General features: G+C 34.1%; 1 protein-coding gene across 1 annotated transcript; it reads right to left on the reverse strand.

Annotated features, from left to right (window-relative positions):
- Positions 1–7,455: 7,455 nt before the first annotated feature.
- LOC138308773 (solute carrier family 35 member F3-like) lies at positions 7,456–52,411 on the reverse strand. The gene is given in 8 exon segments (XM_069249789.1): positions 7,456–7,619; positions 9,032–9,098; positions 9,734–9,859; positions 10,155–10,383; positions 11,175–11,326; positions 11,328–11,434; positions 16,237–16,297; positions 52,346–52,411. Coding segments are annotated over 7 exon segments (861 nt in total). The 5' UTR covers positions 16,253–16,297; positions 52,346–52,411.
- Between the last annotated feature and the right edge of the window lie 1,772 nt (positions 52,412–54,183).

Raw genomic sequence — 54,183 nt, forward strand, 5'->3', positions numbered from 1 at the left:
TTTCAGTTCCAGGGCTTATGATTTAATATTAGAATGCAGCTGTAAGATTGATTTTGCTAAAAAAATTAAAACAAATACAATATATTGAACAAAAGCTGAGAGGTAATCGTGATCAGTATCTCCTATAGAAATACGGGATGTACGTTAACATAACAGTCGTGAAAATAACAAAATATCAAATCATTCATTTTTCCCAAACATATAAATATGAAATATTTTCTAAATACGAGCATTGTCTCTCTGGTGACATTTTAGTACTATTAAATTATATTGACATGGCATAAACATTTTATAGCAAAGTTTTATTACATGTAAAATAAAACAATTAAATGTACATGATCTGATGTGAATTTGTGTGATTCTTTTAGATAATAACAATAATGTGTAATTTGTGATGTAGTTATACAATACAATAAGTTCTGCCAATTCATATCCACAATCATTATTGATTATACTGACATGCCAGGAGTGTGCATGGTTAAAATACATGTTAAAAAAAACCCACCATAATTATATGATTCTAAGTCAGCAACGTGGACAACCTGTATTTACAGATAAACTTATGTTTTTACTAGGTGCATGTACTAGGTAACTTATTACTATCATTTTAATATTAACTTTCCAGGGACAAAGCACATGTTTATTCTTTGACAAAAAGTAGTTATGAAGCAATTACCTGACTCAGGGACATGTTAATTCAAGTTACTTGACACAGGGACATGTACAAATGTAAATTCAGACAATGCAAAATGCATGCTTTTAAAACAATGTATATATATATAATATATTTACATGTATTGTGAAATTAAACACTACATGGCTTTTGTCAATGATATTTAATCACTTGGTTATCATTTGACAAGTCACATATTATTATACATGCACTGCCAAATACAGGACTAACTCAACTTCATGTGCATGTTGCAAGCAGTGTTAACTGGTGTTGTAGTAGATTGTAGTGGTTTGTAGTTATGAACATCAACCAACCTGTATTGAAACATTTATTATCTGTAGGGATGTGATTGCTGCTATTAGAAGAGGAAGCACATTTCTCAATACATTTATGTTTAAGATCATATCTGACATGTTTTTATGCTCATAAATATTGTTTGATCTACAGAGGTAATACTGTGAATAGAGAAAAAAAATCACATCCATTATGGTGATGGAAATATTCATAAATGACATTTAGACTTTCATATAGATTGAATAAAATGATTAAAAGACTGAACAGGAAACTCATGGAAATTTAATCGCACAGTCTATTCTAGTGTTTTTTCTCCAGGTGCTCTAAGCTTTCCCTCCCACCTACCAAACCTGGCTTTCCTCACCCACAACAACCTGGGCACTCCTTGAAATACATGGACCTGGCTGTTAATAGGACATTGATCTAATAAAACCCAAGTTCCAGACAGTATTTATGATTTTCACAATATATTGGCAGGATATATAGTGCTAATGAAGGAAAAGTGATGTGTAAATAAAAAGGAAACACTGTTTTAGCTGAACACTTTCTATTTGTTTTAATAGAATTTAAAACAAGAAATACTTTGTTGGTAATTTAGTCTCAGTCTTAAGCAATCATTACCGTACATGTAGGGCCTGCCACTGTAGGTTCATCATATATATTATAATACTGGTAGTAGCTACACATATACATATCAGGTGACCAGGTATCCTGGTATGTAGTACATATAGTCGTGGTGAAGTCAAAACTGAAAAAGGTCTGGACCCGGGTCATCTGCCATACCAGATTAGATTGCTTTTCTCTGGTCACTCCATTTTTCTTCCACTCAAATCTTGACCCTTACATTATGTGCACATGTAATCAGATTCGGGTGGCCTTTGCGAAATTGCTGAAAGTTTTGCCCATCTCCACTAATATACCAAAATCTGGTTAAATGGAGAAAACATGTATATTGGTTTAAGAAATTTGTAATTACATAAAAAATCACAACTTAATTAAATGTGATATCACTTACTCAGTAACTTTTAAGTATCAGTAATTTACCACATGGTCTAGCTCAGTACATTTTGCTTGTGTACATACATGCATATACATGTATACATGTATATTATACAAGTATGCATGTATATTATACAAGTATGCATGTATATTATAAATGTATTATCATATAATCTGCCTAATATCCAGTAATTTCGCCCGTGTAATATTTTTGCATATGTCACCTAGTGTAATATAACCTGGAGCGATTTTCATTGGCTGGAAATTCATTGTGACGTCAGACAGACACAATAAAACGACGTCAGGAAAAATGACGTGACGTCAGGATTACAAGGATGGCGGGACAAAATGGCTGGATTTTCGGAATACATTTTGACCTAAATTCTTTGTTATGTAGGTATTTGTAGTTATGTGATAAAAAGTATCTTAAATTTGTGTACATTTCATATGAGATTTTATGAAACTTGTCACGCCAAGGCTTGCAAAAATGAAATTTTCTTAGACACGTTTCATAAAATCTCATATGAAATGATCACTCATGTAAGAACTTCTATTTATTACAAATATACTACTGGTAATAATAGATTACTTTACTGGTTGATCAATTAACAGTTTTACCCTACATGTATATGTAAACATACCTTTACAAAGACCACCAAAACTTGAGTAAACATTGCACTACACTTATTATTAAATATGTCTTAAAAGTTTAATAAATTAATAGCTGCTATAGGGAGAGAGATCTCGACTAATATAAAGCTGCTAAAGAGACAGAGAGATCTGGACTTGTGAAATGGGATTAGATATCTACATGTAGTTAAATCAACATATCAGCCCAATGAAAAAAGCTAACAATATATTACCGTAGATGATTTAATCAAAAAAGTTTTTTTATGTGTTTTTTTAAGATCAATGAAAAATCAAGATTATTCAATTTCTGGATCTACAATATCATTGTTTTAGAAAAATATACAAGTAAACGACAGTAACGAATTATAATTACAATATACTGATGTATGCTGATAATTTTAATTTTGAACGATGGCTTTAATGCATTGGGTTATTATATAATTAGCCTAAAAGAATCTTACATAATTTCGCTGAAGCATCCCCCACTGTCGTCTTTCATCTTTGAAACACTGACTTTTTCATTAGACTGTAGTTTGTACATTTAAGGATTAAAGTCTCTTTCTGGTGGTTCTATCGAAGGATAAAGTTGAGTAGGGTATCGATATTTGGAATGGACCGCGAAGCGGTCCATGAAACAAATATCGATACCCTACTCAACTTTATCCTTCGATAGAACCACCAGAAAGAGACTTTAATCCTTATATTTACAGTCTTAACTATTATTTTCATAGCTCAAAATTTACCCTTAATAGTGTTTATGGCATTTAAAAGACTAAAATTGAATTATATCGTTTGGTTCCGACAGGCATTTCGAACAGCCACTTGAAGTGGCGGAAATTCCCGCCAATTTATCAATGAACATACCAATAAAATGAGTTCCGTCTGATGAAGCATATATCTGAGGTTTTCCCGGTATGGAACTATAAATCATTTTATTTATCTGTTGTTAAAAACACCATGGTGCAAAGCAGTTTGGTTTTAATATTTTGCTTCGTATGATTTCACACGCTTACACAATTCATAACGTGGCAGGATATTTAACGTAGTTGTGACGCGGCGTCCGATTCAAACCGCCTGTGTCAAGGAGGTGTGACAAACAGAGAGTTTCTTCAATTTTGTGATCACTTGAGTTCTACTTAATCAGTTCACGTTTGAAATTTCTTGAATACACGGATGTTTACATAGTTCCATGTCATTATTTCCGGATTTTAGAGATTTTCAAATGTATCGGACGTCGTTTCGAGGAACATGTACAAACACAGGTAGGCCCACTACTGTAAACGTTTACTGTACCGCTCTCAAAATGTTAGCTATATTTATATTGTTGATTTAAACACTTCAATAAATATTAGAGGTGTCTATTACAAGTATTGTAAAGCTACAATTGAAGGATTCCGTTTCATTGATATTTCGAAACACCCAAACGTACATTGTGTATGTAAGTCCTACTCTCGCCGATTCACAGTAGATTCTAGATAACGTACAGGACTTGTCTGTCCGCCGAGGTGAACAAAAATGCATTGTCGTGCTAGGTCGTTTTGGTTACACTTATCCAACTCAAATACTGATGTTGTTCTGACATATCTTATCCATTCGCGTACAACCAAAGATGTTAAAAATACGAATATAATGTAGATCTAGGCTACATGTTGTAGAGAACAACACAGACTCACAGACACACAACATGTAAACATTGCGACGTCATCGGAATGTGCAAAACTGTACATTGTACAACACTGTTTATTTATCATACGCACGGAAGCATTGCTCAAAGAGGTACGGTAGTAACATAAACAATGTAACTTTTCTACATTTGTATTTACACACATACATGTATATGTGTTCAAACCTATTTTGATACATGTACATGTTCATCGAACGTACGTTCGGTTACTGAAAACACCAAAAGTTTCTGATTTGGACCATCATAAATTCATCCGCGCGGCTCCAAATTGCGCGTGACATACTCAATTTATCGAGAAATAAAGTTGAGTAGCCTTTGGTTGAAATCAATTCACCACTGACTGTAAATATACAAAAATACTACATGTATCCAAACAATTTATATATCAATGCTTTGCTAGCATGTAGATCATTTCTGTATGACCAAATTAATTATCACAGCATGTCAACTCCACGCTGTAATATGGAAATAAACGAAAATTATTTCAAGGAACAATGAAAAAAAATCAAGGATAAATGTTTCTCCTTCCTTAAAAAATCTTGCACAAAGTTCTTTAACTTAATTTCAGTTTTAGGATAGTTTTAATCAAGCACATCAAACATTTCCATAGCATCAATCATTGTTCAGATCTAGATGTACATGCATAATCCAGTCTAAGCTTGAAACTGTAATGTACAACTATATATATATCTTGCATGTACATGTACACAAATATACATACAACTATTTGTGCAATGTATTTGTAGTTACACAGGAATGCGAATCTAGTAACATCTGTACCATTATAAGAAATGTACAGTACGTGTAATAAATACATAAACATAACGTCAATCTGTGATATTCCTACTAGTTACAGTGTATATCAGTGTGCAATGTTATAAATACAGTTTTCTATACACTCTTCTTATTTCAATAATGCTGCAGTCAAAACAGATAGGCCTAGTTTGCTACTGACTACTACTGTACGATGTAAATTGTGTTAACATGATTTGTTTAACATCAAATGAAAGGAAATATATCGTTTACAAATAATTCAACAACTGTTCGAGTTACACCAAAGTATAATTACCTATAGATAACAGGATAACTAGGATCGGGAGTATGTCAACATCCTATGTGCATCAGGCATGGCCATTAGTCAACATCCATGCCGATTCCCGCTGTCTTACTCGTATGTCGGTCAACTTCAGGAAAAGATGTCCAGCACGTTCGTTTCAGTGACATACACATGTATACACGGCACAGTTCACAAGCGTGTTTACACCATCTTTACCGAAACCGGAAATGGACTGGGATCGCAACGGCTAGCGCGCCATCTATTTTAGCGATAAGGGGACGTAACTGACAAATGTTCCTCATTAGTTGTGGTTTTTTGTTATGTAATGCGTAATGCTATGTGTTGTGCTTGTTACCTTATCTCCTCTTAAGTGCTGAACTCTGTAGATGTACCCCAATCGGAGTGACATTTTCGTTCTATTTTTGGAAACAAATGATTCTATTTAAAAATCAGTAACATTTATATCAGAAGAGGACGTAAAGAAACTTGTCGGACATCAATTAGGAAATTACGAAGTGTTACATGACCATATCATTCATTCTTCTTTAGAAAAAACGCTACAAAATGCTCTCAACATTTTTCAAACGTTTTCTTTTCATTATTGATGTTGTTGGTTTTTTTAATAGCTAAAATGAAAACATAACAGATCAAGGATTGAAATACTTTCTGAATATAAATTATTATATACATTCAAAACAATGTACGAAAAACCAACTTTTAAAAACCTACGAGTATTTATTATAACGTTTATTTGTATTATCTCCCCTTATCTGATGATACATTTATATATATATATTGATTTGACTGGCGGACACATCTTTTCCTGCATTTCAAATCAAAACTTTTACAACGACTCAATGTCGTGTTTTTATGCATTAATACTTTTTTGACGATCAAATTTCTCGATTTGGAGGCATATCTACTATACATATGCGTGACGAATCGTGGCGAAAACTTTTAAGAAAATCCTTACAGTTGACTTGTAAGTAAAAACAATGAAGTCTTGGTAACGTAGAAATATTAAGTACTAAAAAACATTCCATTACTTTCCGACCGGGGAAGTAGCAGATATGATTTACTGCAGTCCTAAAACTTTTTAGAACCCAATAGAAATTTTTGAGGTAAGTGTTCGTTTACATGGAAATAGTTTACTTCGATTCGTATAATTTGATTGGAACTCGAAGTTGTACAAAATACAAAAATTAAATCACATGCAATTATCTATTCCGTCTTAGTCATTATTACAGAGGAAATTACTCCCTTGAAAGTAGGTGTTCCACGACCATGTGACGTAATCAATTAATATTTCCATATTCTCACTGTAAGTGTCTTTAATATAAACAAACTTAAAAAAATCCTGTTTTCATTCTGCTCAGGAACTTTGGAATCTTAACATCGGTTTTCACGACAAGGGGCAGATAAACTCTGTAATTATGAATAATTAGTTTAAAAGTGGAGTTGTAACCCTTACGTGCACTCAGAATTGAGTCCGAGGAGAAATCCTAGAACCAATTAACAACAACTGTGTAGGATCGGCTCGAATGTAATGAATAAGACGAATTGGTGCACTGACTTAACACAAAATAGTAAACATTTTAGTGCATAGATTCTATTTCACCGACAAGCGCATTTAAAAAATAATTTCTTGCGATTCGGGAATGTTTTGAGTTTTCTGTCGTTATTGACCCCTTAGATATATCAATAGTCCCTCAGATATCATTAGTCAAAGCCTTCAAATGGTTCATGAAAAAACAAAATAGCATTAATAAATGCATGGCTATTTTTTGAGAAAACGATAACAGGTGTATTTGAAGGTTTTACTGTAAGCTAACGTAATTTGGCGTTTTCATGACCAAAGATATGTTCATAGCGATTTGATTTATAAGTAAAACGATGTGTAAACTTTTTAACTTTTCGCGGCGGCTTACATTTGCGATTTGTGCCACAAAAGTTGGTTTAGGGGTATAATCTGTGTGATATCAAGGGATAAAACAGGACGAGGAATGTCATTTGATGAAAAAGGAAAAGTAATATCCAATATTCATTTTTGCATTGTTTGCTAGCTGGAAATTTCTTCACTTCATGTAATAAAGCATCTAAGGGCTGGAACTGTTCAAATCACGTGATGTGGAAATTAGACATATTAGTTAGAATTTTACCAGATATTGAGACGGCTGATCCAATGATGTAGCCCCACGGGATGGAATCGTACGTGACCAACTCTGTGTTTGTAATACATAATGATAGCACCACTGGCCAAAGGCATAATACATTACCGACTCCTGGAAAATAAGGAAAGTCATAAGTCATATATACAGGACTGATATCATAAAAAGTGAAACTACCGACAAGAGTTTGGCGAAAAGGTCATTACTTTTCTTCTTTGTTTTAAGATTTTCTGACTCGTCGATTTTTTTATACCTCTGCGTTACAAGTTTTCAATTTTATCTATCAGGTTATGAAAAAATGGTTTCCAAACTTTTTGATAATATCTATATGGATTGCAAAAATATTTTTAGCCCCATGAAATTTCTAAAATAACGACTTAGATATAACACCAGAAAAGGTAAATATCGACAATTTAACAGCGAAGAGGCGGTAAGTAAAAAAAGTTCCAAAAATGAAATTTATTCTAAGCATTTAATACACACGATATGACACACTGTCTTCTCACATGGATTGAAACATAACGCAGTAATCACCCTTTGTATAGGGTATTTTATCATGAAACAACCTAATTGATGCATCACAAATATTACAAACATCATCACAAACATCACAAACATAATGGAAAATATCACAAACATCATCACAAACAGCATCAAAAATATCACAAACATCTCAAACATCATCACAAACATCACAAACATCATCAAAAACATCACAAACATTATCAAAAACATCACAAACATCATCTGTGAAGAATTCATAACAATGTGTTCCCATGATAGGTAAGTGTTTACTGGCACATATGGCATTATCATATTTCTTTTATTTTTCATCTTTCCATTTGTTATTTTGTTTCTACTTCATATTAGTATTTGTATTAATGCATTGGTTCATGTAATTAGATCATATATCACTGATACACCGAGAACATATATGTTAATACTCAATTTATCTATAGTTACAATGGAAATGATTGCAATTAAATTATTTGACACAAATTTTGTCATTCACTTTGTAATGCTTTTAATTGATACGGGTATTTTCTTTATCTAAAGATAAACAATGGCATTAGAGTTTGCGATTTCTTGCAATAAAAAATCGACTTGTGTCTCAATGAACATCAAAAAGACCTTGAAACTGAGATATACCATGGATTCCTTTGCTATACTGGTACTTAGCCATTCTTCAGCAGTTAATACTGTTTGTGTTCGTACAATGGCTATGTAAAGCCGTCTGGTTAATCTGCTTTCTATCAAACTAAAGTTAGGCTAGATCCGTATATGTTCCAATTCTAACTGTTATATGTGTAAACGAAAACATGTAAAATGAACGACTTTTCATTTGTTACAAGCATTGACATAAGATTTGAAACATAATTCTTTTTCTTGTCATTACAATTTTACTTAAAATTAATATGAGGGGAGTTGGGCATAATTTCAGGCATAACTTCAAAACTCACTTTTCAGCATACATACTATTGAGAAACCGCAGCAAGAAGAATCCAACCATATCATTGAAAACTTACCAACAATAGTTGTAAAAAGAGAAATTTGTCCGTAATCAGGGCTTCCGAGAAACTTTTTATATAATACCTGAAACGACAAATATATGCAATAAATACTGAGAAGCAACACTATCTAAATATCATATACAAATGTAGATGAATAATTTTGTTGACTTTATTTGAGGTCAAGTGTTATGTTGAACTAGAGGATTAAACAGCTGCCTGAAGCCGGACGCCGAAGGCAACATGTACCGTAAGGTCTGAGAGTTCAACATAAGACATGTTGACCGAAAACTCGGAAAATGTTTTTGTTATACCTTCTACTATTTATACAAATACGAAAAATCTCCTTCATTGAACATATATAATTATATAATGCATGGTTGCATATAAAATAAATGAACTCATTTTAGTTTTGAAATAAAATATTACAAAGAATGGATTCATAATTATGTGAATTTTGTACTAACAATTGTGACGTAATGATGACGTAATGATGACGTAAGAAATCATCATTTCAATGGTAACCGGTCAACATTTCAAGGGCTCGAACATACGAAATAAGGACTCTATTACTATAGAAAAGTGTATTGTATATTACATAGTAATCTTCATAATGGCTTTGAATGCCAACATAAATACATTCGATGCTTAAATACAATATATTTTTGTATATTGTGATATCAAAATGAGATTATAGACTCTAACTAATGGATTTCTAACCTTGAAAACGGACATAGTTGCGGACGCAGATACAGAGAGAACCACGCCCCACATAGATGAGGAACCAAATCCGCCTGCATACGCAGAAAGCACCATACCGGATATAGAAAAAATCATGGCTAAAATCTAAAACAGAAGATAAACAAAAGTTTTCCTAATATGTTTATTTCTTGAGGACTTGAAAAAATGAAGTATATATCACCATCGGTTAAACTTTTGAACGTAATCTCTTGAATGTTTATTGATCACGTAAAATAAATATTTTGGGGTAAGGTATTTTCCAACAAATAAGAACAGATATTAGCAATAATGTTTATTAATGTTTGCCATTTAAAACGTTGTTTTTAAATTAGTAAAGATTTTTACTCTGAGGCGGCATAAATCGAGTATTTCGTTTTGTTTAAATAACATTTCATCTCACCCTTAAAGCGACAAATTTGTCAAACAATACGATCCAAGATAACAAATATACGAAGCTGTGATACGTCGAGTAAAGCGCAGCGACGCCTGTCGGTGACAGAAGCTTGGGATCAAGTGCCCGGATGTATGTGAATTGCATCAGGCTCCAGAGGACACAAAACATTGCTGTCAGACCTACATACTGACGTATTCGTCGCTCACTGTCAGTGTAGTAAAGTTGTCGATGGTTTCTGAAAACACGCGATAAAACAAGAATTCAGATGAAAGGAAAATCGTAAGTGCGTCAGAACTTCAGAACTATAATGAATTTCAAAAGAATACAGGAAGTTCGTTTTTAGGGGCTCGTGACCTTTATTACTTTAAACTATTATGGTTTGACGTAATTTAGCATGGGAACGCGAATTCAAACGTTTGTTTAAACGTCAAATGAGTGTATGGATGTTAATAAGAGCCTTTAAAATATGTAACATGGTTTATAGAATCTGATAAAACTCTTAGTAGATTGTAGCTTTAAAAGAATAAACAAAATGTGGATGCTGAAAATATCGTCGTCTAAATATTTCCAATAAAGGAAAAAGAAATTCTCGGAACGGTAAGTGTTAAGTGGAAAAGTTATAAGCTAATGACAAATTATACACTAAAATATCAGATTGTAATGTCCTCACTACTTAACAAGGGAGACTACTCCTGTGTTGGTTGGTATAATGTGGTCGGTATGATGAACTAGACTGTTACAGTAGCATTATAATTCACTAAACCAACACTATATGAAGGCATATCCTTCTGTCATTTTATATTAAGTAGTACATTTTGTTTTGTATGTAATGTTGCTTCAATAAAAAGCTTTCTTAAACACAATTTGTTTTGTATGCAAAGTTTTTTATTGAAGCAACATAAGTTTTGCTAAGTGTATGATCTTACCAATATCTATGATAGTAAATCAGCCAACAACATAGCAAATGACGAATGACATTGTGAAGCGTGATTAACTCGAGATTACTTTAACAAAACCCGAGATTACCTGAATTCCTCTAATGGCTTGCTCTTCCTGTTCTTATAGACATATCTCGCTAAAACAAAGAGAGGATAAAACAGCATCAGCAATCCAGTCCAAATGTACATTAACAAAAATGGCGCCTCGAATGTCCCAGGCATGTAAGTTTCCCGCGCAAACTTGGGTGGCAAGAATCCAGCTGACAGCAACTGTGGTCATCAGGAAAATACTGAGGATGATATTTCGGAACTTTGCTGAGGCATCAATGATGGCATGTTCGGAGCTCTCTGTGGGATAGAGTAAAAGAAGGCAAGGGTATTATTCATAAACAAGAGGCCCATGGGCCTTAACGGTCATCTGACTCATGGCACAAAACAACAAAGTCACAGTATAAAGTATTGGTTAACGATTAATATAAACAATACAAGGAACTCCTTAGTTGAATATGTAAGTTTCTGAAATAAGTAAATGTCATTTGTTGAACAAACTTGGTAGCCCTTCATCCATATATAGTTGTAACCCATTCAAGGATTAAGGAGGAGTCAGATTTAAAGCCAAATTTCAGCAAAACTCCCATTTTGGACCCCCACCGTTCTATTCCCATAGGTCTTACCTCGATCCTTTATAAAATATGATTGTCCTCACATATAGTTCCCCCTTCTGAGCCATGCTCCTCCGTCCCCAAGGGTCGTTTATATAAAATATAATTGTCCTTCCCCAGTGATGTTTCATAAAAAATATGGATACATTAATCCACTCAAGGGTTAAGGAGGAGTAGGCTTATAAAGCTAAATTTCATCAAAATTCCCCCTTCTGAGCCCTGCTCCTCTGTCACAAGAGGACGGACCTAACTAGTTTATATTATATATGATACCCCTTCCCTTATGATGTTTTATACAAAATATAGATACAATTCACTCAAGGGTTAAGGAGGAGTAGGATTTTAAATATAAAACAAGCACTCATTGTAATGGACACCATAAACATAATACAAAAAAAGGACCCTCTTCCTCCCCATCCACACCTGCAGCAAATCAAGAATCTAAAATTTAAAAAAAAATCCCCTTTTGGGGCCCCTCCCCTCAGTCCCTTGGGGGTCGGAGCAAGCTCATTTATAGAAAATATTTTTTGTCCTTCCTCAATGATGTTTCACACCAAATATGGATGAAATCCATCCAAGGATGAAGGAGGAGTAGGATTTTAAGGCTAAAATTAAGAAAATTTCTCCTTTTGGGGCCCACCCCTCAGCCCCTAGAGGTCGGACCAGGCTTATTTATACAAGAAATGATTGTTTTCCCCAATAATGTTTCACACCAAATATGGATGAAATTCTAAGGTTGAAGGAGGAGCAGGATTTTAAAGCTTAAATTAAGAAAATTTCCCCTTTGTGGCCTCCCCCTCTGCCCTTAGGGGTCAGACCTTACTTATTTATATGAAATATGATTGTCCTTCCTCAATAATGTTTCACACCAAATATGGAAGTAACTCATTCTAGAGTTAAGAGGAGTAGCGTTTTAAATGCAAAGTGTACGCACGACGCATGGAGCACGAAGAAGGACGAAGCATGATGACTATAGGTCATTCTGACCCTTCCCTTCGGGTCAGATGACCTAAAAAACAATAACAGATTAATTACAATAACCGGTTTCATTTGGTCTCTATGCTATCACAATCTGTTTAATTTGTAGTAAAGCTAAGAATTCCACAGCATATATTGAAATCCAGTTTAATAGTTTTGCAATCTCTACACAGTAAGGAAAACCGATTTGATTTATCTTGCTTTTGTTTAATATTCCCTTTGCTTTAAGGCTTTTGCCTACGATGAATCATGTCAAAACATGTTACTAGTAAGTAGTTATATAGAACAAGGCAAAGTGTAATGATGGGAATAAGTTTGAGAAGTACATAAAATACGTCAGATCTTTGATGTGTGTTGCCTGCAGAATCTCGAATGTTAATTTCACGAGACGAAATATTATGAAATAAAAATTGTCAGATTTTTTTTTTGTGCGTAGCTAATGTATAGGTATACTGGGACGAAATCACATTTTCATGTAGCATATGTAGCTAGGTGTAAAAATGCAAGTATAGGTGATACAAAGGCTATCTGAACAATGACCCCTCATGTGATGTTGTCAGATCCTCTATTGAGTATAATACTGGATCAAGGTCTCGGCCGGCCATATAACACTACCCAATTTCAGAAAAAAGTATGATTATTAACCAACCGTATAGGATATGATAATAGGAATACTCTCAATCGACAGCCAGATAATTTATCTTTAATTTGGTATATGATACAATATATATCATGCCGTATAAATGTCACTAGGTATCCAGAAACATCGGAAAACAGCCAGATTTCAACTGGTCGGACATTGTGGTGTCCTTCGATAAACACGCCAGGGCTCTAATGGGTAGCTCAAAAACCACTGCAATGTCAACATTTCAGCTTCATAGGAATTAAAGTTTGGTAAAAAACAAACTTACCGCTATGTTAGTTTTTAACTATATACCATCCATATGCTCAATACAGCCTTTTGAAATTTCCGATTGAAAAAATGTGTGTCTCTAGCCGTCATGTTGATATGTGTGTAGTGCATTTGTTTTCTCGGCGTTGATTGGTCAATTAATTTTCGAGAGCCAATCAACGCCGACAAAACAAATCTACTGCACACATACTTACATGGCGGCTAAAGACATAAATTTTTCAATCGGAAATTTCAAAGGGCTACGTTAGGCAAATGGATGATATTTTATCCGTGGATTTACTAACCGGTAATTTTGTTTTCTACCAAACTTTTATTCTTATGACGCTGAAGTGTTGACATGCAGTGGTTTTTGAGCTACCCATTAGAGCACTGGCGTGTTTATCGGAGGACACCACAGTGTCCGACCAGTTGAAATCTGGCTGTTTTCCGATGTTTCTGGATACCTAGTGACATTTATACGGCATGATATATATATTGTATCATATACCAAATTAAAGATAAATTATCTGGCTGTCGATTGAGAGTATTCCTATTATCATATCCTATACGGTTGGTTAATAATCATACTTTTTTTCTGAAATTGGGTAGTGTTATATGGCCGGCTGAGTTATAGACCTTGACCCAGTATTATACTTATACCTATATTAGAAACGAACACCTGTGATTGAACGGAATGGTTATAAGGATCTGTATTTTAGTAAGATTGGTTTGACTCTAGTCGCTATCTGCTATCTACCAATACCGATAGGTTACTCGATAAGAGTTTAAAGGCAAACGGGGTCTTGCATATTTTAAATATCTTTATTCTATGTCTTCATAAATACAATGTTATTTATAAATTCATTTGTTATACTGAGTTATATATATAATATATATATATAGTAAATTAATAAACAAATTACGATATCTGATTTGCAATCTATGAATTTTACTATTTTTCACTATTTTCATTTTTGACGTTGTAACCTTAACTTTTGATTATTAAAACCAGTTACAATATGACTGTTTGTGCTATATTGTTGTTATTGTTTAATTTCGTGGAGAGACAATTTCCCGACTTTCTCTTCGAAAATTATCCGCTCGGGGAGAAAATGTTCGCCTATATCACAAAGTCTAACAGTAACAGGATATTCATTCTATATTACTTATTATCATTTCCACTCTATTCGTGGTTATTTTAGTTCGAGTAAATATACCGCGAACATGGCGGAATGCAATCAATTTCGAATAAAACCAACAATCGGTTAGAGGGAAACATATATCAAGACGAGGACTACTACGGTATTACTATATGGAAGTGAGTCTATTAAATCTCGTTTAAGGGAAGCCGTCTTGTCGTACACAGAAACTAAATAAGTCATCCTATGTCTACTTAGCGATCTCAGTGTAGTAACAGAAATCATTATGGACGTATACACACATATCAGGTATACAGTGGAACGATGTACTGGTCTCAGCGAACATATCGGAACATCTGTTCAATAGACAAACCGCACATATCAGGTATACAGCGGAACGATGTACTGGTCTCAGCGAACATATCAGAACACAAACCGCACATATCAGGTATACAGTGGAACGATGTACTGGTCTCAGCGAACATATCAGAACATCTGTTCAATAGACAAACCGTCAGAGATAAGGATACGTGATTCTCATCCAGATAATCATTACTCAGGTACGTGCTATTATATAGGTTAATGAACTGCTCATGCGTATTGTAAAAATATTATGGTGAGTCGTTTCTCTCCCTCATTGCTAGATCGATCAGTCGGTTACAGATGCTCCGTCGCCACAAGAGGCTACATTTACCATTTGGACAATAATTGATAGTTAAATCATGTTTATATATGTCTAATTAACACTAAAATCCATATAAAATAATTTATTTTGGTTTTGTTTTTTGCGCAATTATTACCTCAATTCCATATAGGGCATAGTGTCATGGACGTTTTAGCGATGTGATTAATTATTTTAGATAAATTTATACTGATACAGAATAATAATCGCATTTTTTCAGTGATGGCAATACATGTAGTGTTAAGTAAGTCACTATTGTTACTGAAGATAGATATCCATTTACTTATAGTGAAACTATAAAGACATAAACATGCTCTGTCCGTTTTTTCTGTGTTTCTTTTTTTCTTCAGGTTTCAGACTTTAATTAATGTTGACCAAATGGAAACTTCATCCAAGTATTACATTATCCTGAATGCTAACTGCTTTAACTAGTTTTACATGGGACCGTCAAGTGGAGAGGGATGAGATCCATACACGCCGCATACATGGAAGGCCGTCCTTACACGATCTTGGCTGTTAATAGGACGTTAATTAATCAAACAAACAAAACTCAAGTTGGAGGACACATTCCAAATCTTAACGAAGCTACAGCGCACACGAATGGCAATCTTTCTCTATTAAAACAGGAGCAGATGGAATCGTATTTCTTTGTGTTACCATAATACATACTAATAAATGTTCTTTCATGTTATATGAAACTCGTCTAGAAAGGAAATGCAGAAAAAAACCATTTCTAACGAACAAAGCCTATCCGTGAACTCGGAGTGGTAGTCAATAAGTAGGAGACTGATCTTTACCTGTATTTGTCCTCATTTCCACTGCCAATCACGACGAGCCTGTGTCATACATGATGTTCACCTGTAAGATAAGAAATACTACACTTATTATTATCCACATTACAATAAAGATGCTAATTACGTTGTCAACCTAGTCCAATGCGTTATAGAGGTTTAGTGGGTGACTGTCCTAAAAGAAAAAAGAACAACATTATTTTTGTATTTTCAGATTCTTTGATGGTTTGAACTTTCTGTCCGCAGTCTCTATTATTAATCTTTTGTTATACTTTAACCTTTGAGTCCTCTGTTAGCTGGATAACTAACGGTTCCTTGTCAAACACATCATGTGATTTCCTTCTCCCCTTATTTCCCCATTGCCGATCCCTTCTTGCACTTTTCCTTGAATCCTCTCTCTTCCCCAATACCTTTCCATTTCTTTCTTTTCTTCCTTTAGATTCCAAAAGGAGACAGATTTACATAAGTGTAAATCACTTTTTTCTGAATCTTTTATTATGTTGTATGTGTACCTCGTGAATTTTTTGTTTCCAATAAAATAAAGTTTAAACTAACCTTTGAGTGCGTGATTCAGATTGGGATTGATTTTTAGATTGTTACCTGTGTGTCCGTGGTTATGATTCATATTGTCACATGTTTTTACCTCTGATTGCTTGGTTCCTATGATTGAGATTTTATATTGTTATCTGTGTGTCCCATGGGGGACAAACTCAATGAAAATGGATGTTGTCATATTTTTTTTGTATTTTGCGGATGCCCTGTATGGTAACGGGATCCGGCCTCGGTTGTTCGGTATCTACATCCGGAAAAATCGTACCTAAACAAATGAGAGGGATACGTACTAAATCGCTTTAAAAACTCGATAATATTTCATTTGTTTATTGAAACCTATCAAAAATTAGAACAGTGAAAGCTTAATATTTTAATATGTCCAACAATTGTATGTGAAAATGAGAATAAAGCCTCCTTATTTGTATTCAAACATGTAACCTTGATGGTATTTCCGTGCAAAACTGAGAAAAATGCGTGAAAATATGAGCATATCTCAAAATATCGGATGCATTTCTTTAAGATAAGATGTTGAATGAAGAATTGGGATAGAACAAAAACTATCTACCACTTCAAATTTATCGTAAATACATCCTTTGTGCCATAATCAATGATGTTTAGTGAGCATGTTATGACTAGAGTGTACGATATTTCCGGAAGTAGATACCAAACAACCGCGACTTGATCCCGTTACCATACAGTGGGATGAACTGATGAGTATATATGACAGTCATGTGATTTTTTTTCTCAGAAAATACGAGATTTGAAAAATTATCAATCAATCGGAATATATTTACCATAAAGCAGAGAAAGGGACGACAGTCGCCATAGTAGAATTTTTACCACCACCTCGATTAAACTTATTTTTTAACAATAGTATACCTTTTTTCTTGAGTCATAGTCACGCATCAGTCCTCCGATAATCCATTATCACAAACATACCATGCAAAAGCATATAAACGATGTCTATATAGTCGAACGCAGTATTTTTATCCAAAATTACCGGCGCTTTCTGACTTGTGACATCGAAAGCAACGTCCTAGTGGAGAGCGATTAGAGTGACTCCCCCTGCAGTGTAATTTAATCGGTTTAGTCAGAGATATTCCGATGCGTTTATTTTCGCGGAAAATTTTAATATCAAAATGTATCGGAGTATCTCTGACTAAACCCATTGAATTACACTGCAGGGGAAGTCACTCTAATCGCTCTCCACTAGCTGTTGCTTTCGATATGTATTCCGGTAGTTTTAGTCATCTTATAATAGTGCATAGTCATCATTACAATACAGTAAAAGAGCTAATCAGTCGTCATCATTGTGAAAATTAATCGAATATAATATCATAACATATATTTATATTTGTAATAAAAATTTGTATATGGTTATATATTTGTAAACCATTATATATTTGTGTATCAGTATTTATTTGCACATTGTTATATATTTGTATATTCTTACATATTTGTGTATTGTTATATATTTATATTTTCTTACATATTTGTATATTTTTTTATATATTTGTATGTTCCATTGTAATGAATACTTATACTGCTAGTTGGACATTGAGTGAGATTGAATTAGGTGTCGTCCTATTATAGAAATATTTATAATGAATTGTTAACTCCCTAATCGATGAGACTGATTCCGCTACAATGGTTCTCTTTAATATCTGCATAAACTTTCCAAAAATAGAATAAAATCAAAATATGTTTTGACATACAATAATACAAATGACGTAAAAGTTTTCATCCATTTTGATATCTTAGCAGTGTAGCATTAAAACGTTTGACAATTACTTCTCTACAATAATGTGATCAGAATAACAAAAACAGTACATTGTGAATGACTATACTGCTTTGAGGTCGCACTCTTGATAATTTTGAAAAGAAAGTTTCAGTAGACTGTGATAAGTCATTTTTCTCCTAAAATGCTTTTCGTTTTACTATGAATAAAACACATCGACAGTAATCCCTGGGATATTGGGGATGACATATAATAAGCTAAACGGTCATTTGTAAACATTTTCAGTAATGTTAATAAATCATTCAGTCAACCCGTATTAACCCAAAGTCGATGGGAACATGGTAACCCTTCGGGTATTCCTGCTCACTTACTTAAATACGTAATGATATATTTATTCGAAATAAACAAAATACTTGGAATTGAATTATTTCAATTGTTATGCACTTCAAGAAACTGTTTGTCTCAAAACATAAAATAATTTGTTCGACAATAAAATAGTGGAGGCATGGAATACCTTCACCATGGATGTAGTCAATACAGAAAAATAAAATGCCGGCAAAATAACCACAGGAAAACCCACTTCAGGGATCTCAACCATTTTCTTAGGATAATTGTATGCAGTATATATGAGTATATCTTTTAACCGATAATGCGAATATTAATATATATTATAACAAACCATGGTGAATTAATGTTATAATGGTCAGATACATTTGGTGTTTTGATCCTTTATGCTTTCCTATGAATGAGAATCAATGACATTCTACCGTATAATATGTGCATTTCATTAACATTATCACAAATCGTATAAATGTAAGACTTATTAGTACTGCTCCACTGCCAGATTCACAAAAAATGTTCTATACCTGTATATGTATCTATGAATACTTCTTGACAATCATGAATTCTGTATTTGTATCTATGAATAATTGTGAACAATCATTCATCATGTTTTTGTATCAATGAATACTTGTGGACAATTATGAATCCTGTTTTAGTGTCTATGAATACTTGGGTACAATCATGATGAATCCTGTATTTGTATCTATGATAACTAGTGGACAATCATGTATATGTATCTGTAAATACTTGTGGACAATCTTTAATCCTGTATTTGTATTTGTGAATACTTGTGAATTATCATGAATCCTGTATGTGTATCTGTGAATACTTATGGACAATTCTTAATCCTGTATTTGTATCTATGAATAATTGTTGACAATCATGAATCCTGTGTATGTATCTGTGAATAATTGTTGACAATCATGAATCCTGTGTATGTATCTGTGAATAATTGTTGACAATCATGAATCCTGTATATGTATCTGTGAATAATTGTTGACAATCATGGATCCTGTATATGTATCTGTGAATAATTGTTGACAATCATGAATCCTGTATATGTATCTGTGAATAATTGTTGACAATCATGAATCCTGTATATGTATCTGTGAATAATTGTTGACAATCATGAATCCTGTATATGTATCTGTGAATAATTGTTGACAATCATGAATCCTGTATATGTATCTGTGAATAATTGTTGACAATCATGAATCCTGTATATGTATCTGTGAATAATTGTTGACAATCATGGATCCTGTATATGTATCTGTGAATACTTGTGGACAATCATGAATCCTGTATATGTATCTATGAATAATTGTTGACAATCATGGATTCTGTATTTGTATCTGTGAATAATTGTTGACAATCATGGATCCTGTATATGTATCTGTGAATAATTGTTGACAATCATGGATCCTGTGTATGTATCTGTGAATAATTGTTGACAATCATGAATCATGTATATGTATCTATGAATACTTGTGGACAATCATGAATCCTGTGTATGTATCTGTGAATAATTGTTGACAATCATGAATCCTGTATTTGTATCTGTGAATACTTGTTGACAATCATGAATCCTGTATATGTATCTATGAATACTTGTGGACAATCATGAATCCTGTGTATGTATCTGTGAATAATTTGACAATCATGGATCCTGTATATGTATCTATGAATACTTGTTGACAATCATGGATCCTGTATATGTATCTGTGAATACTTGTGGACAATCATGAATCCTGTGTATGTATCTGTGAATAATTGTTGACAATCATGGATCCTGTATATGTATCTGTGAATAATTGTTGACAATCATGGATCCTGTATATAAATCTATGAATACTTGTAGACAATCATGAATCCTGTGTATGTATCTGTGAATAATTGTTGACAATCATGAATCCTGAATATGTATCTATGAATAATTGTGGACAATCATGAATCCTGTATGTGTATCTGTGAATAATTGTTGACTATCATGAATCCTGTGTATGTATTTGTGAATAATTGTTGACAATCATGAATCCTGTGTATGTATCTGTGAATAATTGTTGACAATCATGGATCCTGTATATGTATCTGTGAATAATTGTTGACAATCATGGATCCTGTATATGTATCTGTGAATAATTGTTGACAATCATGAATCCTGTATATGTATCTGTGAATAATTGTTGACAATCATGAATCCTGTATATGTATCTGTGAATAATTGTTGACAATCATGTATCCTGTATATGTATCTGTGAATAATTGTTGACAATCATGAATCCTGTGTATGTATTTGTGAATAATTGTTGACAATCATGGATCCTGTATATAAATCTATGAATACTTGTGGACAATCATGAATCCTGTGTATGTATCTGTGAATAATTGTTGACAATCATGAATCCTGTATATGTATCTGTGAATAATTGTTGACAATCATGGATCCTGTATATGTATCTGTGAATAATTGTTGACAATCATGAATCCTGAATATGTATCTGTGAATAATTATTGACAATCATGAATCCTGAATATGTATCTGTGAATAATTATTGACAATCATGAATCCTGTATATGTATCTATGAATACTTGTGGACAATCATGAATCCTGTGTATGTATCTGTGAATAATTGTTGACAATCATGAATCCTGTATATGTATCTATGAATAATTGTGGACAATCATGAATCCTGTATATGTATCTGTGAATAATTGTTGACAATCATGAATCCTGTGTATGTATCTGTGAATAATTGTTGACAATCATGAATCCTGTATATGTATCTATGAATAATTGTTGACAATCATGGATCCTGTATATGTATCTGTGAATAATTGTTGACAATCATGGATCCTGTATATGTATCTGTGAATAATTGTTGACAATCATGAATCCTGTATATGTATCTGTGAATAATTGTTGACAATCATGAATCCTGTATATGTATCTGTGAATAATTGTTGACAATCATGGATCCTGTATATGTATCTGTGAATACTTGTGGACAATCATGAATCCTGTATATGTATCTGTGAATAATTGTTGACAATCATGAATCCTGTATATGTATCTATGAATAATTGTGGACAATCATGAATCCTGTGTATGTATCTGTGAATAATTGTTGACTATCATGAATCCTGTGTATGTATTTGTGAATAATTGTTAACAATCATGAATCCTGTATTTGTATCTGTGAATAATTGTTGACAATCATGAATCCTGTATATGTATCTATGAATACTTGTTGACAATCATGGATCCTGTATATGTATCTGTGAATAATTGTTGACAATCATGGATCCTGTATATGTATCTATGAATAATTGTTGACAATCATGAATCCTGTATATGTATCTGTGAATAATTGTTGATAATCATGGATCCTGTATATGTATCTGTGAATACTTGTGGACAATCATGGAGATTGTATATGTATCTATGAATACTTGTTGACAATCATGGATCCTGTGTATGTATCTGTGAATAATTGTTGACAATCATGAATCATGTATATGTATCTATGAATACTTGTGGACAATCATGAATCCTGTGTATGTATCTGTGAATAATTGTTGACAATCATGAATCCTGTATATGTATCTGTGAATAATTGTTGACAATCATGAATCCTGTATATGTATCTGTGAATAATTGTTGACAATCATGAATCCTGTATATGTATCTGTGAATAATTGTTGACAATCATGAATCCTGTATATGTATCTGTGAATAATTGTTGACAATCATGAATCCTGTATATGTATCTATGAATACTTGTGGACAATCATGAATCCTGTGTATGTATCTGTGAATAATTTGACAATCATGGATCCTGTATATGTATCTATGAATACTTGTTGACAATCATGGATCCTGTATATGTATCTGTGAATACTTGTGGACAATCATGAATCCTGTGTATGTATCTGTGAATAATTGTTGACAATCATGGATCCTGTATATGTATCTGTGAATAATTGTTGACAATCATGGATCCTGTATATAAATCTATGAATACTTGTGGACAATCATGAATCCTGTGTATGTATCTGTGAATAATTGTTGACAATCATGAATCCTGTATATGTATCTGTGAATAATTGTTGACAATCATGAATCCTGTATATGTATCTGTGAATAATTGTTGACAATCATGGATCCTGTATATGTATCTGTGAATAATTGTTGACAATCATGGATCCTGTATAAGTATCTGTGAATAATTGTTGACAATCATGAATCCTGTGTATGTATCTGTGAATAATTGTTGACAATCATGTATCTTGTATATGTATCTGTGAATACTTGTGGACAATCATGGATTCTGTATATGTATCTGTGAATAATTGTTGACAATCATGGATCCTGTATATGTATCTGTGAATAATTATTGACAATCATGAATCCTGTATATGTATCTGTGAATAATTGTTGACAATCATGTATCTTGTATATGTATCTGTGAATACTTGTGGACAATCATGGATCCTGTATCTGTATCTGTGAATACTTGTGGACAATCATGAATCCTGTGTATGTATCTGTGAATAATTGTTGACAATCATGAATCCTGTGTATGTATCTGTGAATAATTGTTGACAATCATGGATCCTGTATATGTATCTGTGAATAATTGTTGACAATCATGAATCCTGTATATGTATCTATGAATAATTGTGGACAATCATGAATCCTGTGTATGTATCTGTGAATAATTGTTGACTATCATGAATCCTGTGTATGTATCTGTGAATAATTGTTGACAATCATGGATCCTGTATATGTATCTGTGAATAATTGTTGACAATCATGGATCCTGTATATGTATCTGTGAATAATTGTTGACAATCATGAATCCTGTATATGTATCTATGAATACTTGTTGACAATCATGAATCCTGTATATGTATCAATGAATAATTGTTGACAATCATGGATCCTGTATATGTATCTATGAATAATTGTTGACAATCATGGATCCTGTATATGTATCTGTGAATAATTGTTGATAATCATGGATCCTGTATATGTATCTGTGAATACTTGTGGACAATCATGAATCCTGTATATGTATCTATGAATACTTGTTGACAATCATGAATCCTGTATATGTATCTATGAATAATTGTTGACAATCATGGATCCTGTATATGTATCTGTGAATACTTGTTGACAATTATGGATCCTGTATATGTATCTGTGAATAATTGTTGACAATCATGAATCCTGTATATCATGAATCCTGAATCTGCGAATACTTATAGACAATTATATGCCTCCTATAATTGTATCTATATATATGCTTGTCAACAATAATGAAGTTCTCCCGCTACGTTAATTAACACCTAGCCTACACTCTCTGGCCAGTGGACGACAGATTTCCTAGACACGATCGATAATATCATGTTATCTAGTTATATAGATACAGCCATAATAGACTGTGCCTCTGTGATAGTAAATACTAGACACCAGCTCTAGAATCAAATACAATATTGCAGGTAATAAAACCTAAATCTCACACCTACCTTTTGCAAGTAGTTCCAATCGGTAACAAACATAATTACATCTATATCTGATGTCACAATTCTAACAAGGAATGGCACAGTTCATATATTCCGTGTGTATGATTAATTGCACGCGCCCTAATCAGTACACATGCACTAGTGTATGCTGTCGTGTTGATTCGGTTCCGTTCATGTCTATAAAACACATCATGGTTCTACCTGATGTCTCCGGGAAACTGTTAAAATGCCTTCTTGTGTGTGCAGTATCCATAGTTCAATTTATTGATGCCGCCGGCAGCTGGTTTGGCCTGATGATATCAGATCAAGAGCGACAATCCTACCAGGTCTGAACAGCTTAACGCAGAAGGGGTGAACTAATCAGAAATTAGAATTCAATATAATCGTAAATTATCATCGAAAACATTTCTACATTGTATCAAGGACATCTAGCAGCATTGATAATTTAATGTTATCATATTTGCAGTTAATACATAGAACAGAACAATTTTCAGAAATTTCATGATTTTTTCTGAAAGCTGACAAAACTGGAAGTATCCAGGCGTGTGTTGTTGGCCGGAAGTGACGTGCCAGTGTAAGCAGCGAAACCCGGGAATTAATCCTTGTCAAAATGGATGAGGGGAAAAACTGGGATTACATTGATAAAATAGTATCGATGTAAAAAGCGTAAAGGACGTATCATATGCCTTTCTTTGTTACTATATTTGTCAATAAAGTACATGTATATCAATATTACTCACAACCACTTCGTTGTTTACCGATATCGCAGTTCTTGTTTGTCCCCACCATCGTGACCTCGAGTAATGAAGATTGAGGAGTGTTGATTTCATCACAGTTTTACTTCAAATAGATGAAAATGCTGTTTTTCTTTGTGTTATATGTGATATGTTTTTTATCATTAACTTGTATGAGTCAAATATCCATGTTTTCAATTTTGCTCGCTCAGAATTGCAAATACAATGGTAATACAACATCTAGGACTCATTTGCTGAAGATCATACACATTATTATATCAACAGTTTTTGTTTTGCTATTGATGACATTACCCAAAAACAAAATAGTAATTTAATTTAGATTATGTAATAACTTGGATTAGACAGATACTTTTGTAATTTAATTTCATTTGTTAGACTCATTTTTATTGGCTAGATTTTTTAAGTTATTTTTCAATAGACTGAAAGAATTGTACATACACAACATTTTCGCGAGATGATTTAAAATTTGCACATTCATTGGTCAAACACTGAACTATTTGATAAGAGATTTATGCGCTACAGCTCAATTTGTTTTATTATAAAAGGAAATAAAATTACGGAGATGTATGCCAATAATAGTACCTAGTTCAGTAATCGAAATGAAATTATAAGCATTACATCGCGTCTTTGAAGAATATCCATCCATTTTTGTCTTTGAATTCATAAACCCAAAAGTTATTGAGAATACTGCTGACGTTTTTGAAGGAAATATGTCTTAATTGCATATATAGCAAATAACTTTTTCCGTTAAAATCTAGCAAATGACAATGATAAGCACCTGAGGATTGTTACGCTCTCGGTTATGTAAACATCGATATAACAAACATTATATAGAACATTGATCCATTAATGTCGACTTATGCCGATAATACATGTACACTGGAAAGCAGAAGAGTATGTTTTTGTTGTAACAGAACTAATGAGGATATATGAGGACGCAGGGACCAAATTAAAACTAGGTCGATAAAAAAAACTGTCCATAAATAGATAATTGTTGATAACACGTTATTACAACATTTATAAATACAGATTATTACAAAACTAACAACAATAACTAATTGTTTATATCACTTTGTGTACCTTCCTATGAGCTAGAAGTTCACGACATGCAATACACATTTCCCAAAAAGTCATACAATTATTTTTTAATAATTATGTACTAAATATCTTATTTTGATTATGATGCATCACCAATGGCAGGTTATAATTTCTTCTTGGATCTTATAAAAAAAAAACAATGGAAATAATGGTTAAAATAAATTAACTTAAATTTCAAACAAAAATTTGGCTAGTTTTCGAAATGGTCCCGAGTTCGAATCTCTGCTAGACATTAAATCCCAAGAATGCATTTGCCTGTGTAAGTCATACTTCTTAGAAAACTTGTTAAGCAATAAATGAAATTCAATAATATTAGCGTTCATAAGACCATCTGCATTGAATTTTTCATAATGCCAAATCATCATATCAGTAAGGAAATTTGTGTTTGCGCTTCTTTATTTTTATTTATAAACCAATGAACGGCATTGCAAAATCAATGCAAACCGAAAACATGTTTATCTCTTTTTTTCCAAAATAATTTCTCTCTTCAGAATTTTGTTTTCTCAACGATAGTAAGATTTTATCTTAAACGCTAGGTAGATGGAAACACAGAGAATTCAATTTTGACAACAAACTGCGAACGCTCTATTAGGCGATCAATATATAGACATATTTCTAGATGACAATTCCACGAAGTGACAGCAACTCTTCATACCCAAGATAACGAAAGGGCCGTAAAATCTCGTGGCGTGCATGGTATTGTGTTTGGCCGCACATGGGAACTATCAATAACATATACACATCATTTAACTTACTATAATAGGCTACAACAATAGATAAGTGATATCACTACCCATTGTCTATTGTGCGACCAGACTATGTATGTACAGAGTGCTTCACAACCATATATTGATTTCTACAACTTTCAGTCGGCTTTACGTTAAATAAGATATCTACCATTGTATCGTGTGACTATTTTAAAACTATAGAAAACCATGATAAAAGTGCTGAACATTAAACGAAAAGATGGTACAGTAACTGTTTCTTCTAATATTAAATGGTTTAAAGTTTTATTCTAGATGCACCCTTCCCCAGCAGCCTTCCTTGAACATGTAACAAAGCAAAATATCATTTCGAATATGCAGTTAGAAATTAAACCTATTATAGCGAGTGGCGACCACCTATCTATATTGACCATCTACTTAATGAGATCTACTTCTTGATGTCTCCTAATTTTTCCCAATTTCATCAAAGACCTGTGTGTAAGACCATTTGGCTTTGATAACCAGGTGAAGGCCAGGGCCCGGTTGTTCAAGGAGGGGTTAGCTTAATGACATGATTAGTGAATTTTTCATTTCTCATTTGCTGCATATCCTTTGACTATATTTTCACTAAAATAAGTGAAAAGGTAAAGCCTAGATTTTTTGATATTCTGGTAAACTTTTATAAAGTCAAAATTACAAGAAAAGATTTTATCTTGAATTGATCAGTGTTTCTTAACAATCATTAATAAGCGTATCACCCTTTGAAGAACTAGACGCTGAGCATCAATGTTAACTGTGGATGTAGGGAGTACAGGGGTGTGGATTATTAAGGTGATTTAAAAATATAGTTTCGACTGTATTGGAAGGTAAGTGGCTGTGCATAGCCTTTGGTTGTATATCAACAGCGTTGACATACAAGCACTCTCCTCTTACAGTTAGAAACTGAAGTAGACCATGATGTCCGTAATATTTCCAAATGTCATAAAATTTAACTTGTGAATACAGATCGCTTGTTTTTTTGTCTTATACAGTTTCGACTGCATTGGAGAATTAACATGTTGTATGAAGCCTTGGATTTTATATCAACACACACAAATACGCACGCAAAATCCCCACACAGACTGAAGTAGACAATGTAAGTAGAGGAAATGAAATCAATTGATAATCTTCATGTGGGTCAAGTTTCTATATAGCGGCATAATTAGACACAGAATATAATCCTGACTGGTGTTACAACTGTAATGAACAATGGCGAGTATAAACCCGAACCATTCAACACTGGAACCAATAACACAGTTCATCAACACAAAGTACACTCATTAAATTCAAACGTCACTTGAAAACAACGAGGATTGGTCTTATTTCAGATAAATTCAACATATTATAATCACGGTAAATCAACTTCGATTGTGATTAAAAATTTTGTTACCTACTCTGTTGAAAATATGGTATCGTTGATCATTAATTTGAATAGTTATGGACCAAAAAGGGATCCCTGGTGTACACCTTGGGAGAGCAACATTATATCATCCATAGCATAGGCCCCTGGGGCCTTTTGATTTTGTAAAGGTATCTTACAGGTTATCTATCATAGTATTACAAAAGATACCTACGTTTTGTGTTTCCTTTGCAAAATTCAATGATATCCCGTAACAAGTCCCTAAGTGTAACACACGAGCGATATAACCCCGCTAGAATACCTCGCCACGAAACGATAAAATTACAAGTACAAAAAAGCCGTTGCGAAATATTTTTCAGTGAACTTGACGAACAACAAATCGAAAAGTGAGCATTTATATAGTAGCTCCAGTAATGTTGGTATCAATAACATTAAGTTGGGTTAATTCGAGTAACTTCCTCCGTGATGAAAATTCGTGGTATACAAGAAACTTTTCCAATACTTACACAACTTACAGTACAGTACTTAAACTCTTAATACCAACTATGGCCGATTCCAAACCCTTCGGTCTGATACATGGAAATGATGCCTCGATTGCTTTAGGTAGCTGGTACTTTGAACAGATGGAATAGATCTTTATCAGGGGATCAGAAAAATACCCCAAAATCCGCAAAGTAGTGTCCTTTGTTAAGTCACAAAATTCGAAAGTGCATCTTCATGTAAACGGCAACTAGAATTTTAAACAATGAATTTTATTTGATTTTTCAGAATATCATATATCCAATATAATAATTGATGTCTTTCATGTTGCCGAATGTTCTCTAGTAATGTCAATGAATTAACCTGACAATAAATACCAAGATAGCATCACCGGTCAACGTTACATTCAAAAACAGGTAATAAAGCTGCGCTTCAATACTTGGATTTCTAATTATCAAAACGACATGGGTGAAGGTTTTATGGTATCTCGACATCGTTATAATACAATTACAAGGGTAAACATAATATGATCTCGTATTGGCCATGCGATTGTCATTAACATTGCACAACGTAGTCTTTATGTAAATTTCTTGCCACACATGTTGATTTCGAGATACCAAACCGGCATGGATGAAGTTCACTTTACCATCGATAAGTCCCATCTTCCTGTAATTGTGTCGTATTATTTCTAAATGATCACCGTGACGACACAATCACAGATATGGGAATTATCAACGGTAACTCGTACTTTAGCTCCGTCGTTTTGGGGACCAGAAACGTCGTTATACATCTAAATAAGTGATAGGTATTGTGAGTAAGCAAGCTTAGTTTCTAAGCTTCCCTTTAAGCATGTAATCATGCGCGTTTCTTTTGAAAGTCTACCGACGATTGACGGCATTTTGTTTATGCTGTATGTTAAGGTTGGCAAACAGAAGGCAAACAGTGCTGTCAGTATTAAATACAACCGCAGTATTGATCAGACACTTCTACAGACGTCAGAATTCTATAGACAATCAAAAAGAAATAACATCAAACATATCTACGACAACTTTACCAACATGTCTTTAACAGAATGTTCGTGCGTCTCTAAAGAAATAAAAACTATATTCAGAACAAAAATGATGTCAAACAAACGAAACGAAACTACACAGAGAACAGATTTTACGGCATAAGCGGAATGAAAAGGCGGATTATTGTGAACCGGATATTAGTTAGACCCGGAAAGCATCGTGAAAGTATATTAGAATGACTGATGTCAGCCAAGCGGGTCATATGACTAGATTAGTAGGGGTCTGCAGCGGAAATGACAAATTGATATCCGCTTTCTTTTCTTACAGCCCTTATCTGACATAAAGTGGATACAGATGTTAATATATCAGAAGGTGGATACTGATGTTAATATATCAGAGGGTGGATACAGATGTTGATATATCAGAATGTGGATACAGATGTTAATATATCAGAGGGTGGATACAGATGTTAATATATCAGAGGGTGGATACAGATGTTAATATATCAGAGGGTGGATACAGATGTTAATATATCAGAGGGTGGATACAGATGTTAATATATCAGAGGGTGGATACAGATGTTAATATATCAGAGGGTGGATACAGATGTTAATATATCAGAGGGTGGATACAGATGTTAATATATCAGAGGGTGGATACAGATGTTAATATATCAGAGGATGGATACAGATGTTAATATATCAGAGGGTGGATACAGATGTTAATATATCAGAGGGTGGATACAGATGTTAATATATCAGAGGGTGGATACAGATGTTAATATATCAGAGGTGGTAGGTAATATACAGAGGTGGATACAGATGTTAATATATCAGAGGGTGGATACAGATGTTAATATATCAGAGGGTGGATACAGATGTTATATACAGAGGGTGGATACAGATGTAAATATATCAGAGGGTGGATACAGATGTTAATATATCAGAGGTGGATACAGATGTTAATATATCGGTTCAGTATATCAGAGGGTGGATACAGATGTTAATATACAGAGGGTGGATACAGATGTTATATATCACAGAGGTGGATACAGATGTTAATATATCAGAGGATGGATACAGATGTTAATATATCAGAGGATGGATACAGATGTTAATATATCAGAGTGGATACAGATGTAAATATACAGAGGTGGATACAGATGTAATATATCAGAGGTGGATACAGATGTAATATATCAGAGGGTGGATACAGATGTTAATATACAGAGGGTGGATACAGATGTTAATATACAGAGGGTGGATACAGATGTTAATATATACAGAGGTGGATACAGATGTTAATATATCAGAGGGTGGATACAGATGTTAATATACAGAGGGTGGATACAGATGTTAATATATCAGAGGGTGGATACAGATGTTAATATATCAGAGGGTGGATACAGATGTTAATATATCAGAGGGTGGATACAGATGTTAATATATCAGAGGGTGGATACAGATGTTAATATATACAGAGGGTGGATACAGATGTTAATATATCAGAGGGTGGATACAGATGTTAATATATCAGAGGGTGGATACAGATGTTAATATATCAGAGGGTGGATACAGATGTTAATATATCAGAGGTGGATACAGATGTTAATATATACAGAGGGTGGATACAGATGTTAATATATCAGAGGTGGTGGATACAGATGTTAATATATCAGAGGGTGGATACAGATGTTAATATATCAGAGGGTGGATACAGATGTTAATATATCAGAAGGTGGATACAGATGTTAATATATCAGAGGGTGGATACAGATGTTAATATATCAGAGGTGGATACAGATGTTAATATATCAGAGGGTGGATACAGATGTTAATATATCAGAGGATAAGGTGGATACAGATGTTAATATATCAGAGGGTGGATACAGATGTTAATATATCAGAGGGTGGATACAGATGTTAATATATCAGAGGGTGGATACAGATGTTAATATATCAGAGGGTGGATACAGATGTTAATATATCAGAGGGTGGATACAGATGTTAATATATCAGAGGGATGGATACAGATGTTAATATATCAGAGGGTGGATACAGATGTTAATATATCAGATGGGTGGATACAGAATGTTAATATATCAGAGGGTGGATACAGATGTTAATATATCAGAGGGTGGATACAGATGTTAATATATCAGAGGGTGGATACAGATGTTAATATATCAGAGGTGGATACAGATGTTAATATATCAGAGGGTGGATACAGATGTTAATATATCAGAGGGTGGATACAGATGTTAATATATCAGAGGGTGGATACAGATGTTAATATATCAGAGGGTGGATACAGATGTTAATATATCAGAGGGTGGATACAGATGTTAATATATCAGAGGGTGGATACAGATGTTAATATATCAGAGGGTGGATACAGATGTTAATATATCAGAGGGTGGATACAGATGTTAATATATCAGAGGTGGATACAGATGTTAATATATCAGAGGGATGGATACAGATGTTAATATATCAGAAGGTGGATACAGATGTTAATATATCAGAGGGTGGATACAGATGTTAATATATCAGAGGGTGGATACAGATGTTAATATATCAGAGGGTGGATACAGATGTTAATATATCAGAGGGTGGATACAGATGTTAATATATCAGAGGGTGGATACAGATGTTAATATATCAGAGGGTGGATACAGATGTTAATATATCAGAGGGTGGATACAGATGTTAATATATCAGAGGGTGGATACAGATGTTAATATATCAGAGGGTGGATACAGATGTTAATATATCAGAGGGTGGATACAGATGTTAATATATCAGAGGGTGGATACAGATGTTAATATATCAGAGGGTGGATACAGATGTTAATATATCAGAGGGTGGATACAGATGTTAATATATCAGAGGGTGGATACAGATGTTAATATATCAGAGGGTGGATACAGATGTTAATATATCAGAGGGTGGATACAGATGTTAATATATCAGAAGGTGGATACAGATGTTAATATATCAGAAGGTGGATACAGATGTTAATATATCAGAGGGTGGATACAGATGTTAATATATCAGAGGGTGGATACAGATGTTAATATATCAGAGGGTGGATACAGATGTTAATATATCAGAGGGTGGATACAGATGTTAATATACAGAGGGTGGATACAGATGTTAATATATCAGAGGGTGGATACAGATGTTAATATATCAGAGGGTGGATACAGATGTTAATATATCAGAGGGTGGATACAGATGTTAATATATCAGAGGGTGGATACAGATGTTAAATAGGTGGATACAGATGTTAATATATCAGGGTGGATACAGATGTTATATATCAGAGGTGGATACAGATGTTAATATATCAGAGGGTGGATACAGATGTTAATATATCAGAGGGTGGATACAGATGTTAATATATCAGAGGGTGGATACAGATGTTAATATATCAGAGGGTGGATACAGATGTTAATATATCAGAGGGTGGATACAGATGTTAATATATCAGAGGTGGATACAGATGTTAATATATCAGAGGGTGGATACAGATGTTAATATATCAGAGGGTGGATACAGATGTTAATATATAGGTGGATCAGATGTAATATCAGAGGTGGATACAGATGTTAATATATCAGAGGGTGGATACAGATGTTAATATATCAGAGGGTGGATACAGATGTTAATATATCAGAGGTGGATACAGATGTTAATATATCAGAGGGTGGATACAGATGTTAATATATCAGAGGGTGGATACAGATGTTAATATATCAGAGGGTGGATACAGATGTTAATATATCAGAGGGTGGATACAGATGTTAATATATCAGAGGGTGGATACAGATGTTAATATATCAGAGGGTGGATACAGATGTTAATATATCAGAGGGTGGATACAGATGTTAATATATCAGAGGGTGGATACAGATGTTAATATATCAGAGGGTGGATACAGATGTTAATATATCAGAGGGTGGATACAGATGTTAATATATCAGAGGGTGGATACAGATGTTAATATATCAGAGGATGGATACAGATGTTAATATATCAGAGGGTGGATACAGATGTTAATATATCAGAGGGTGGATACAGATGTTAATATATCAGAGGGTGGATACAGATGTTAATATATCAGAGGGTGGATACAGATGTTAATATATATCAGAGGGTGGATACAGATGTTAATATATCAGAGGTGGATACAGATGTTAATATATCAGAGGGTGGATACAGATGTTAATATATCAGAGAGGTGGATACAGATGTTAATATACCAGAGGATGGATACAGATGTTAATATATCAGAGGGTGGATACAGATGTTAATATATCAGAGGGTGGATACAGATGTTAATATATCAGAGGGTGGATACAGATGTTAATATATCAGAGGGTGGATACAGATGTTAATATATCAGAGGGTGGATACAGATGTTAATATATCAGAGGGTGGATACACAGATGTTGATATATCAGAGGGTGGATACAGATGTTAATATATCAGAGGGTGGATACAGATGTTAATATATCAGAGGGTGGATACAGATGTTAATATATCAGAGGGTGGATACAGATGTTAATATATCAGAGGGTGGATACAGATGTTAATATATCAGAGGATGGATACAGATGTTAATATATCAGAGGGTGGATACAGATGTTAATATATCAGAGGGTGGATACAGATGTTAATATATCAGAGGGTGGATACAGATGTTAATATATCAGAGGGTGGATACAGATGTTAATATATCAGAGGGTGGATACAGATGTTAATATATCAGAGGGTGGATACAGATGTTAATATATCAGAGGGTGGATACAGATGTTAATATATCAGAGGGTGGATACAGATGTTAATATATCAGAGGGTGGATACAGATGTTAATATATCAGAGGGTGGATACAGATGTTAATATATCAGAGGGTGGATACAGATGTTAATATATCAGAGGGTGGATACAGATGTTAATATATCAGAGGGTGGATACAGATGTTAATATATCAGAGGGTGGATACAGATGTTAATATATCAGAGGGTGGATACAGATGTTAATATATCAGAGGGTGGATACAGATGTTAATATATCAGAGGGTGGATACAGATGTAATATATCAGAGGGTGGATACAGATGTTAATATATCAGATGGTACAGATGATATCAGAGGGTGATACAGATGTTAATATATCAGAGGGTGGATACAGATGTTAATATATCAGAGGGTGGATACAGATGTTAATATATCAGAGGATGGATACAGATGTTAATATATCAGAGGGTGGATACAGATGTTAATATATCAGAGGGTGGATACAGATGTTAATATATCAGAGGGTGGATACAGATGTTAATATACCAGAGGGTGGATACAGATGTTAATATATCAGAGGGTGGATACAGATGTTAATATATCAGAGGGTGGATACAGATGTTAATATATCAGAGGGTGGATACAGATGTTAATATATCAGAGGGTGGATACAGATGTTAATATATCAGAGGGTGGATACAGATGTTAATATATCAGAGGGTGGATACAGATGTTAATATATCAGAGGGTGGATACAGATGTTAATATATCAGAGGGTGGATACAGATGTTAATATATCAGAGGGTGGATACAGATGTTAATATATCAGAGGGTGGATACAAATGTTAATATATCAGAGGGTGGATACAGATGTTAATATACCAGAGGGTGGATACAGATGGTAATATTACAGAAGGTGGATACAGATGTTAATATATCAGAGGATGGATACAGATGTTAATATATCAGAGGGTGGATACAGATGTTAATATATCAGAGGGTGGATACAGATGTTAATATATCAGAGGGTGGATACAGATGTTAATATATCAGAAGGTGGATACAGATGTTAATATATCAGAGGGTGGATACAGATGTTAATATATCAGAGGGTGGATACAGATGTTAATATATCAGAGGGTGGATACAGATGTTAATATATCAGAGGGTGGATACAGATGTTAATATATCAGAGGGTGGATACAGATGTTAAATATATCAGAGGTGGATACAGATGTTAATATATCAGAGGGTGGATACAGATGTTAATATATCAGAGGGTGGATACAGATGTTAATATATCAGAGGGTGGATACAGATGTTAATATATCAGAGGGTGGATACAGATGTTAATATATCAGAGGGTGGATACAGATGTTAATATATCAGAGGGTGGATACAGATGTTAATATATCAGAGGGTGGATACAGATGTTAATATATCAGAGGGTGGATACAGATGTTAATATATCAGAGGGTGGATACAGATGTTAATATATCAGAGGGTGGATACAGATGTTAATATATCAGAGGATGGATACAGATGTTAATATATCAGAGGGTGGATACAGATGTTAATATATATCAGAGGGTGGATACAGATGTTAATATATCAGAGGGTGGATACAGATGTTAATATATCAGAGGGTGGATACAGATGTTAATATATCAGAGGTGGATACAGATGTTAATATATCAGAGGGTGGATACAGATGTTAATATATCAGAGGGTGGATACAGATGTTAATATATCAGAGGGTGGATACAGATGTTAATATATCAGAGGGTGGATACAGATGTTAATATATCAGAGGTGGATACAGATGTTAATATATCAGAGGGTGGATACAGATGTTAATATACAGAGGTGGATACAGATGTTAATATATCAGAGGTGGATACAGATGTTAATATATCAGAGGTGGATACAGATGTTAATATATCAGAGGGTGGATACAGATGTTAATATATCAGAGGGTGGATACAGATGTTAATATATCAGAGGGTGGATACAGATGTTAATATATCAGAGGGTGGATACAGATGTTAATATATCAGAGGGTGGATACAGATGTTAATATATCAGAGGGTGGATACAGATGTTAATATATCAGAGGGTGGATACAGATGTTAATATATCAGAGGGTGGATACAGATGTTAATATATCAGAGGTGGATACAGATGTTAATATATCAGAGGGTGGATACAGATGTTAATATATCAGAGGGTGGATACAGATGTTAATATACAGAGGGTGGATACAGATGTTAATATATCAGAGGGTGGATACAGATGTTAATATACCAGAGGGTGGATACAGATGTTAAATATATCAGAGGGTGGATACAGATGTTAATATATCAGAGGGTGGATACAGATGTTAATATATCAGAGGGTGGATACAGATGTTAATATATCAGAGGGTGGATACAGATGTTAATATATCAGAGGTGGATACAGATGTTAATATATATCAGAGGGTGGATACAGATTGTAATATATCAGAGGGTGGATACAGATGTTAATATATCAGAGGGTGGATACAGATGTTAATATATCAGAGGGTGGATACAGATGTTAATATATCAGAGGGTGGATACAGATGTTAATATATCAGAGGGTGGATACAGATGTTAATATATCAGAGGGTGGATACAGATGTTAAATATATCAGAGGGTGGATACAGATGTAATATATCAGAGGGTGGATACAGATGTTAATATATCAGAGGGTGGATACAGATGTTAATATATCAGAGGTGGATACGATGTAATATATCAGAGGGTGGATACAGATGTTAATATATCAGAGGGTGGATACAGATGTTAATATATCAGAGGTGGATACAGATGTTAATATATCAGAGGGTGGATACAGATGTTAATATATCAGAGGGTGGATACAGATGTTAATATATACCAGAGGATGGATACAGATGGTAATATATCAGAGGGTGGATACAGATGTTAATATATCAGAGGGTGGATACAGATGTTAATATATCAGAGGGTGGATACAGATGTTAATATATCAGAGGGTGATACAGATGTTAATATATCAGAGGGTGGATACAGATGTTAATATATCAGAGGGTGGATACAGATGTTAATATATCAGAGGGTGGATACAGATGTTAATATATCAGAGGGTGGATACAGATGTTAATATATCAGAGGGTGGATACAGATGGTAATATTACAGAAGGTGGATACAGATGGTAATATTACAGAAGGTGGATACAGATGGTAATATATCAGAGGTGGATACAGATGTTAATATATCAGAGGGTGGATACAGATGTTAATATATCAGAGGGGTGGATACAGATGTTAATATATCAGAAAGGTGGATACAGATGTTAATATATCAGAGGGTGGATACAGATGTTAATATATCAGAGGGTGGATACAGATGTTAATATATCAGAGGGTGGATACAGATGTTAATATATCAGAGGGTGGATACAGATGTTAATATATCAGAGGGTGGATACAGATGTTAATATATCAGAGGGTGGATACAGATGGTAATATATCAGAGGGTGGATACAGATGTTAATATATCAGTAGGTGGATACAGATGGTAATATTACAGTAGGTGGATACAGATGGTAATATTACAGAAGGTGGATACAGATGGTAATATTACAGAAGGTGGATACAGATGTTAATATATCAGAGGGTGGATACAGATGTTAATATATCAGAGGGTGGATACAGATGTTAATATATCAGAGGGTGGATACAGATGTTAATATATCAGAGGGTGGATACAGATGTTAATATATCAGAGGTGGATACAGATGTTAATATATCAGAGGGTGGATACAGATGTTAATATATCAGAGGTGGATACAGATGTTAATATATCAGAGGGTGGATACAGATGTTAATATATCAGAGGGATGGATACAGATGGTAATATTACAGAAGGTGGATACAGATGGTAATATTACAGAAGGTGGATACAGATGGTAATATTACAGAAGGTGGATACAGATGGTAATATTACAGAAGGTGGATACAGATGGTAATATTACAGAAGGTGGATACAGATGGTAATATTACAGAAGGTGGATCAGAGGGTGGATACAGATGTTAGATAATATACCAGAGGGTGGATACAGATGTTAATATATCAGAGGTGGATACAGATGTTTAAATATATCAGAGGGTGGATACAGATGTTAATATATCAGAGGGTGGATACAGATGTTAATATATCAGAGGGTGGATACAGATGTTAATATATCAGAGGGTGGATACAGATGTTAATATATCAGAGGGTGGATACAGATGTTAATATATCAGAGGGTGGATACAGATGTTAATATATCAGAGGGTGGATACAGATGTTAATATACCAGAAGGTGGATACAGATGTTAATATATCAGAGGGTGGATACAGATGTTAATATATCAGAGGGTGGATACAGATGTTAATATTATCAGAGGGTGGATACAGATGTTAATATATCAGAGGTGGATACAGATGTTAATATATACAGAGAGGTGGATACAGATGTTAATATATCAGAGGGTGGATACAGATGTTAATATATACAGAGGATGGATACAGATGTTAATATATCAGAGGGTGGATACAGATGTTAATATACAGAGGGTGGATACAGATGTTAATATATCAGAGGGTGGATACAGATGTTAATATATCAGAGGTGGATACAGATGTTAATATATCAGAGGGTGGATACAGATGTTAATATATCAGAGGGTGGATACAGATGTTAATATACAGAGAGGTGGATACAGAGTATATATCAGAGGGTGGATACAGATAATATACAGAGGGTGGATACAGATGTTAATATTATCAGAGGGTGGATACAGATGTTAATATATCAGAGGGTGGATACAGATGTTAATATCCAGAGGGTGGATACAGATGTTAATATATCAGAGGGTGGATACAGATGTTAATATATCAGAGGGTGGATACAGATGTTAATATATCAGAGGGTGGATACAGATGTTAATATATACAGAGGGTGGATACAGATGTTAATATATCAGAGGGTGGATACAGATGTTAATATATCAGAGGGTGGATACAGATGTTAATATATCAGAGGTGGATACAGATGTAATATACAGATGATACAATGTTATATCAGAGGGTGGATACAGATGTTAATATATCAGAGGGTGGATACAGATGTTAATATATCAGAGGGTGGATACAGATGTTAATATATCAGAGGGTGGATACAGATGTTAATATATCAGAGGGTGGATACAGATGTTATATATACCAGAAGGTGGATACAGATGTTAATATATACAGAAGGTGGATACAGATGGTAATATTACAGAAGGTGGATACAGATGGTAATATTACAGAGGGTGGATACAGATGTTAATATATATCAGAGGGTGGATACAGATGTTAATATATCAGAGGGTGGATACAGATGTTAATATATCAGAGGGTGGATACAGATGTTAATATATCAGAGGGTGGATACAGATGTTTAATATATCAGAGGGTGGATACAGATGTTAATATATCAGAGGGTGGATACAGATGTTAATATATCAGAGGTGGATACAGATGTTAATATTACAGGGTGGATACAGATGTTTAATATATCAGAGGATGGATACAGATGTTAATATATCAGAGGGTGGATACAGATGTTAATATATCAGAGGGTGGATACAGATGTTAATATATCAGAGGGTGGATACAGATGGTAATATTACAGAAGGTGGATACAGATGGTAATATTACAGAAGGTGGATACAGATGGTAATATTACAGAAGGTGGATACAGATGGTAATATTACAGAAGGTGGATACAGATGGTAATATTACAGAAGGTGGATACAGATGGTAATATTACAGAAGGTGGATACAGATGGTAATATTACAGAAGGTGGATACAGATGGTAATATTACAGAAGGTGGATACAGATGGAAATATTACAGAAGGTGGATACAGATGTTAATATATCAGAGGGTGGATACAGATGTTAATATATATCAGAGGTGGATACAGATGTTAATATATCAGAGGTGGATACAGATGTTAATATATCAGAGGGTGGATACAGATGTTAATATATCAGAGGGTGGATACAGATGTTAATATACCAGAGGGTGGATACAGATGTTAATATATCAGAGGGTGGATACAGATGTTAAATATACAGAGGTGGATACAGATGTTAATATAACAGAAGGTTGATACAGATGGAAATATAACAGAAGGTGGATACCTATAGTAATATTACAGGAGGTGGATATGAAATGAACTTTATGCACTGCACAAGATATAGTAGTATCTTCCACAACACTATATGTAAAAGGACTATATGATGTGAACCTTCTTTGATCGCCAAATTGTGATTTATAGTAATTAAATTGTTGTCATTCCAATATTGAGAAAATCTCTAGTATATTTAGTTTGGAAGATGCGGGTAATTTAGTTGTTATTACAATAGTAACATATCCTACAGAGACATACTGTATAGTTGGTAATGTTTCGCGTTGGTTTTAATTTCAATAAATTCGCGGATTAATCTAACTCACTAAATTTATAATCTCGCCATATTGTTAACAAAAACCTTGTTTTACAGACATGTACCATATAATATATATTTAATGACACATCCCAAGGCGGCAATGGTGATTCGCAAATATAAAGAAATCCGAATAAATTGCAGACAGTTAAGTGCGCGTAAGTTTTACATAACTATATAGTATATATTTTGCATAGGGCCTAATTTGATTTTTTTTTTTTTTTTTTTATGGTATTTGCAATCTGAAAATTTCTAAATGCATGCGAACATGAATTTATTTCACTGCAAATTTATACATATATTTTCTCATATTCAACATATTTCAATCAACGGTCGACGATTTGATTCGTAATTTCCAATTAAAGATTAGAACGTTTTGCTCCAGTCTACGATTCGAAATGATTTTGCGGTGATGATAATTGAGAAGATTTTATCAAACGCACGATTTTATCGTAAGCGAAAACAAATTTCATTCGCATTATTATCAATTTTAAAATGATGATCATTAGATAAAAATGTCTAGTTTAGCGGACACGAGACGGATACACACGGACGGTATTTTGTAATTGTTCATTATTTTACCGTAACTATCGGATTTCAGAGTGCGGTAATAAGTTCGATCGTGAATCCAGAACAGTCTATTATCTCCTGAGTAGACAGGGAAACGTGACTAAAGTGGACATTAACGGAGAAAATAAGTCATACATCTACACGGTTGACAGCGGGCCATTAGCAGGTAACTGCATTAAGGCCATATATAGAATCGAGAGTATTTATAACAATGGATTACAGAACTTTATAAAAAAAACCTATTTATGGTCAAAAAAAAAAACACCAATGATTACATAAAAACACAGGTGAAAAAACAAGTATTTTTTGAAAAATTGGCGTCTTTTTAATCTTTGTCAAAGACTTTGATAATGAACGTTTTTAATTGCTTTACTGAACTCTAAGGATGAACAGGTCAAATATCTAACACACACCAAATCAATGGTTCCTTTTGGTTTCAAAATAATTAATCCGCCACCAGATAAACGACAGTGTAATAAATGTTATTATTAGTACCAAGTAGGGAGATTTTCGTGGATGAAGCGTCCCGACATATTCACAAGACCATGTGATGCAGTTGACATGTACAAACCACAGTCGGAAGTATAATCTAGTACTCTATATTTCCTCTGGTTCGTCGCCCGTTGTCAGTATAATGTGAACGGGTGTATGCTTGCTTGGTGTTTGTAACGTCATGCTTCAGTGATAAAGCACCATAAAAAGGACAAGAGTTCCACTGTCACAAGGAGGCACAACATGAATATATCACGCACCACCCCGTGTCCTGAATTGAAGATATTTAAACATTTTGTTTGATCATAAACCCTCTCTACTGAAAAAAGAGTCAATTCAGACACATACAGATCTGGTCAAGCAACGACCGTAATTGGAACGAGAGTACTGCAAATTCAAGGAACTATCTCCTGAGACGTAATGTACAAAGGAATGTCTATTTTTCGCCCCCGTTTTGAAACATCTCTGAATGAGATGGGGAGACAAGTCCATAGTTGCCTGTCCTTTTTGAAACATAGGAGAGGAGTGTCTGTACGGGAGTCCGGGTCTAGGCACAACATGAATATATGAAGCCATTTTTTTGTAACTTAGTCCTTCGTTTTTGTAATATGAATTGAGGTAATACATGGATGTTTTGGTAAGTAAGGTCAAAATAAAGATAGGAATATTTGTACACCTGTAACCTGAGGTAAATTTTTAAAAGTAACAAAACTTTGTAATACATGATGAGTAATTAATGGTTTGTAATACAGGAGGTAATTAGGTTTGTTAGGTTTGTAATACAGGAGGTAATTAGGTTTGTAATACAGAGAGGTAATTAGGTTTGTAATACAGGAGGTAATCAGGTTTGTAATACAGGAGGTAATCAGGTTTGTAATACAGGAGGTAATTAGGTTTGTAATACAGGAGGTAATTAGGTTTGTAATACAGGAGGTAATCAGGTTTGTAATACAGGAGGTAATTAGGTTTGTAATACAGGAGGTAATTAGGTTTGTAATACAGGAGGTAATTAGGTTTGTAATACAGGAGGTAATTAGGTTTGTAATACAGGAGGTAATTAGGTTTGTAATACAGGAGGTAATTAGGTTTGTAATACAGGAGGTAATTAGGTTTGTAATACAGGAGGTAATTAGGTTTGTAATACAGGAGGTAATTAGGTTTGTAATCACAGGAGGTAATTAGGTTTGTAATACAGGAGGTAATTAGGTTTGTAATACAGGAGGTAATTAGGTTTGTAATACAGGAGGTAATCAGGTTTGTAATACAGGAGGTAATTAGGTTTGTAATACAGGAGGTAATTAGGTTTGTAATACAGGAGGTAATCAGGTTTGTAATACAGGAGGTAATTAGGTTTGTAATACAGGAGGTAATTAGGTTTTGTAATACAGGAGGTAATTAGGTTTGTAATACAGGAGGTAATCAGGTTTGTAATACAGGAGGTAATTAGGTTTGTAATACAGGAGGTAATCAGGTTTGTAATACAGGAGGTAATTAGGTTTGTAATACAGGAGGTAATTAGGTTTGTTAATACAGGAGGTAATCAGGTTTGTAATACAGGAGGTAATTAGGTTTGTAATACAGGAGGTAATTAGGTTTGTAATACAGGAGGTAATCAGGTTTGTAATACAGGAGGTAATTAGGTTGTAATACAGGAGGTAATTTGTTTGTAATACAGGAGGTAATTAGGTTTGTAATACAGGAGGTAATTAGGGTTTGTAATACAGGAGGTAATTAGGTTTGTAATACAGGAGGTAATTAGGTTTGTAATACAGGAGGTAATAAGGTTTGTAATACAGGAGGTAATCAGGTTTGTAATACAGGAGGTAATTAGGTTTGTAATACAGGAGGTAATTAGGTTTTGTAATACAGGAGGTAATTAGGTTTGTAATACAGGAGGTAATTAGGTTTGTAATACAGGAGGTAATTAGGTTTGTAATACAGGAGGTAATCAGGTTTGTAATACAGGAGGTAATTAGGTTTGTAATACAGGAGGTAATTAGGTTTGTAATACAGGAGGTAATTAGGTTTGTAATACAGGAGGTAATTAGGTTTGTAATACAGGAGGTAATTAGGTTTGTAATACAGGAGGTAATTAGGTTTGTAATACAGGAGGTAATCAGGTTTGTAATACAGGAGGTAATTAGGTTTGTAATACAGGAGGTAATTAGGTTTGTAATACAGGAGGTAATTAGGTTTGTAATACAGGAGGTAATTAGGTTTGTAATACAGGAGGTAATTAGGTTTGTAATACAGGAGGTAATAGGTTTGTAATACAGGAGGTAATTAGGTTTGTAATACAGGAGGTATCAGGTTTGTAATACAGGAGGTAATTAGGTTTGTAATACAGGAGGTAATTAGGTTTGTAATACAGGAGGTAATCAGGTTTGTAATACAGGAGGTAATTAGGTTTGTAATACAGGAGGTAATTAGGTTTGTAATACAGGAGGTAATTAGGTTTGTAATACAGGACAGGTTTGTAATAACAGGAGGTAATCAGGTTTGTAATACAGGAGGTAATTAGGTTTGTAATACAGGAGGTAATTAGGTTTGTAATACAGGAGGTAATTAGGTTTGTAATACAGGAGGTAATCAGGTTTGTAATACAGGAGGTAATCAGGTTTGTAATACGGAGGTAATCAGGTTTGTAATACAGGAGGTAATTAGGTTTGTAATACAGGAGGTAATCAGGTTTGTAATACAGGAGGTAATCAGGTTTGTAATACAGGAGGTAATTAGGTTTTGTAATACAGGAGGTAATTAGGTTTGTTATACGGAGGTAATTAGGTTTGTAATACAGGAGGTAATCAGGTTTGTAATACAGGAGGTATTAGGTTTGTAATACAGGAGGTAATTAGGTTTGTAATACAGGAGGTAATTAGGTTTGTAATACAGGAGGTAATTAGGTTTGTAATACAGGAGGTAATTAGGTTTGTAATACAGGAGTAAATTAGGTTTGTAATACAGGAGGTATTAGGTTTGTAATACAGGAGGTAATTAGGTTTGTAATACAGGAGGTAATCAGGTTTGTAATACAGGAGGTAATTAGGTTTGTAATACAGGAGGTAATCAGGTTTGTAATACAGGAGGTAATTAGGTTTGTAATACAGGAGGTAATTAGGTTTGTAATACAGGAGGTAATTAGGTTTGTAATACAGGAGGTAATTAGGTTTGTAATACAGGAGGTAATTAGGTTTGTAATACAGGAGGTAATCAGGTTTGTAATACAGGAGGTAATAGGTTTGTAATACAGGAGGTAATAGGTTTGTAATACAGGAGGTAATCAGGTTTGTAATACAGGAGGTAATAGGTTTGTAATACAGGAGGTAATTAGGTTTGTAATACAGGAGGTAATTAGGTTTGTAATACAGGAGGTAATCAGGTTTGTAATACAGGAGGTAATTAGGTTTGTAATACAGGAGGTAATTAGGTTTGTAATACAGGAGGTAATCAGGTTTGTAATACAGGAGGTAATTAGGTTTGTAATACAGGAGGTAATTAGGTTTGTAATACAGGAGGTAATTAGGTTTGTAATACAGGAGGTAATTAGGTTTGTAATACAGGAGGTAATCAGGTTTGTAATACAGGAGGTAATTAGGTTTGTAATACAGGAGGTAATTAGGTTTGTAATACAGGAGGTAATTAGGTTTGTAATACAGGAGGTAATTAGGTTTGTAATACAGGAGGTAATCAGGTTTGTAATACAGGAGGTAATTAGGTTTGTAATACAGGAGGTAATCAGGTTTGTAATACAGGAGGTAATTAGGTTTGTAATACAGGAGGTAATCAGGTTTTGTAATACAGGAGGTAATCAGGTTTGTAATACAGGAGGTAATTAGGTTTGTAATACAGGAGGTAATTAGGTTTGTAATACAGGAGGTAATTAGGTTTGTAATACAGGAGGTAATTAGGTTTGTAATACAGGAGGTAATTAGGTTTGTAATACAGGAGGTAATTAGGTTTGTAATACAGGAGGTAATTAGGTTTGTAATACAGGAGGTAATCAGGTTTGTAATACAGGAGGTAATTAGGTTTGTAATACAGGAGGTAATTAGGTTTGTAATACAGGAGGTAATTAGGTTTGTAATACAGGAGGTAATTAGGTTTGTAATACAGGAGGTAATTAGGTTTGTAATACAGGAGGTATAAGGTTTGTAATACAGGAGGTAATTAGGTTTGTAATACAGGAGGTAATTAGGTTTGTAATACAGGAGGTAATTAGGTTTGTAATACAGGAGGTAATTAGGTTTGTAATACAGGAGGTAATCAGGTTTGTAATACAGGAGGTAATTAGGTTTGTAATACAGGAGGTAATTAGGTTTGTAATACAGGAGGTAATCAGGTTTGTAATACAGGAGGTAATTAGGTACAGGGGTATTAGGTTTGTAATACAGGAGGTAATTAGGTTTGTAATACAGGAGGTAATTAGGTTTGTAATACAGGAGGTAATTAGGTTTGTAATACAGGAGGTAATTAGGTTTGTAATACAGGAGGTAATTAGGTTTGTAATACAGGAGGTAATTAGGTTTGTAATACAGGAGGTAATTAGGTTTGTAATACAGGAGGTAATTAGGTTTGTAATACAGGAGGTAATTAGGTTTGTAATACAGGAGGTAATTAGGTTTGTAATACAGGAGGTAATTAGGTTTGTAATACAGGAGGTATTAGGTTTGTAATACAGGAGGTAATTAGGTTTGTAATACAGGAGGTAATTAGGTTTGTAATACAGGAGGTAATTAGGTTTGTAATACAGGAGGTAATTAGGTTTGTAATACAGGAGGTAATTAGGTTTGTAATACAGGAGGTAATCAGGTTTGTAATACAGGAGGTAATTAGGTTTGTAATACAGGAGGTAATTAGGTTTGTAATACAGGAGGTAATCAGGTTTGTAATACAGGAGGTAATTAGGTTTGTAATACAGGAGGTATTAGGTTTGTAATACAGGAGGTAATTAGGTTTGTAATACAGGAGGTAATTAGGTTTGTAATACAGGAGGTAATTAGGTTTGTAATACAGGAGGTAATTAGGTTTGTAATACAGGAGGTAATCAGGTTTGTAATACAGGAGGTAATTAGGTTTGTAATACAGGAGGTAATAAGGTTTGTAATACAGGAGGTAATTAGGTTTGTAATACAGGAGGTAATTAGGTTTGTAATACAGGAGGTAATCAGGTTTGTAATACAGGAGGTAATTAGGTTTGTAATACAGGAGGTAATCAGGTTTGTAATACAGGAGGTAATTAGGTTTGTAATACAGGAGGTAATTAGGTTTGTAATACAGGAGGTAATCAGGTTTGTAATACAGGAGGTAATTAGGTTTGTAATACAGGAGGTAATTAGGTTTGTAATACAGGAGGTATTAGGTTTGTAATACAGGAGGTAATTAGGTTTGTAATACAGGAGGTAATTAGGTTTGTAATACAGGAGGTAATTAGGTTTGTAATACAGGAGGTAATTAGGTTTGTAATACAGGAGGTAATTAGGTTTGTAATACAGGAGGTAATTAGGTTTGTAATACAGGAGGTAATTAGGTTTGTAATACAGGAGGTAATTAGGTTTGTAATACAGGAGGTAATTAGGTTTGTAATACAGGAGGTAATTAGGTTTGTAATACAGGAGGTAATTAGGTTTGTAATACAGGAGGTAATTAGGTTTGTAATACAGGAGTTAATTAGGTTTGTAATACAGGAGGTAATTAGGTTTGTAATACAGGAGGTAATTAGGTTTGTAATACAGGAGGTAATTAGGTTTGTAATACAGGAGGTAATCAGGTTTGTAATACAGGAGGTAATTAGGTTTGTAATACAGGAGGTAATCAGGTTTGTAATACAGGAGGTAATTAGGTTTGTAATACAGGAGGTAATTAGGTTTGTAATACAGGAGGTAATTAGGTTTGTAATACAGGAGGTAATTAGGTTTGTAATACAGGAGGTAATTAGGTTTGTAATACAGGAGGTAATCAGGTTTGTAATACAGGAGGTAATTAGGTTTGTAATACAGGAGGTAATTAGGTTTGTTATACAGGAGGTAATTAGGTTTGTAATACAGGAGGTAATTAGGTTTGTAATACAGGAGGTAATTAGGTTTGTAATACAGGAGGTAATTAGGTTTGTAATACAGGAGGTAATTAGGTTTGTAATACAGGAGGTAATCAGGTTTGTAATACAGGAGGTAATTAGGTTTGTAATACAGGAGGTAATTAGGTTTGTAATACAGGAGGTAATTAGGTTTTAATAATATCAGTTTGTAATAGGAGGTAATTAGGTTTGTAATACAGGAGGTAATCAGGTTTGTAATACAGGAGGTAATTAGGTTTGTAATACAGGAGGTAATTAGGTTTGTAATACAGGAGGTAATTAGGTTTGTAATACAGGAGGTAATTAGGTTTGTAATACAGGAGGTAAGCAGGTTTGTAATACAGGAGGTAATTAGGTTTGTAATACAGGAGGTAATTAGGTTTGTAATACAGGAGGTAATCAGGATTGTAATCAGGTTTGTAATACAGGAGGTAATTAGGTTTGTAATACAGGAGGTAATTAGGTTTGTAATACAGGAGGTAATTAGGTTTGTAATACAGGAGGTAATTAGGTTTGTAATACAGGAGGTAATCAGGTTTGTAATACAGGAGGTAATTAGGTTTGTAATACAGGAGGTAATCAGGTTTGTAATACAGGAGTTAATTAGGTTTGTAATACAGGAGGTAATTAGGTTTGTAATACAGGAGGTAATTAGGTTTGTAATACAGGAGGTATAAGGTTTGTAATACAGGAGGTAATTAGGTTTGTAATACAGGAGGTAATTAGGTTTGTAATACAGGAGGAGGTAATTCAGGTTTGTAATACAGGAGGTAATTAGGTTTGTAATACAGGAGGTAATTAGGTTTGTAATACAGGAGGTAATCAGGTTTGTAATACAGGAGGTAATTAGGTTTGTAATACAGGAGGTAATTAGGTTTGTAATAACAGGAGGTAATTAGGTTTGTAATACAGGAGGTAATTAGGTTTGTAATACAGGAGGTAATTAGGTTTGTAATACAGGAGGTAATCAGGTTTGTTAATACAGGAGGTAATTCAGGTTTGTAATACAGGAGGTAATTAGGTTTTTAATACAGGAGGTAATAGGTTTGTATACAGGAGGTAATTAGGTTTGTAATACAGGAGGTAATTAGGTTTGTAATACAGGAGGTAATAAGGTTTGTAATACAGGAGGTAATTAAGTTTGTATATCAGAGTTTGTAATCAGGGTTGTAACAGGAGGTAATTAGGTTTGTAATACAGGAGGTAATCAGGTTTGTAATACAGGAGGTAATCAGGTTTGTAATACAGGAGGTAATCAGGTTTGTAATACAGGAGGTAATTAGGTTTGTAATACAGGAGGTAATCAGGTTTGTAATACAGGAGGTAATTAGGTTTGTAATACAGGAGGTAATCAGGTTTGTAATACAGGAGGTAATCAGGTTTGTAATACAGGAGGTAATCAGGTTTGTAATACAGGAGGTAATTAGGTTTGTAATACAGGAGGTAATCAGGTTTGTAATACAGGAGGTAATTAGGTTTGTAATACAGGAGGTAATTAGGTTTGTAATACAGGAGGTAATCAGGTTTGTAATACAGGAGGTAATCAGGTTTGTAATACAGGAGGTAATTAGGTTTGTAATACAGGAGGTATTCAGGTTTGTAATACAGGAGGTAATCAGGTTTGTAATACAGGAGGTAATTAGGTTTGTAATACAGGAGGTAATCAGGTAGGTTTGTAATACAGGAGGTAATTCAGGTTTGTAATACAGGAGGTATTAGGTTTGTAATACAGGAGGTAATTAGGTTTGTAATACAGGAGGTAATCAGGTTTGTAATACAGGAGGTAATTAGGTTTGTAATACAGGAGGTAATTAGGTTTGTAATACAGGAGGTAATCAGGTTTGTAATACAGGAGGTAATTAGGTTTGTAATACAGGAGGTAATTAGGTTTGTAATACAGGAGGTAATTAGGTTTGTAATACAGGAGGTAATCAGGTTTGTAATACAGGAGGTAATCAGGTTTGTAATACAGGAGGTAATCAGGTTTGTAATACAGGAGGTAATTAGGTTTGTAATACAGGAGGTAATCAGGTTTGTAATACAGGAGGTAATCAGGTTTGTAATACAGGAGGTAATTAGGTTTGTAATACAGGAGGTAATTAGGTTTGTAATACAGGAGGTAATTAGGTTTGTAATACAGGAGGTAATTAGGTTTGTAATACAGGAGGTAATTAGGTTTGTAATACAGGAGGTAATTAGGTTTGTAATACAGGAGGTAATCAGGTTTGTAATACAGGAGGTAATCAGGTTTGTAATACAGGAGGTAATTAGGTTTGTAATACAGGAGGTAATTAGGTTTGTAATACAGGAGGTATAAGGTTTGTAATACAGGAGGTAATTAGGTTTGTAATACAGGAGGTAATCAGGTTTGTAATACAGGAGGTAATCAGGTTTGTAATACAGGAGGTAATTAGGTTTGTAATACAGGAGGTAATTAGGTTTGTAATACAGGAGGTAATCAGGTTTGTAATACAGGAGGTAATCAGGTTTGTAATACAGGAGGTAATCAGGTTTGTAATACAGGAGGTAATCAGGTTTGTAATACAGGAGGTAATCAGGTTTGTAATACAGGAGGTAATCAGGTTTGTAATACAGGAGGTAATCAGGTTTGTAATACAGGAGGTAATCAGGTTTGTAATACAGGAGGTAATTAGGTTTGTAATACAGGAGGTAATCAGGTTTGTAATACAGGAGGTAATTAGGTTTGTAATACAGGAGGTAATTAGGTTTGTAATACAGGAGGTAATAGGTTTGTAATACAGGAGGTAATCAGGTTTGTAATACAGGAGGTAATTAGGTTTGTAATACAGGAGGTAATTAGGTTTGTAATACAGGAGGTAATTAGGTTTGTAATACAGGAGGTAATTAGGTTTGTAATACAGGAGGTAAAGGTTTGTAATACAGGAGGTAATAGGTTTGTAATACAGGAGGTAATTAGGTTTGTAATACAGGAGGTAATCAGGTTTGTAATACAGGAGGTAATCAGGTTTGTAATACAGGAGGTAATTAGGTTTGTAATACAGGAGGTAATTAGGTTTGTAATACAGGAGGTAATTAGGTTTGTAATACAGGAGGTAATTAGGTTTGTAATACAGGAGGTAATTAGGTTTGTAATACAGGAGGTAATTAGGTTTGTAATACAGGAGGTAATCAGGTTTGTAATACAGGAGGTAATTAGGTTTGTAATACAGGAGGTAATTAGGTTTGTGTAATACAGGAGGTAATTCAGGTTTGTAATACAGGAGGTAATTAGGTTTGTAATACAGGAGGTAATTAGGTTTGTAATACAGGAGGTAATTAGGTTTGTAATACAGGAGGTAATTAGGTTTGTAATACAGGAGGTAATCAGGTTTGTAATACAGGAGGTAATTAGGTTTGTAATACAGGAGGTAATAAGGTTTGTAATACAGGAGGTAATCAGGTTTGTAATACAGGAGGTAAATTAGGTTTGTAATACAGGAGGTAATTAGGTTTGTAATACAGGAGGTAATTAGGTTTGTAATACAGGAGGTAATTAGGTTTGTAATACAGGAGGTAATTAGGTTTTGTAATACAGGAGGTAATTAGGTTTGTAATACAGGAGGTAATCAGGTTTGTAATACAGGAGGTAATTAGGTTTGTAATACAGGAGGTAATCAGGTTTGTAATACAGGAGGTATTAGGTTTGTAATACAGGAGGTAATCAGGTTTGTAATACAGGAGGTAATTAGGTTTGTAATACAGGAGGTAATCAGGTTTGTAATACAGGAGGTAATCAGGTTTGTAATACAGGAGGTATAAGGTTTGTAATACAGGAGGAGGTTTTGTATACAGGAGGTAATTTTGTAATACAAGACTGTGTATACCTAGAGAACCAATATTCATAGTGTACACTGTAGCACATGTGAGCTATAGATGTATGCTTTAGTTTGAATACAAATGCAACGTACCTTGGCTCAAATGCCTTTGAAACATGTTATAAATATTCCGTAAGTTAGGACTAGATATTCCGAACAGCACATTTAATCAAATGACTGGTTTACATATCTTACCTTACATGTCCGCGAATCTCCCCCAATACCTCCACAGAGTGCCACTGGTAGTAACTCTAGTCTTACACTTCATCTACAACTGTAAATGGTGCTTGGAAATAATAGGCCATTCCCTCATCATACGACTGTCACTGCAGCACGTTGGCAAACCATGACTACAGTTAATCATTGAGGAGTCAGCCAACTGGCTACCATGGTTACAAATTGTCGCGAGAGTCCAGGTGAACCGCGCGAAAACAATTTTGGTCAATGATACTAACACGGACTAATTCCCGTGGAATAAGAGCCTTGACCTATTATGTCTTCCTGGGTTCAGACAAACTTTTGTTTCATTTGCATTCATCAACGGGAAAATTATAGGCAGACAGACGGCGGAGTTACTGGGCCATTGTCAAGCTGGATATTAAAGTTTGTTTTCTCTACTCAAAGATATATTTTGTTTGTTTTCTGTTTCAGTTCGACTTATACTGACAAGCATTGTCTGTTCTAGACATATTTTTATAATATCTACGCTGACAATTTATTTTATCTGCTGTATCGGAAAAGAAGAATAACAAATGAGGCACATGCAAATAATAGTTGAAAACACTTCCAATGGTTAGATGTAAATCGAAATAGAGTGAACTGAAATAGCAACAGAAGCATACAAATAAATAATTAATTGGCGAAATGTAAAATATAAAATTGTGTTGGAAAATTCCGTAAAACGAATTCACAAAAATCGAGGTCAACTTCAGGTCACAACCTCGTCTGATATAATGACATGACAACAGAAGATAAACAGACAAAAAAGGGAAATATCCTGATTCAGTAACATTTCTCTACCAGATTTAACCTGAGTGAAATTTAATAAACGACTTGTATAATTGTGTTTGTTTGTTTAGTTTTAAGTCCTATTAACAGCCAGGGTCATGTAAGGACGTGCCAGGTTTGTTGGTGGAGGAAAGCCGGAGTACCCGGAGAAAAACCACCGGCGAGCGGTCAGTACCTGGCAACTGCCCCACATGGGATTCGAACCCGCATCCCCAGAGGTGGAGGGCTTGTGGTAATATGTCGGGACATCTTAACCACTCGGCCACCGCGGGCTCCGTATAATTGTGTAATTTTCAGTGAATTGCTTTACAAAGTTGTCAGTAGTTCCCACTATAAAATACGGAAGCTCATCCTTAAATTATGAAATGTATTTATGTTGTTGATAGGGCAAACCCAAACCATATACAAAGAGGTTTTATAGGCGAAAACTGAAATATAATTCTAGATTAAATCAAACCATGTATAAGTCGCAGTCCGAGGGTAATGATAGGAATAATAACAAAAGAATAACTTCATGTGTTTTAATATACTCCCTCAGTATGGCTCTTTCTCTGGACATTCCTGACTAGGACCAGTACTCAGTAGTAACACTATGGACTTTACAGTACTGCCCGGTCACTAGGAATGGCTTGTGTGGGAGTGATATTGAGGGATCCAAATCCAAATTCAAATTAAATTCAAATCAATATCAACTGATTTAAATCAAGGAACTGTATATATTGAACTGATATGAATCCATTATAAATTTCAACTTATCATTATCTGGCTATACAGTATCCACATTTTAACTATAAACAAAAGCATAGGTATGCATATATACATGTATATATATATACTTAACATGCTTTTTATACCTGCTCGTTATTGGAGTGTCTTACAAGTGTATCCTAAATATATATTTAATTTCAATATTGTCTGTAAAATTACGTATATTATATATATGATTTTGAGATGTACATGTATGTATCCACAGGGAGAGGGCTTATATAGGCATAGCCTGCTGCCCAATCCCTATTAAATCTAAC

This window comes from Argopecten irradians, chromosome 15 (genome assembly GCF_041381155.1).
Source record: "Argopecten irradians isolate NY chromosome 15, Ai_NY, whole genome shotgun sequence".
Lineage (NCBI taxonomy): Eukaryota > Metazoa > Mollusca > Bivalvia > Pectinida > Pectinidae > Argopecten > Argopecten irradians.